Source organism: Musca autumnalis, unplaced genomic scaffold (assembly GCF_047663935.1).
Source record: "Musca autumnalis isolate F117 unplaced genomic scaffold, ASM4766393v1 scaffold_3, whole genome shotgun sequence".
NCBI lineage: Eukaryota > Metazoa > Arthropoda > Insecta > Diptera > Muscidae > Musca > Musca autumnalis.
Genome location: NW_027411866.1, coordinates 24,288,084 through 24,360,172, shown reverse-complemented (window position 1 = coordinate 24,360,172; position 72,089 = coordinate 24,288,084). Strand labels below are relative to the sequence as shown.

The 72,089-nt window shown below is 34.7% G+C and overlaps 2 protein-coding genes and 3 long non-coding RNA genes across 6 annotated transcripts; 2 read left to right on the top strand and 3 right to left on the bottom strand.

Moving 5' to 3' along the window:
- The first annotated feature begins 4,917 nt into the window (after positions 1 to 4,917).
- LOC141398848 (uncharacterized) lies at positions 4,918 to 6,736 on the top strand. 2 transcript variants are annotated; one of them, XM_073976563.1, is made up of 4 exons: positions 4,918 to 5,349; positions 5,714 to 5,845; positions 6,362 to 6,450; positions 6,507 to 6,736. In XM_073976563.1, exons 2-4 carry the CDS (start codon positions 5,740 to 5,742, stop codon positions 6,708 to 6,710), a joined length of 399 nt encoding a protein of 132 aa, XP_073832664.1. In that variant the 5' UTR covers positions 4,918 to 5,349; positions 5,714 to 5,739; the 3' UTR covers positions 6,711 to 6,736. The 2 variants fall into 2 exon arrangements, with proteins under 2 accessions (XP_073832664.1, XP_073832663.1); XM_073976562.1 differs by lacking the exon at positions 4,918 to 5,349 and adding an exon at positions 5,426 to 5,650.
- A 36,206-nt stretch (positions 6,737 to 42,942) lies between these two features.
- On the top strand, positions 42,943 to 71,408 carry LOC141399626 (uncharacterized). The gene is given in 4 exon segments (XM_073978743.1): positions 42,943 to 46,908; positions 60,150 to 60,343; positions 66,560 to 68,197; positions 68,280 to 71,408. Coding segments are annotated over 4 exon segments (4,740 nt in total). The 5' UTR covers positions 42,943 to 45,549; the 3' UTR covers positions 69,829 to 71,408.
- Positions 55,647 to 58,387, bottom strand: LOC141399627 (uncharacterized). Its single transcript, XR_012411882.1, has 11 exons — positions 58,290 to 58,387; positions 58,133 to 58,228; positions 57,771 to 58,046; positions 57,578 to 57,656; positions 57,234 to 57,505; positions 57,068 to 57,163; positions 56,347 to 56,978; positions 56,179 to 56,292; positions 55,987 to 56,090; positions 55,812 to 55,924; positions 55,647 to 55,742 (listed from the first exon to the last, which is right to left on the bottom strand). It is a non-coding gene; the product is annotated as an uncharacterized lncRNA (long non-coding RNA).
- LOC141399629 (uncharacterized) lies at positions 58,393 to 60,140 on the bottom strand. The gene is made up of 6 exons (XR_012411884.1): positions 59,848 to 60,140; positions 59,543 to 59,781; positions 59,169 to 59,456; positions 58,820 to 59,091; positions 58,634 to 58,755; positions 58,393 to 58,560 (listed from the first exon to the last, which is right to left on the bottom strand). It is a non-coding gene; the product is annotated as an uncharacterized lncRNA (long non-coding RNA).
- Positions 62,107 to 66,553, bottom strand: LOC141399628 (uncharacterized). The gene is made up of 2 exons (XR_012411883.1): positions 64,667 to 66,553; positions 62,107 to 64,440 (listed from the first exon to the last, which is right to left on the bottom strand). It is a non-coding gene; the product is annotated as an uncharacterized lncRNA (long non-coding RNA).
- Positions 71,409 to 72,089: the final 681 nt, after the last annotated feature.

The following is a 72,089-nucleotide window of genomic DNA, read 5'->3' as shown; positions in this document are numbered from 1 at the left end:
CTTTTAAGGTTCTTTTTATGAAGACTCTCCAGGATGCTAAAACCTGTACCAAGCCCAAATATTTCTTGTAGGTGGTGGTGTTCACTTGAAGGTCCTGGCTAATTAATTCCGTTAATCAGTATAGAAGATACACCCAAACATTCCATTGGTTTGGGAGCGTTTCTAAAAATCATCCAACTTCGGGCTCTTCTCTAAAGATACACTTTCTGCTAAGAAGATTTCCTTCAATCAGTTAATCCGTAATTTCAAGTTAATTCTTGGAAATCATAATGGGACAATCCCAACTGTTTCCAAAAATGACTACCGTTGTCCCATATTCGCCTGCCCCTCTACAATCCCTCAAGATCCATGTATGAGACTGTCAGGATAGGAAGTCCCACCAAACCTGGCATATTTGCATTTAAAGTTATTTTTTATACCGACTTCCTTCTTCTTGTCTATAAAACTCCTTTCAGGTCATCTAAAAAGTGTCACTTCTGCTTGTACATATATAATAGACTGCCTTATGGACTTCTACTGAGATTCCCTTGTGATGGCCTATAAAGATTTCCAGTTGGGCGCCTATAAAGTTGACCTTCTGACCTTAATCAATGACTGTCTTCTGGCCGTCTTAAAATAATCTCTTCATTTCGTTTCTAAATACTTCCATCGATTTATTTGACTCTACTGTAGAATAGATATATAGTTTTGGATTTGAAAGAGACTCTAAGACATGCCCATAACTCCAACTACTTACCACTTCCTGATATAGATGATTTCTTTAAATAGTTTTTATGAAGACTCTTTAAGTAGTTTTTATGAAGACTCTCCAGGATACTCAAACCTGTACCAAGCCCAAATATTTATTGCAGATGGTGGTCTTCAATTGAAGGTCCTGGCTAATTAATTCTGTTAATCAGTATAGAAGATACACCCAAACATTCCATTGGTTTGGGAGCGTTTCTATAAATCATCCCACTTTGGGCTCTTCTCTAAAGATTCACCTTCTGCTAAGAAGATTTCCTTCAATCAGTTAATCCGTAATTTAAAGTTAATTCTTGGAAATAATAATGGGACAATCCCAACTGTTTCGAAAAATGACTACCGTTGTCCCATATTCGCCTGTCTCTCTTCAATCCCTCAAGATCCATGTATGAGATGAGGATAGGAAGTCCCACAAAACCTGGCATATTTGCATTTAAAGTTATTTTTTATACCGACTTCCTTCTTCTTGTCTATAAAACTCCTTTCAGGTCATCTAAAAAGTGTCCCTTCTGCTTGTACATATATGAAAGACTACCTTATGGACTTCTACTGAGATTCCCTTGTGATGGCCTATAAAGATTTCCATTTGGGCGTCTCTAAAGTTGACCTTCTGTCCTTAATTAATGACTGTCTTCTGGCCGTCTTAAAAGAATCTCTTCATTTCGTTTCTAAATACTTTCATCGATTTATTTGACTGTACTGTAGAATGGATATCAATTTTTGGATTTGAAAGAGACTCTAAGACATATCTATAACTCCAACTACTTACCACTTCCTGATATAGATGATTTCTTTTAAGGTTCTTTAAATAGTTTTTATGAATACTCTCCAGGATGCTTAAAACCTGTACCAAGCCCAAATATTTCTTGCAAGCTAATCAATTCCGTTAATCAGTATAGAAGATACACCCAAACATTCCATTGGTTTGGGAGCGCTTCTATAAATCACCCCACTGCGAGCTCTTCTCTAAACATTCACCTTCTGCTAAGAAGATTTCCTTCAATCAGTTAATCCGTAATTTCAAATTAATTCTTGGAAATCACAGTCGGACAATCCCAACTGTTTTTGTTTTGGGGATTTATTACGGATTTCTAAAAGGCCTTAGAGACCACAATGAATGGGAATTTCTTAAAATCCTAACAGGCCACAATAAAAAGGCCTTGGGAGCCACATTAAATCGGGATTTATGAGGTATTTATAAACAGCCTAAGACGTCACAATAAATGGGAACATTCTAAGGATTTCTAAAAGACTTTAGAGGACACAATAAATGGCGACTTATTAAGGATTTCCAAAAGCCCTCAGAGGCCACAATAAGTTAGGATTTCTTAGGGACTTCTAAAAGTCCATCGAGGCAGCAAACAAAATGGAGATTTATCAATGAGTTTTAAAAGTAATTAAAGGCCACAATAAATGGGGATTTCTAAAAACGTACTTCTGAAAATGGTGATACCTACAATGGAAAGACGGCTCTGAGGAGCCCATATGTTGTTTATGGGGATTTTTAAGATCCCTTAGGGAAACACATTAATGGGAATTCCTTAGAATTTTCTAAAAGCCCTTAAGGCCTGCGTACATAAGCTGCTCTGCCTGATTGCCTTGCTTTCCTGCCTCATTTTTGACATAATAAAAATAAAAGAATAAAGAAGGCCGAGGAAATTACGAACTGGGTTGCCCTTTTCTTTTTTATTCTTTTATCAGAAGTAAGCAAGGTAAGCAGGCAAGGCAGCTTATGTACGCAGGCCTTTAGTCCTTGTTTACATTACGCAATTTTCCTTGCGGCAATTGTCAGTTTGTCGGTGAGAGAGGGTGCCGAGAGGCAAAGGGTTACCATATGCTTCACCTCTCTCTCTCGTTCAAGCTGACAATTGCCGCAAGGAAAATTGCAAAATGTTAGTCCCAATTTACATTAGGCGAGTTTACTTGCGGCAATTGTCAGTTTGATGGAGAGAGAGGTGAGGCATATGGTAACCCTTTGCCTCTCAGCCCCCTCTCTCACCTACAAACTGACAATTGCCGCAAGTAAACTCGCCTAATGTAAATTGGGACTAAATATGGACTTAGATGCCACAATATGTGGGAATTTCTTAAAAAAATTTAAGAGGCCTTGAAGCCACAATTTCTTAAATTTTTGTAGGATGTCTTATAGGCCACAACAAACAGGAATTTGTTAAGGTTTTCTAAGCCTTAGAGTCCACAATAAACGGGAATTATTTAAGGATTTCTAAAAGGCCTCAGAAAAAAATATTGGGATTTCTTAGTAATTTCTAGGATCTAAGGATTTTTTAGGATTTCTAAAAGGCCTTAGAAGTCGCAACAAATTTGGATTTTCAGGGATTTCTAAAAAGCCTCAGAGAAGTTTTTTAGGATTTCTAACATGCCTTTGAGGCCACAATAAATGGAGGTTTTTGCCCATTGGGATTGAACAACTTGCATCTCTTGAATAAGAAAGTTATTCAAGATCTTTGAAACAGGTGTGCGGCTCAATACCTGCAATTACGACATTATCATCAGACATTCACAGATTTCGAATTACAAAGGTGTGTGCAATTGCGATTTTGTATTTAATTTTATATCTGTGTTTTTTTTTTACCCTCCACCATATGGAGGGTATAATTAAATTTGTCATTCCGTTTGTAACACATCGAAATATTCGTCGGAGACCCTATAAAGTATATATATTATTGATCAGCATAAAATTCTATGTCGATTTGACCATGTCCGTCTGTCCGTCCGTCTGTCTGTTGAAATCAAGATACAGCTCGCAATTTTAAAGATAGAGGGTAAAAATTTGGTACAGAAGTTTTTATTACTTGCAGGATGGTTGGTATTGAAAATGGGATATATCGGTCCACGTTTTGAAATAGCCCCTATAGAACGGTACCTCCCGATTTTCGGTATTTTTAAGGTTTTAGCTTCATTATCCTGCCAAAATGGCTAAAATTTGGTACGTAGTCTTCTTTAGGGGTATAAAACTTTCCCCCAGAATTTTGTCGGTATCGGTCCACACCTTCATATAGCCCCCATAGAACGGTACCTCCCGATTTTCGGTATTTTTAAGGTTTTAGCTTCATTATCCTACCAAAATGGCTGAAATTTGGTACGTAGTCTTCTTTAGGGGTATAAAACTTTCCCCCAGAATTTTGTCGGTATCGGTCCACACCTTTATATAGCCCCCATAGAACGGTACCTCCCGATTTTCGGTATTTTCAAGGTTTTAGCTTCATTATCACACCGAAATGGCTGAAATTTGGTACTTAGTATACGTTGGTGGTATAAAACTTCCCCCAGAACTTTATCGGTATCGGTCCATGCCTTCATATAGCCCCCATAGAACGGTACCTCCCGATTTTCGGTATTTTGAACGCTTTGGCCTCAATATTCCACCGAAATGGCTGAAATTTGGTATTTAGACTTGGGGGTGCTCAAACTTCCCCCTTAAATTTGTCGGTATAGGTCCACGCCTTCATATAGCCCCCATAGAACGGTACCTCCCGATTTTTGTAATACTGAAGATTGTGACGTCAATATCCAACCGAAATGGCTGAAATTCGTTATTTCGTCTTCCAAGAGTTATAAAATATTCCAGAAGAGTATTATCAGTATAGGTCCACATCTTCCTATATTCCCATAGAAGCGTACTTCTTGACTTTCGGTATTTTTTAAGTTTTAGTCACATTCTCTTACCGAAATATAGGAAATTTGGTATTTAGTCTTCTTTGAGCCTAAAAACTTTCCGTCAGAAATTTGTCGGTATAGATCGACATTTTGAAATAGCCCCCATAGAATGGTGCCTCACATTGTTTTACCGAAATTGCTGAAATTTAGTATTAAGTCTTCTTCATACACGAAAGGAAACTAATTACCTATTCCATTTTACTTCAAAACAACTTGTGGTGGAGGGTATAACAAGTTCGGCCCGGCCGAACTTAACGCCGTTCTTACTTGTTTTTTTCCTCCAAAATGAACAGCTGCTGTTGCTACCTTCGATGAGATCACTTCATTCATTCATATGGCCATTGAATGCTGGGAGATTCTTTACCCCAAACCAAAAACCAGTTTTCAACGCCAAGCTAGAAATGTCAAATTTAAGTTTGCCGATTTTGTAGTCGTCGTAATGCGTCGTGGCGTATAATAAAACAACTTTACACTTCATTTAGCTGGGTATAAAACATTAGTTGTTGTTATTGTTTTCTATTTACTGGCTGAATGGCTGACGTAGTCAGTCATTGCTAAAAAAACAAAAAGAAAATAATCTTTACACAGACATACCAACTGCTTGAGGCATTGCGAACTTTAGTTTGGCCTTTAGTTTATTTGCCCCGCTTGTTTTTTTGCGCGCCACGCAATTCCCAATTCCCACAGTTCTCCACAGTTGTTGTAGCCTAAATACACACTTGGGTTGCCATGTCGTCGTCGTTGTTGCGAGGCCTTTTGCCGGATATGAACAAGACCTCATTTAAAAATAAAAACACCGAAGCAAAGTAAAACGACAAACGGGGCCTGTCGCAAGAGACTTTCAGCGGCAGCAGTCTTGTGCCAGTCTTTCTGGTTGGCGTTTAAGCAAAGTTGCTTTGGGTTCTCAGAGGTCGCTACAAACAAAATGTATGCCAGAGTAGATATTAAGTTCGTTTGGGCTCTTCGTTTTCTTTTTTTTTTTTGCTTGCCTTCTTTCCACACACAACTGAATAGAGAAGATTTTTTGTTGTTGTTTTTTTATTTCCGTCATTTTTATTGTGTCTTCCTATTTGTTTCATAGTCTCGTTTTTATTCACGGTTTCTCGTTTCATGTTTCTCGTGTGTGTGTATACGATGTCTATGCCAAGTTATTTTCTTTTGTAATGCAGCTTTCTCTGTGTCCGTTATATTCTTTACCCCCTTCCGTCTTCTTCTTCTTCTCTTTAAGGTTTGACATTGATTGGTGTAAATGATAAGCTTATTTTATTGTTAATGAATTTTACAACAACAGCAATATATGACCAGGCCAGATTGCCAATGGAAATAACATACATGGAAGGCTTAATGTGTGCGGTGATCAGAATCATGGTTCTTAATAGAAATAGCATTTCTAACAGACGATTCACGTGTCTTCTACAGGAAGGTAAGTGGGAATTTAATCAGGCGACCTAGAGGTCTTCTATCTAATACCTAGATGTCTTATAGAAGAAGAAATTCGACCTTTTGGGTTTTCTATAAGAATACCTTAAGGTAAGGTCACATTAGGCAAATATTTGCACGAACGACCGGCAGTGTGCGCTTACTAAGTCCGTGTTTAGACACACGGGAAAGTAAATTCAGTTTTTAGGCAATAGGGGGTAGGAAAGAGTATTGAGGAGCTCTTTCCTCTCCGCTCTCTCCCAAAAACTCAATTTACTTTCCCGAGAAATTTGTGTGTCTAAACACAGACTAAGAGCAAGGCAGCGTAAATAATGCATTGACATTTATATTCACGTGCTCTCAGTAAGCGCACACTGTATTTGCCTAAAGTGACCTTAACTTAAGTCCTTGGTCGGGGAACTCGATTTAAGAATACATAAAAGTTTCAATAAAGCCACTCCTGTGTGACCTTCGACTTATGAGCAAATACATACATGAAAACCTTTTTGTCAACTTTTAGATCCCATGTTGGTTTTCGAGAAGAAAATCCATTATTTTAAGGTCCTAAGCAAACGTAGTTTTCGTTTTTCACCGAAAAATGCAACAAAGGTAATTACCAATTAAACAGAGTGCATCTGTTCACTAATTATTTATATTCTAATTAGGTTATTTTGGCGACAGTGATATTACACAATTATCTGCGGTTAACGCCACTTGATGGATCTATAGAAATTAATTCTTCAATCACAAGTATTCAACCAGTAGATACCGCTTTATCAAATAACTCAACCCGCACAGCCATATCAAATCGAAACTTTTTGTGTGAATATTTAAATGATGTTGAAGCCAGTTTTGCATATACTACTTAACAAAATAAATCTTTGCGATAAAATATGTAAACTACTAGCTATTCTTTTCTAACTGTTGCGCAATTTTTAATAGTCCAGTAAAAATATACATTGAATTTTGTACATCTCGTTTTATAAAATGTGCAATGTTCTTTTATAACAGTTATTCATTAATATTCTGCTTTTTGTTATAAACAAGGTTTATTTATTTAATCCATATATGCAATACAAAGCCTTTAAGGCCAAAAACATTACATTTCAAATATATATGTACATCTGAATAAACATATGGCCTGTTCCTGTACTTTATAAAGTGGTAAAAGTCGTAAACGATTTTCATATAAATTTTGTGTACGGGAACGCAAAATGTGTAAAAGTTGTAAAAATTGTAAAAACTTTTTAGTCCTGGAACAGAGCTATACTTATTATATAAAAGAAAAATATGAAAGTTTTTGAACTATACGTAACAATACAAGAAGAAAAAAATATATAATCAGAAATAGTCCTAGTTACAAGTAACACTAATGTTAAGATTAGAACACGATCAAAGGTCTGTTAAAATGTTCCAAAAGTTTTAACCTAAAACCATTATTTGAATGGGAAAAGATTCGTAATTCCAGGTGTAATATATTCTATGTACGTGCAATACGAACAAGAAATTCAAATCCAAATTCTACGTATGAATATTTGGGGATTCCTAGGGATGTGGAAGAATTCAAATTGTCTATATAGCAAAACCGGGTTTTTATACTTAATAATCTTATGAAATAAAGGCAGATTACGAACGTCAACATAAGCATTAAATGAGCATTTCAAAATTTCTTTAACCTTAACCTAGTCTGGTATAAACCCAGCAATAGTTCACATGAAACATTAATAATGAATGGCCAATTCTATACTTCACATGGGTTGGCAGATATGCATTACAAGCATAAATTCTACGTAATGAAGACAAAACTTTACCATATAATGCATCAATATGGTATTTGAATGAAAGCTCACTATCTATAATCACGCCTAGACACTTATGTATGTCTACAAATTGTATTCTTTCATCCTATATATATATATATATATATATATGTTAGGCTCAGGACTAACCCGATGAGATGGTCGAAAAAGCATAGCTTTGGTCTTGGATGAATTTATAGACAAAGAGTTCATACCAGCCCAGTTCACTATACTTCGAAGACGGTTGTTTGCACTACTCTCCCATATCTCAATATATCCATTTGTGTTTAAATCCATAGTGTTTTCGGGAGCTCCAGCATGTTGCTTCGCAATAGATCAAAAAACTTTTAAATTCAGTCTGTTGTTGTGATACATCTTCATACTTTCTCTTCATACATTTGAGTACATCGGACACAAGATCGTCATTCGCTTTTCTCTTGCAACGACGTCTAGATCACAGCCGACCAAGAAGAGGGCACACAAAATTCTCAATACTTGCAACTTTTGACAGTGTGTTAGTAACGTTGTACGCACGCATGCTGCAAAACAAAAACAAATCAAAACATTTGTGTGCTCTTTCGTTGCGTTCGGGTTGTGTGTGTGTGAAGTGCCGAAAAACTTCGTAACTTTAAGAATATCAAAGCACGACATTGGTCTAGATGTATTTGAAATTGAGTGCAACCAATTCAAAAATACCCAGCAAGCATTTTTTATCGCCCATTACCCGAAGCAGTCACTCCCAGGCGATAGAAATACACATCCGCGATCTCGCATTCTAATTGATGTAGGCACACCGTTCGGGAAGAAATGAACCACGTCCACGACACTACTTGTGAATGCCGCTTTCGAGACTTCCTAGAAGTACTTTTAGCGATAAAATTGGTTGTGACGAAAAAAAAAACATTTTTTTCGTTTTTCATTTTATCTGTTGTTATTCTTTTAATTTTTATTTTTTTACTATTCTAATTAATCTTCCAAATTGCATACGTTTTTAAAGGAACTAACCTTAGATGAAATTGCAATCTTCATTAATTTTTGTACTTCTAAAAATGTTGTTGCCTGGCCTGGGAATCAAACCCATGACCTTAAGAATGCAAAGCGAACATGCTTACCACTGCACCACCGTACCTTATAAACACCAGAGAGACTAAAGTCTTATATTAGTTTAAGGTTGTACACGCCTCAAATGAACGTAAACAATCGAAGTGTCTGCATTGACCAGAGAAAGTGTCTGCCCATGCGATAGTCGTAAGTAGTAGCATTGTTAGTGTAAAAAAGCAGTAATAGAATTTCCATCTCCTTTTCTGACACTAGGTAGTTATTCAAGAAGTTCAAAAAGGGACAGCAATGCAATTGTTATTGTAAAATGATAAAGGATCGCTATTTTCTAGAATAGAAGTTCAGAATGCGATTACTTCTGATAAAGGAAGTGACTCACTCACTCCCAATTGCTGGCTGGGTATGGATATACAAACAAATACATTGTTTACCTGTGTCATGTGTGTTCTCTGTGTTCTCAATATGTGTGTTCGTTTACTCATAATTTGTACAAACTGTTACTGGATGTTGTTCGTTTACTCTACAGTATAATGCAAAAGAGCTTAGTCGATTGCAAGAAGTTACTGGACTTGTACGAACTTGTACAAATTATTGAGTAAACGAACACACCTAATATCACTGCCAGATTCATCAATATTGGATGTTGTGCTAAACACATACGCTTTGTTCCTTTACTTTTTTAATGGTAAGTGTGGTAAAAGAGAAAAGTGTCAAAATTGTTCAAAATTGCTCTCTCATAAACATTTTTACCAGAAAAGTAAAGGAACGGAAAAATGGTAGGTCTGGCAGCAATGTCAGAAAAAAAACATAAAAAAACCAATTTTCGTCTTTTATTTCACAGTTTTTAATTTAGTGTTATCAGTGTTCGACTTTTTCTTCGGTTTTTCGTCCATTTTGTGAAATAACGGTCAAACAAAAGTCGAAAAATCAGTTCTGCCATTTTCTACCTGCAGAAATTTTGCTGGTAGCCTGTGGTAGAAGAGAAAGCCATTTTCGCTCTCTCCCCCCTCTCACTCTCTTAAAAATTGCTTCCAGTTTTGCCACTTTTCGGGGTTAAGGAACGCTATGCAGGTTAAAAATGGTAACAAATGGTTAAAATGGTAACCTCAGGTAAGTAAAGGAACACAGCTATAAATACACCTTAGAGTTTGTTTGTATATTAACATAAAACATAAACGCACCTTCCCGACTCCATCGAAGATTGAAGGAAACTCATTGTCTCCATTAGAGGCCATTGTTTTCTAGAAGTTGCATCCGATCCTGATGGCCTATTATTTGCGTTAAGCTCTCTTCTATATTTATCGCGTAAAGTCTTCCACCTTGTCTTGCACTGCAATGCTGCAAAATGTGTAAATATAATTAATTCAGAACAATTAGAAATTAGGTATATTTTAGGATCCTTTGGTTTGTTAACCGTGATTTAGTGAAATCCAAAACATTCGCAACATAACTTTTATAAATTTCGGTATAATTGGCCTGTTGTATTGTGGCCTCATAAATCGTGTGCCATATAACCAAAGGATCCTTGAACTTCAATATCCTCTTACCTGTGCTACATAATTCAATCGAATTCCTACATAATTCAATCGAATTCCTACAGAGAATTCCTTTTATCACATAAGTGTGGCTGGTTCCGTACGCATTCAATAAGATTTTCGTTTTCCATCTGTAATAAGATACAAATTGATAACAATCAAATAGTTTGCATAAAAAAATTTTGCTTACCATTTTACAATCAAATTTTATTTTGAGTATGGGTAAAAACAATGTACGTACTTCTGTCAAATTTGAAAAAGTTTAACTTTCCATTTCGTGCGTTCGACGTAATTCGGTAGTATTCATAAGAATACATGTGTTCTACTTTTTTCACCTGGGAATACGGAATTATTAAAATGTATACTAATATTGCAGAAAAAGTTCGATAACGACCTGTTTTTTGGCAAAATATTTAACAAAAATTACAAAAACCGAATATTTTTGACGCATAGAAAACCGGGTAAGTCCCAATTTACATTGGGCGAGTTTACTTGCGGCAATTGTCAGTTTGTAGGTGAGAGAGGGTGCTGAGAGGCAAAGGGTTACCATATGCCTCACCTCTCTTTCCTACAAAATGACAATTGCCGCAAGTAAACTCGCCCAATGTAAATTGGGACTTAACAAACTTTTCTTTGTTATTCTCGCCTATAGGGTTGCCATGTATCTATATTATATACATGATTTAATTTCCACAGGACCAACTAAAGTACTGAGGTGTTGTTATTGGTAACATTGAAAACTGAATATTTTTGACACTCACTGTATGTTTGTATGTAGGCCTCGGTACATAAGCATCATGGTAACCCTGCTTAAGTCATATCTGGTAAAAGAATAAAAAATCGGCCCGGCCAAATTCGAACTAGTTTGCTCTTTTGCTTTTAACAGAAATAACGTCATTATAAAAGACCTTGAGGTCTTTTAGAAGAATATTTTTAAGTACCTGATCTTCATCTTGCCTTTAGAAGGCAACCCTTTCGATTTTCTTTAAGGCCTGGGTACATAAGCTGCCTCGCCTGCTTGCCTTGCTTTGTTGCTTCATTTCTGACATAATAAAAATAAGAGAATAAAGAAGGCAGAGCAAATTTCGAACTGGGTTGCCCTTTTCTTTTTTATTCTTTTATCAGAAGCAAGCAAGGCAAGCAGGCAACGCAGCTTATGTACCTAGGCCTTTAGAAAGAATTTATAGCATATTTTTCTACGAAGACCTTTTGGATTGTCTATAAGAATAACCTTTGGTCTTGAATTGGGTAGACCATTCGATCGGCTATAAGAAGACATTTTGGTTGTCTATACAGACATTTGGTTGTGTCGTCGAAGGCGTCCAAAAAAATCTTGAAGAAATCTCTATGCGTTGTAGCCTCTAAGGCTTTGTAAAAATCTTCAAGAAATCCATGGACATTGCCAATTCTAAGGCCCCCAAAAATCTTTTTGAAATCCATGCCTAGTGTGGCCTCTAATACCGTAGAATTTTAACCTTACAGACGACAGTTTCTGCATTTACGAAACAGCTGTTTGCTGGTAAACAATTGTTTTGTTGTTGTTTGCAATGCAAATTGTGTCTCAGAGCATGAATATGCTCTCTCTCCTACATGAATATGGGCTCTCTTTTACAGTATTGCCATATTGTGCATTAAGAATGTGGATAAAGCACGAATTAATTTGAATTAAGGCAGTTAATGCAAACTAACGCTGCCGTCTGTCTAAGATATAAGACATCCTAAAAATATTTGAGAACTTAATGGATATTGTGAATTTTAAGGGCTTCTAAAAATCTTAAAGAAATCCATCATTATTGCGACCTCAAAGGAGAGGGTTTCGGTTGTCTATAGATGACCTGAAGATATCTTCTTTTGTCTATAGAAGACCTCAAGAGGTCTTGTATTGTCGATAGAAAACCTCAAGTAGTTTTCTGTTGCCTGTAGAAAGAGGTATTCTTTTGTCTATAGAAGACCTGCAGAGGTCTTCTTTTGTCTATAGAAGACTTAAAATGTCTTCTTTTGTCTATAGAAGATCTTAAGAGGTCGGGTATAGTGTATAGAAAATCTCAATAGGTTTTTGTTGTCTATGGAAGGCTTCAAGAGATCTTCAGTTGCCTAAAGAAAACCTCAAGAGGTTTTTTGTTGTCTGTAGAAGAACTCAAGAGGTATTCTTTTGTGCATACAAGACCATAAGGGGTCTTCTTTTCTCTATAGATGACTTCGAAAGGTCTTCTGTGGTCTATAGAGGTTTTCTGTTGTCTATCATGGAACGGAAAAATAAGTGGATAGGACATTTACACTGCGAAAGGATACCAGAGATATAAAAAAGGTAATTAAACGAAATCCGCAGGGAATTCAAAGAGGGTGTCCAACACGGGGAGTGAAATCAAAAGTATTAGAGAGAAATTGGTGTAACAACCTCTTTAAGAAAGCCCCACTTTTTGTGTCCTCTTATGCCTTTTAGAAATCCTTGAAGGCCTGGGTACATAAGCTGCCTCGCTTGCCTACTTTGCTTGCATCTGATAAAAGAATAAAAAAAGAAAAGGTCAACCCAGTTCAAAATTTGCTCGGCCTTCTTTATTCTTTTATTTTTATTATGTCAGAAATGAAGCAGGAAAGCAAGGCAACCAGACGAGGCAGCTTTTGTACCCAGGTCTTAAGAAAATCCCATGTATTGTTGCCTCTAAGTCCTTTTGGAAGTCCGTTATCAATTCCCATTTATTGTGACCTCTATGGCCTAACGGCTTTTAAAAATCCTGACGTAATCAAATCGCTATCCTTTAAGACCTGCGTACATAAGCAGCCTTGCCTGATTGCCTTGCTTTCCTGCTTCATTTCTGACATAATAAAAATAAAAGAATAAAGAAGGCCGAGCAAATTTCGAAGTGGGTTGCCCTTTTCTTTTTTATTCTTTTATCAGAAGTAAGCAAGGTAAGCAGGCAAGGCAACTTATGTACGCAGGCCTTTAGAAATGCCCATTTATTGTTGATTCTAGAGCCTTTTAGAAATCCTTAAGAAATCCCCATTTTTTGTGGTATATAAGGTATTAAAGAAATCCTTAATAAATCCCCATTTGTGATGGCCTCTAAGGACTTTTAAAAGACCTTAAAAAATCTTGTTTATTGTGGCCTTTAAGTCCTTTTGGAAATCCACATTTATTGTAGTCTTAAAGGCATTTTAGAATTGCTAATGACTTCCCCTTTTATTGTGGCCTCTAAGGCGTTTTAGAAATCCTTTAGCAATACCCATTTATTGTGGCCACTATGGAAATTTAAAAGGCCTTAGAAAATCCTCATTTATTGTAACCTCTAAAGCTTTAGATATTCCTACGTAATCTTTCTATTGTAGGTATAAATGTATCACCATTATCAGAAGTACGTTTTTAGAAATTCCTATTTATTGTGGCCTCTAAGGTCTCTAGGAAATCCTTAATAAATCCACATATATTGTGGTGTCTATACCTTTTAGGAATCCTAATAAATACCCATTTATTGGGCCTCTAAATTCTTTTAATAAATTCCCATTTAGTGTGGCCTTTAAGGTATTTTGGTAATTCCGAAAGGCCTGGGTACATAAGCTGCCTCGCCTGGTTGCCTTACTTTCCTGCATCATTTCTGACATAACAAAACTAATAGCTGGTTTACATTACGAAATCGAGTCGATTTCAAACTGTCAATTCCTTTGCTCAAACGTCAAATGAAATCGAATTGATTTCATTTGAGTTTTCATTTGACATATACGCAAAGGAATTGACAGTTTGAAATCGACTCGGTTTTGTAATGTAAACCAGCTATAAAGGAATAAAGAAGAAAAGGGCAACATAGTTCGAAATTGGCTCGACCTTTTTTATTATTTTATTTTATGTTATGTCAGAAATAAATCAGGCGAGGCAGCTTATGTACTCAGGCCTTAAGAAATGCCCAATTATTGTTGTCTCTAAGGTAATTTAGAAATCCCTAAGAAATCAGATTTTATTGTGACCTCTAAGGCTTTTTAGAAATCCTTACGAAATCCCGTTTTTGTCGTCGCTAAGGCCTTCTATAAGAAATCCTAGTTGATTGTGCCTTTTAAGCAATCGAAAAATCTGAAAGAAATCGCCACTTGCTGAGGCCTTTAAAGGCCACTTTCTATTTTATATATAAAAATTTATCACCATTTTCGAAAGTACGTTTTTCTATTATATCCCATATATTATATTATATCTATTATATTCCATATATTGTAACCTCAAAAACATCTCTAAAAAATCCATTTAAAGCACATTGTTACATGTCTTTGTTCTCTGCTGCGTCTTTGTTCTCTGCTGCGAGACCCCCATTCCACCAGTTTTTTTTTTACTGATAACAACTGTTTTGAGTAATTAGCAATTGATTACGAAATTTCACACGGAATAATGAAATGTACTTGAAAATGAAACTACAAAAACAATATTAGGTATTTTTTTCAAAATAAAACTAAAAATAGTTACCCCACTAAACCACAACTTGCTTATCTAAAAAGAGGTTATTAATATCATGCGAAGATAAGAGTTGGCGACTTTAAAGTGGGGAGGGGCTAAAGAAGTATATAAATTTCCATATTCAGATAAGAAAATTGAGAAGGGAAAGGCTTTTTATTTTAATGTCATTGTGTGGTTAGGATTGTGGGATATTACCCCTAACCTCAAAGTTTGTACTTTAAATTAAAGCTTCGTTCCCGTACTTTTTAATGGTAAAACTCGTAAAAGAGAGAACTGCAAAAAATTTGTTCTTACACACAAGTTTTCTGAAATAGTTCGGGAACGGAAAAATGGAAAATACGTCAAAAAAACTGGAACAAATGTCAAAGTCGGCGTATCAGCCAATCAGACGCCGGCAACCATGTTACTATTTTTTTACTCGCCCAAATTTGTCGTGTAAAAAGTTTTTAAAGAGAGCGTCATTCAGCGCCATTTTTGTTAAAAGAGAAGTGAACATTTTACAACTTTTTTGTGTACGGGAACGCTTTTTCGAGTAAAATGTGTAAAAGTCGTAAAAATTGTAAAAACTTTTTAGTTCTGGAACACAGCTTAAATTAACTTTAAATGCAAAAATGTCAAGCTTTTAGGTAGCATTTCACCAATGTTTCTGCCTTTTATGGTGTTACTTCCATTTCGATGTCTTAAATTGCCTATAAATACAACCTCAAAACTTCTTCGGCAACGATTTTGGAACGCTTTTCTCATAGAAAAAACGTTATATACAAATATTCTGTTGTTAGGATAGCGCGATATAACCCCCAACCTCCAAGTTTGTACTTTAATGATATTGGAACCCATTGCTTTAAGTAAATTAACTTTAAATGCAAATATGTCAAGCTTTTAGTAAGCATTTTGGCAGTATTTCCGACTTTAAGGTGTTATTTCCATTTGGAAGTCTTTAATTGTAAATAAATATAACCTCAAAACTTGTTTTGCAATGATTTTTGAACGCTTCTCTCAAAGTGAAAGTTTACATGCAAATATGTATGTATGTATAAGGGTGAGTTTACAGGGGAGCCTAAAACAGATGTTTATCTTATTCAATGGAATATACATGTTTGATGTAAACACGGCCTTAGTTATTTCTCTCTCTTAGATATCGAACCCTGTTTAAATTAGAGCTTTTTGCCAGTTTAAACTTCTTTGTGAGCATTTATTTGACGTATACGCCAGGGAATTGACACTTGAAATCCAGTGGGTTTATTAAATCCGATATATGTAATAGTACGGTTACACTAGAGTTTTTTGCAGGGTTAACCCACTTCGAGGGGATTTATTTGACGTTTGCGCTATGGAATTGACATTTGAAATCAAAACCCACTGGTATAATCCAGTTAAGTGTAACCGGGGTATAAGACGTAATAGTAAGTTCACATGTTTACAGTGGAACCTAAAGCACAAGTCTAATATAACATGTTTTTTATTTAATGTTTTTTCAACGGAATTGACAAGTTGGATGTAAACACGACCTTAGTTCTTCTTGCTCCCATGTGGCGTTTTTACATTTTGTTTTTCCATTTCAGCTATTTAATTAGTCATGTAAAAAATTTTACTCAAATTCTAGAATCCTCCATCCACCTAAATAGCCATTCCATGTTTTCCACTTTTTTCAAAAAAGGTGGAATTTTTGGTGGTGGGAGGGTGTTTGGGTAGTTTTCATGTTACCATGACAAATGGAGGGTAGCACAATCCAATCAATTTTAATTACAGATTTCAGTTGTATGTGCGACTGTGTGTGTATACATGGAATTTCGCTTATTTTTCTTGCATTGGTGTTGGTGTGTATGATTTATGAAGAAACCAGGCCAAGTGAACGCGATAGATGACACCACCCAGCCAGCCAGTCAGCTATGTATTCGGAATATCGACAGAACCAGAAAATGTGTTGTAGTCTCGTTGCTCGTTTTGTTTGTTCAATGGGGCCTCGCTTCACATACAACACATTTCAATGACCAGCCAGTCAGGCAGCCAGCCACCCAAGCAAATTGTAGTTACGTCAGCCAAATGCCAGAGCCATTAAATCATGTATTCAGCTGGCAAGTGAAAGCCATACGCTCTCACTGGCAGCTCTCGTTCGCTCTCTATTAATCCAATGAAAGATACAACAAAAATCCAATTACTTTGTTCCAATTTAAAAAAACGCACATTACTCAGAATTCCAAAATAAATTTAACCTATCCTCAAAACTTGAGAAAACAGCAGTTGGCAACAAATGGAGGGATGGATGGATGGATGCCGGGCACATTATGACACACGCACATGCAGCTGGTCTTAAGTTATTTTTCTTATTCAGTTTCCTTTCTTTTTTGTTAAACAAAAGAAATGCCAACAACAGAAAGGCCCCGCTTCACCAAGAAATTCTTGGCAATTATTTTTTGTGTGGAATTATCAAGAGGCCGCCGAAGCCAGACCAACCTTTCTGTTATATACACGCACATTTTAACAACCCAGAAGGGAGAGAGAGAGCATTCATTGAGCGAGAGAGACGAAGACCAATACGAAAGAGTTTGCAAAGAGCACTGACGCCTCATTTGTGTGTAAGGGTGTGTGTGTGTGTGATAGACGCCTAAAGTCTTGAATTTGATTATCAGGAATACATTAAAATATTCCTTTTATGGAGGTTTCCTTACTAACTGCTCCACCCCTATTAATTTCTTTATGTGTAGAGGAAACCTTGCAAGATAACAAATGACCTTTGCTTTTTGTGTACACAAAAAAGGTCATCAGGGAAAATAAAGCCATAAAAACATGATTTGAGAAAAATGAGGGAAAATTTTATGAATCAATGAAAACGTGCCTATGTTTCCGAGAAACACAAAAACGTACTTTCGAAAATGGTGATACTTTTAGAATGCCTCAGAGGACACAATGAAAGGGGATTTTTTTGAGATTTTTAGGTGGGCTTAGGGACGACTACACTATTCATGGATTTTTAAAGCTCTTAAGAGGAATTGTAAGCCACAATATATGGGGATTTCTTAAGGCCTGCGTACATAAGCTGCTTTGCCTGGTTGCCTTGCTTGCTTCTGATAAAAGAATAAAAAAGGAAAGGGCAACCCAGTTCGAAATTTGCTCGGCCTCCTTTATTATTTTATTTTTATTATGTCAGAAATGAAGCAGGAAAGCAAGGGAATCAGGCAAGGCAGCTTATGTACGCAGGCCTTTAAGGTTTTCTATAAGGCCTTTAAGTCCACTTCAGATGTGGATTGGAGAACACAATGAATGGGAATTGTTTAAAGGGCTTAAAGGCTACTTTGCCTGGTTGCCTTGCTTTCCTGCTTCATTTTTGACATAATAAAAATGAAAGAATAAAGGAGGCCGAGCAAATTTCGAACTGGGTTGCCCTTTTCTTTTTTATTCTTTTATCAGAAGCAAGCAAGGCAACCAGGCAAGGCAGCTCATGTACGTATTTCCTTTATGTTATCGAAAAAAATAATAAACATTAGTATATTCTTGCAGTACTGGAACAGACCATACATAAGCTGCCTCGCCTGGTTGCCTTGCTTTCCTACTTAATTTCTGACATAATGAAAATAAAAGAATAAAGAAGGCCGAGCAAATTTCAGACTGGGTTGCCCTTTTCTTTTTTATTCTTTTATCAGAAGCAAGCAAGGTAAGCAGGCAAGGCAGCTTATGTACTCACCCCTTTAGAAGCCACACGAAGATGGACTTCTTAAAGATTTTATGATATCTTAGAGGTCACAATGAATCGGGACGACTCAAAGATTTTTAAAAGAACTTAGAGGCCACAATAAGCATGGAGTTATGAAGCGGCCTCCAAGGTCATATTTATAGCGAGTTTCTTAAAGATTTTTAGGAAGTCTTAGAAGCCACAAATCATCGGTTGCCACTGGAGCCGGCCTGGTGTATGGCTTGTTGCGCCCTTGACCAAGTGCCTTGAAGGTAAATTTTCCAGAGAAGGTAGGTGCCTTCTCTGTACTTGTTTTTTTTTTTTGTTTCTCCTTGATTTTATTTTCAATTGTGTCTGCATACGAGATTGATGGGTTGACCAATCGCGAAGTCATCGTTTTCTTAGGTGAAGGCTGTGGACCTTCGGAAGACCGAATACGCTTCACAGATTTATGCTGCGGAGCATTATCATTCTTTCCACCTGGAGCTAGCGACAAGTAGCGTGTGGGTAATTTTTTTCAAATTTCCGTACTAACCGCAGCTTACTCCTGATAAAGTTGGTTTCCCTCACCGAATGCATATACGCATCTCGTCCTACGAACTTGCGGAGATAAAATACAGCACGTTTATATTGCTTTGTATCGGATGCTTCTCGGCGGGTCCATCTTTTGCGTCACTAGCCGTTGTTGGGGTCTCGTTAGTTTCCCCATTGTTGGCCAGCGATTCAGTGGCAGTCTGCCTTTGATTGATTGCTTTTTGTCGGCATGTGCCGACATAGGACCAGTCGGACTTGCCTCCGGTTGAACATAAAAGTCCATACTCTCATCGTTAGATCCACATTTATCCTCCCTATTTCAAGTGGCCGGAATTACCGTGGTGTTGAGCTCATTATTAGTTAAAAGAGCATCATAGGGGTAATAATAATAATTGTTCCACAAACATCCCATAAGGGACAAGGGAGACTTCTCTCATATCAATGAGTGCACCCCGATTCATATTAGCTCAATGATATGGGACCTACAGTTTATCGCCGAGTCCGAACGGCGTGTCTAAGACACCACTTTTGTAGAGAAGTTTTACATGGCTGAAATACTCAGGAAATGTCGCCAACATTACTGAGGGGCATCATAGGGGTATTCTATAAAATATCAATATCTATAAAATAGAAGACCGCTATGGTGTTCATCTATTTTATAGAATATCCCTACTCTGGTCTTCTATTTTTATGGAAGACCTCTACGTTGGCCTTTTATGTTATAGAAGCCACCTACGGTGCTCTTCGATTCTATAGAAGTCACCTACGGTGCTCTTCTATTCTAAAGAAGCCACCTACGGTGCTCTTCTATTCTAAAGAAGTCACGTACGATGTTCTTCGATTCTATAGAAGCCACCTACGGTGCTCTTCTATTTTAAAGAAGCAACCTACGGTGCTCTTCGATTCTATATAAGCCTCCTACGGTGCTCTTCGATTCTTTATAAGCCACCTACGGTGCCTTTCTATTTTAAAGAAGCCACCTACGGTGCTCTTCGATTCTATGTAAGCCTCATACGGTGCTCTTCTGTTCTAAAGAAAGCAACTACGGTGCTCTTCGATTCTATAGAAACCACCTACGGTGCTCTTCTTTTCTAAAGAAGCCCCCTACGGTGCTCTTCGATTCTACATAAGCCACCTACGGCGCTTTTCCACTCTAAAGAAGCGACCTACGGTGTTCTTCTATTCTATAGAAGATCCCTACGGTGCTCTACTATTCTATAGAACACGGCTACGGTGCTCTTCTATTCTAAAGAAGCCACGTACGGTGCTCTTCTATTCTAAAGAATCAACCTACGATGCTCTTCGATTCTATAGAAGCCACCTACGGTGCTCTCCTATTCTAAAGAAGCCACATACGGTGCTCTCCTATTCTATAGAAGACCCCTTACTTATTCTATAGAAGACCCCTACGGTGCTCTTATATTCTATAGAAGACCCCTAGAGTCCTCTTATATTCTATAGCAGACCCCTACGGTGGTCTATTATTCTATAGAAGACCTCTTCGGCGCTCTTCTGATCTATAGAAGACCCCGACGGTGCTCATCTGTTTTATAGAAGACCCCTACACTGTTCATATATTCTATAGAAGACCCCTACGGAGGTCTCCTATTTTATAGAAGAGCCTTACGTTCGTTTTCTATGCTGTAGGATACCCCTTCGCTACTCCCCCATTTCTTATAGTCTTCTTCTTTTCATATTTTTGGTCTATAACACAACTCGTTATAGAGATGTTCTACTGTATGTGTAAATAAATGTTGAGCTAGTTATTAATTTATTCACATAAGACTCTTCCACCCAAAAAAGATTACTTATTAATTTGTTTCTTCATAAATTCACAGGTAAAAAAGTCATTAAACCGTAGTTAAGACAAACATTAGTGTGGGCGCAGGTCAATTTAATTTGACGGCGTTGGTAATGTGGGCGGCATTGATGATTAACAGTTTTGATTGACACAGAACGGGCTAGAACGGGCTTCTTAATCTCAGTGCTTACCTATTAGGGGGAGATTAACTCATGTGAATGAGATTTCTTTCTACAGAGGTCACGATGTCCATCGATATAGTTCGTTGTCCTTAAAACAAAACAAACATACATACATATGTATGTACATATTCTAATAGTATTTTTGTTGTTTATCATTTGAAGATCTTTGTTTACAGGTAACAGTAAAAAAATAACAAACATGACATTTCACAATAACGGCGTTAGTAATGTGAGCGGCATTGATGATTACCCTTTGGTATATAATAGTACGTTTACATATGTATAACTGGATTTATTTTAAATATCCCCTAGATTTCAAATGTCAATTCTATTGCGTATACGTAAAATAAATCATCATAAAGAAGGTTAAGCCGGCAAAAAGCTCTAATGTAAACATGGCGTAAGCCTCTCTGCGTACTTACACAGTAATGGGTACTTTACACGATATGTTTTTTACATATGAGTCATGGTAGAACAAATACAAGGTAAAGTTAATACTACAACAAATACAACTCGAACAACAACCACAAAGGAATTTGTTTTTGTTTGGAACGTTAGTGTCAAATATAAATGTAAACAAAATAAGGAAATGTCTATAAATTATTGGAATTTAAAAAACTAATAATTTTTCACATTTGATTGAATATTTTGAAAAACATAAATGAAAACTCGTCTACCATGCATATGAGTTGTCACTTCTCCCTTACAAAATGTATATGCAAAGTGACAACTCATATGTAAAAAACATATCGTGTAAAGTACCCATAAGGGGAGCCCAATGAAAGGTAGTCAGAATCAATTATAGGTAACGGTGTACACGTGAGCATGACAGAGAGGGAGAGCAAGACAATGATGGTAGAAGGACATCATACTTTCTAGGACATAATAATAGGTCTGTTCGATAACTTTGCAAGTAAAAAGTATTTGCAAGTACTTGCAACTACTTCTTATTTCACTTTTACTATACAAGTTTGTTATCGAACAGCATTGTGTAAAAGTTTGTACAAACTTTTGAGTTATCGAACAGACCTATATAAGATCTACAAACAACTAGTTTTGCCATTTTAAAAAATTTTTCTTTACAAATTTCATGTGCTTCCAGATTATTGAGTATGGCAACAAATAAATGCATATGTACATATGTACATATATTAATGGGCACAAGATAGGTTCATACTTACATATACATACATAGGTATTTATGTCCATTTCTTCTCCCAAAATAACATTTTATTTATGTACGTGTCCGTCCGTTCATTTATTTTCATAAAATTTAATTAAAATGAATTATATTTAGAGCTTAACTCATTAACGTTTAATATTTATGTATGGCCACAAATATGCAAACACGGCATGACATGCACGATACGATGGGTGCATGTGCATATGCCTTCGCAATTGAGTAGCTTAGTTATGCTACATTCGTTCTGACTCTTTCCCCACCTCCACCCCCTGTAGCATTTATTTTTTCTTTAAACAAACTTGAATTCATTTTCAAAATTTAATACCGGAAACAATCAACGACCACTCAGCTCGGTCGGTATACAGCACAAATGTGCGTGGAGGTCATTGGGTGGGTGTTTTATTTAATGTTGGTGATATTGTTATTGTTGTTTTACTTTCGATATGGGTAATCATTCAAACAAAAACACTGAAAGGTAATTAAACTTAAAAGTGTGTGTTACTTTTTTTTCGGAAGCATACTGCAGGTGTGAAATAAAAATTGACCAGCGTCTACATAGGTCTTCTATTGAAAAGGGGATAACTTTGGGGCACTGCAATGAGATAAAAACCCACAGTGGAGGTCTTCTATAGAATAGAAGGCCTCGTTAGGGGTCTTCTATAGAATAGAAGGCCTCGTTAGGGGTCTTCTATAGAATAGAAGGCCTCGTTAGGGGTCTTCTATAGAATAGAAGGCCTCGTTAGGGATCTTCTATAGAATGGAAGGCCTCGTTAGGGGTCTTCTATAGAATAGAAGGCCTCGTTAGGGGTCTTCTATAGAATAAAAGGCCTCGTTAGGGGTCTCCTAGAGAATAGAAGGCCTCGTTAGGGGTCTCCTAGAGAATAGAAGGCCTCGTTAGGGGTCTCCTAGAGAATAGAAGGCCTCGTTAGGGGTCTTCTATAGAATGGAAGGCCTCGTTAGGGGTCTTCTATAGAATAGAAGGCCTCGTTAGGGGTCTTCTATGGAACACAAAACCTCCTCAGGGGTCTTCTATGGAATACAAGATCTCTTGTCTTCAGACATCCGCAATTACTCTTTACTTGTAATCACTTATGAGCTTCACAGTGGGGCATTAAGCTTAATAAAATTTGATTTAACTTTGCCAATGTCATTTTATGTAAATTTTTTTACTTCCTCTCATTCCCCTCTGTAACTGTTTCACAACATATGTTTACATATATGCATGTATGTATAATAATCATGTAGAGACTCCGTTTCCTTCATACAGAGCTGCGGGATGTGGGCTAATTGTTAAAGAAAAAACAAAAGACAATAAAAACATGCAACAAAACTGGTTTGGCAAAATACCAAGAAGTGGGTATTAGGCGTTGATGTTGTTGTTTTTGTATTGTTGGAGAAAGTTGTGATTTTTGTTGCTACTTTTTCTATGTACGAGTAGGTACCTACTATGGCCCACAATAATGAGAGGAAACTTTGTTGGTTTTGAAGTCCACAAAGTGGAAACCTTTTTAAAATGCTATTTTGTTGTTGGTGCCCGAAAGGCCTCCCAAAAATCTCAAAGAAATCCATGTTTATTGTGGCCTTTAAGGCCTCCAAAAATTTAAGAAATCCAGGTTTGTTGGGGCCTGTAAGGCTCCGCAAAATTCTTTAAGAAATCCACGTTAATTGTGGCCTCACAAAAATCCTTAAGAAATCCAATTTTTGTGGCCTCTAAGGCCTCTCAAAACTCTTTAAAAAATCCACGTTTATTATAGTAGCTTCAAGGTCCTCCTTTATAAGAGAAATGTTTCACCATTTTGAAAAGTACGTTTTTCCTAAGCCTCCCAAAAATCTTTAAGAAATTCAAGTTTATTGTGCCTCTTAGTCCTCCCAAAAATCTGTAGAAATCTGTGTTTACAAAGGTCTCTAAGTCGTCCAAAAATCTGTAAGAACTTTATTGAGGGTTTAAATGACTCCCAAAGATCTTTAAGAAATCCACGTTTATTGTGTCCTCTAAGGCCTCACAATAATCTTTAAGAAATCCACGTTTATTGTGTCCTCTAAGGCCTCACAATAATCATTAAGAAATCCACGATTATTACAGTGGTTTCTAGGTCGACCTTTCATAAGAGAAATGTATCACCTTTTTCAAAAATACGTTTTACCTAAGGCCTCCCAAAATTCTTCAGAAATCCCCGTATTTGTGGCTTTTGGGGCCTCCCAAATATCTTTAAGAAATCCACGTTTTTTGTGGCTTTTGGGGCCTCCCAAATATCTTTAAGAAATCCACGTTTTTTGTGGCTTTTGGGGCCTCCCAAATATCTTTAAGAAATCCACGTTTATTGTGGTCTCTAATGTCTCCTAAAAATCTTTAAGAAATCCACGTTTATCATGGAGTCTAAGGCCTCCCAAAAATCTTAAAGAAATCCACGTTTATTGTGGTCTCTAATGTCTCCCAAAAATCTTTAAGAAATCCACGTTTATTGTGGTCTCTAATGTCTCCCAAAAATCTTTAAGAAATCCACGTTTATTGTGGTCTCTAATGTCTCCCAAATGGGGGCCACCGTGGTGCAATGGTTAGCACGTCCGCCTTGCACTCAGAAGGTCTGCGGTTCGAATCCCAGGCCAAGCAACATCAAATTTTCAACGGTGGCAAAATTCCCCCTCAGTAATGCTGGCGACATTTCCTGAGTATTTAAGCCATGAAAAACTTCTCTACAAGTGGTGTCGTAAGACACGCCGTTCGGACTCGGCAATAAAAAGTAGGTCCCATATCATTGAGCCAATATGAATCGGCGTGCACTCATTGATATGAGAGAAGTCTCCCTTGTCCCATCTGGGATGTTTGTGGAACAATTATTATAATGTCTCCCAAAAATCTTTAAGAAATCCACGTTTATTGTGGTCTCTAATGTCTCCCAAAAATCTTTAAGAAATCCACGTTTATTGTGGTCTCTAATGTCTCCCAAAAATCTTTAAGAAATCCACGTTTATTGTGGTCTCTAATGTCTCCCAAAAATCTTTAAGAAATCCACGTTTATTATGGTCTCTAATGTCTCCCAAAAATATTTAAGAAATCTACGTTTGTTGTGGCCTCTGAGGCCTCCCAAAAAATCTTTAAGAAATCCACGTTTGTTGTGGCCTCTGAGGCCTCCAAAAAATCTTTAAAAAATCCACGTTTGTTGTGGCCTCTGAGGCCTCCCAAAAATCTTTAAGAAATCCACGTTTGTTGTGGCCTCTGAGGCCTCCCAAAAATCTTTGAGAAATCCACGTTTGTTGTGGCCTCTAAGGCCTCCCAAGAATCTTTAAGAAATCCACGTTTATTGTGGTCTCTAATGTCTCCCAAAAATCTTTAAGAAATCCACGTTTATTGTGGTCTCTAATGTCTCCCAAAAATCTTTAAGAAATCCACGTTTGTTGCGGCCTTTGAGGCCTCCCAAAAATCTTTAAGAAATCCACGTTTGTTGTGGCCTCAAAGGCCTCCCAAAGAATTTAAAGAAGACCACGTTTATTGTGGCCTTTAAAACCTCCCAAACATTTTAAGAAATCCACGTTTATCGTGGCCTCTAAGGCCTCCCAAAAATCTTTAAGAAATCCACGTTTATCGTGGCCTCTAGGCCTCCCAAAAATCTTTAAGAAATCCACGTTTATCGTGACCTCTAAGGCCTCCTAAAGATCTTTAAGAAATCCACGTTTATTGTGGCCTCTAAGGTACCCACGTCTATCGTGGCCTCTAAGGCCTCCCAAATATCTTTACCAAATCCACGTTTATCTTGGAGTCTAAGGCCTCCCAAACAACTCTAAGAAATCCAAGTTTATTGTGGCCTAAGGCGTTCCAAAAATCTTTCAGAACTCCACGTTTATTACAGTGGCTTCTAGGTCCTCCTTTTATAAAAAAAATGTATCACCATTTTCGAAAGTACGTTTTTCCTAAGGCCTAAAAATCTCTATGAAATCCACGTTTATCATGGCGTCTAAGGCCTCTCAAAAATCTCTAAGAAATCCACGTTTATTGTGGCCTAAGGCGTTCCAAAAATCTTTCAGAAATCCACGTTCATTACAGTGGCGTCTAGGTCCTACTTTTATAAAAGAAATGTATCACCATTTTCGAAAGTACGTTTTTCCTAAGGTCTCCTAAAAATCTTAAGAAATCCACGTTCATCGTGGCCTCTAAAGCAGGGACGAGCTTCTTTGCTTAGATCGTATAGTGAGCAATGAACGGAAACAAACAAAACGATTCCCGTACCAATCACACAAAGCCACAAACTTTTCAGCTTCTCTGAATCGTTTCATGGTCACAATCAAAACAAAAACACAAACTTTTCAACGTAAAAAGATAGAAACCGTACGATTGCTGAATTGTAACTTCGGCTATGCTTGCAGAGTTGTTTCATTCACCACCGAAACAAAAAGTATTTTTGGGAAACGTTTCCCGTGCGTATTGTCAATGACACACTCAGCCACACGCACATGTGATTGTTTAACAACCCTATAAGTTAGCATCAGCATATCACAGTGAATTTTATCAACCACCAATCAGCATACCACAGTGAATTTTATCAACCACCAAACGTATTTGATTTATTCACATGTGTTTAGTACTATTCCGTTTTCTATCTGCTCTTGTGGAGTTGAGTACTTTTCGCTTTTCGTTTTGTTTGCACTCACGAATGTAAACAAAACAAAACTAAACAGCGAGCTCGGCCAACGTGGGTTATGTTTGGTTTTGTATTGTTCCTATTGAAAATACGAAACGAAACGATTGGAAATGTTATTTAAAGTATTTTTACGTACGCTGATAGTGAGGGCGCCCACTGAGTTGTTTTTGCATTTGCTTCTCTCTCTCACGTACAGTGTAAATGAATGAAAAGAAACAAAAACATAATGTGGTTGTTGCTTTTTTCACTCATACGTTCATACATGTCTTCGCTTTGGTTGTATTTCTGTGGTCGTCGCTGCTCTAAAGCCTCTCAAAAATCTTTAAGAAATCCGCGTTTATCATGGCCTCTAAGGCAATGGTGGGCAAATTGCGAGAGACTCATGTATTTTTTACACCTTTGTGTGTGAGGCAGAGCATTTCTGCCCATCAGTGCTCTAAGGCCTCCCAAAATTCTCTAAGAAATCCGCGTTGATTATGGCATATTGTGGTCTTAAGGCCTTCCAAAAATCTTTGAGAAATCCACGTTTATTGCTGTTACTGCTTGGCCCTCATCTATATAGGAAATGTATCACCATTTTCGATGTACGAACCTACTTCCCATTCATTCATAATGTAATGTTATCTAAATGTCATCTCAGCTTTGTTTGGATGAATACCCTTCACACAACAATAAAAACCCGTTTTGAGTTCTCATAAAGGTTTTTTTGTGGATTCCCCAAATAGATGTTCCCTTTATTTACGAATATTTTGGTATGTATGCATGTGTTTGGTTGTCTATTTTGTGCATAAATAAACAACTGACCCCATCTCGGGGTAATCATAATCATCGGCTTCGTAGTTCGTTGGTCGCGCCAACATCATCAATGGAGTGCATTGCCAAGTTGGCAGTTACTACGAGAGTTTTTCTGCACACTTGTTGTTATTGTTGTTTGGAACATCAATGCATAAGAGATGAGAGTAAAATATTTGCAAACATTCCCCCCGCTCACACCCTAACCAACTCTGTTAATGTTGTGGTTCGTTCGTGATGGGAGTGGAGTGGAGCAAAGAAAAAACACACGATTGGGGCTTAATATGTTGAGCCGAAGAAGACGAAGAGCAAAAATATTTGCAAATATTCTTCCCTCACTCTCCCGCACTCTGTAAACTTCGTTAGCCTACCATCAATATTATTTAGTTTTTTTTTGTTGTTTTTGGTTATGGAAGTGGGAGTAAAGAGGAAACAAAAACGATTGGAGCCTTCTATTGAGCCGAAGAATACGTAGTTTATGTTGTTGCAGTGTAGATGACGACACATGGGTGGGTAGAGAAACACAAAGGTGGGTTTTTGCTGTTGAAACAAGTGGGTGCATTGATATACATAATTGTTTATTGTTGTTGCAGACATGTCAATGCAATGAATTTTTGTATATTGTTGCCACTGCCGCTTCGCCGCCGTTGCTGTTATTAGTTCCGTTCCTCTTGTGTAGGTGTTTTGTGATGTTATTCTTTATTTTTTTATATGTATCTCTTATGCCTCACCTTAACCCCCTTTAAAGCGAAGATGTTGGCCAATAAAAGGGGGAGGTCATCTTTGTTTATATTATACCTACACACGGGTACGAACACTTTGAACCATTGAATGTATTTTTCTAGGTGGCTGCTATAGGTATACAATAAAAATTTGGAAATGAATGCAGTCTCAAAGAGCTGCAATTGTTTACAAAGAGATGATGTTGAGGTGGATCTTCGAAGTATGAATGACAACATCTTACGAATTTTGGGAAAAATGCACTTCAAAAATGGTAATACATTTCTACAATAGAAGGGAGGACCTAGAGGCCACAGCAATAAAACGTGGATTTCCAAAGATTTTTGGGAGGCGTTTATGGCCACAAGAAACGTGAATTCCTTAAAGATTTTTACGGGGCCATTGAGGCCACAATAAACGCGGATTTCTTAAAGATTTTCGGGAGGTCTTAAAGCACTGTTGGGCAGAAATGCTCGGCCTCATACACAAAAGTGTAAGAAATACATGAGTCTCTCGCAATTTGCCCACCATTGCCTTAAAGGCTACCATAAATTTGGATTTCTTAAAGATTTTTGGGAGACCTTAGGAAAAACGTACTTTCGAAAATGGTGATACATTTCTATTATAAAGGGAGTACCTAGAAGCCACTGTAATAAACGTGGATTTCATAAAGATCTTTGGGAGGCCATTAAACCCTCAATAATTTTCATACAGATTTTTGGACGACTTAGAGACCATTATAAACGTTGATTTTTAAAGATTTTTGGGAGACCTAAGAGACACAATAAACTTGAATTTCTTAAATATTTTTGGTAGGACTTAGGAAAAACGTACTTTTGAAAATGGTGATACATTTCTCTTATAAAAGAAGGACCTAGAAGCCACTGTAATAAACGTGTGGCCTTAAAAGCCACAATAAACGTGGATTTCTTAAAGATTTTTGCGAGTCCTTAGAGGGAGGCCACAATAAACGTGGATTTCTTAAAGATTTTTGCGAAGCCTTTGAGGCCACAATAAACGTGGATATCTTAAAGATTTTTGCGAAGCTTTTGAGGCCACAATAAACATGGATTTCTCAAAGATTTTTGGGAGGCCTTTGAGGCCACAATAAATGTGGATTTCTTAAAGATTTTTGCGGGCCATAGAGGGCACAATAAACGTGATTTTCTTAAAGATTTTTGGGAGAACTTAGAGACCACAGTAAACGTGGATTTCTTAAAGATTTTTGCGAGGCCTCAAAACCCACAATAAACGTGGATTTCTTAAATACTTTTGCGAGGCCTCAAAACCCACAATAAACGTGGATTTCTTAAATATTTTTGCGAGGCCTCAAAACCCACAATAAACGTGGATTTCTTAAATACTTTTGCGAAGCCTTAGAGGCCACAATAAACGTGGATTTCTCAAAGATTTTTGCGAGTCCTTAGAGGCCACAATAAACGTGGATTTCCTAAAAAATTTTCAGAGGCCTTAGAGTTCACAAAAAAAAGTGGATTTCTTAAGGATTTTTGGAAGGCCCTAGGATAAACGTACTTTTGGAAATTGTGGTACATTTCCCTTAGAAAGGGAGGACATATAAGCCACTGTAATAAACGTGGATTTCTTAAAGATTTTAGGGAGGGCCAACAAGTCTCAAAGACCAAAAGACAACAAAGCCAACAAAACGAAGTTGTCAACGGATAGGGAGATAAATATAAGGTTACTGACACTACAGCGCACAACAGCGAAATCAAGAAGGCTAAACGTAAATATTGGATCTGTTTTAGCGAGTCGATAGAATGAAAGGACGTTGCCAGATTCGGTAGGGTACTTTCGAAGGAAACCTTAAATTCAACGTTAGTATCATATGGGAAGATGGTAAATGGACAAATTTCAAGCCTAGAGACTCTGCATCTCCTCTGCCAGAACGTACCAGCGCGCACAAGCGCTTCAACGGCACAAAACCAGGCCTTCGGTGTTATCGAAGAGCTCATAAGTCGTCCAAAAATTGAATGGGCAATAAACACCTTCATACCAGCAAGGCAGGATAACGCATCGGAGGAAGGATCCCACATTTGGAATATATTTACAGAATTTGTCTGTCTTTATTGTTCATTTCGGTTATACGGAGGGAAGTCACGGTGACATAGTCAAGTCATACACCCCTACGGTAGTCTTCTATTTTAGAGAAGACCCCTTAGGTGGTATTCTATTTGATAAAAGACTGCTAGGTTGTTCTCTATTTCGCAGAAGACTCATATGGTGGTCTTCAATTCGATAAAAGACTGCTAGGTGGTTCTTTATTCCGCAATTCGATAAAATACCGCTATGGTGTTCTCTAAAAAACCGCTACGGTGGTCCTCTATTCCATAGAAAACCCACACGGTTGTCTCTTATTCCGTAGAAGACCTCCACGGAACACATCTATTCTATTAAAGACCCCTACGGGTCTTTATAGAAGACCCCTGCGATGGTCTCTAATCCACAGGAGACCACTACGATGCTCTCATATTCTATACAAGACCCCTGCGTTGGTCCTGCATTCCATAGAAGATACCTGCACTGGTCTTCTATTCTGTAGAAGACCCCTACGGTGGTTTCTATTCTGTAGAAGATCCCTACGGTGGTCTTCCATTCCATGGAAGATCCCTAACGAGGTCTTGTATTCCATAGAAGACTTCTAAAGTGGTCTTGTATTTCATAGACGACCCATAACGTTGTCTTATATTCTAAAGAAGACCCCTGACGAGTTCTTATATTCTATAGAAGACCGCTGACGAGTTCTTCTATTTTATACGCAGACGAGCTCTTCTATACAATAGAAGACCGCTGACAAAAGCTTCTATTCCATAGGAGAATCTTAACGAGCTCTTCATTTTTATAGAAGCCACTAACGAGATCTTCTGTTCTATAGAAGCACCTAACGAGCTCTTCTATTCTATAGAAGATCCCTACGTTAGTCTTTTCTATAGAAGACCCCTTCGGTGCTTTTCAGAATTTCCCTACGGTGCTTTTCAATTCTATAGAAGACCCCCACAGTGGTCTTCTATTCTATATAAGACCCCAACGGTGTTATTCCATTCTATAGAAGACACCTACGGTAATCTTCTATTTTATAAAAGACCTACGGTAGTCGTTTAGTCTTGGAAAACACAAACTGTATTTTTCTATTCTTTAGAAGACCACTACGATGCTCTTTCATTCCATAGAAGACTCCTACTGCGCCCTACTACTTTAATTCTCCTATGGTGATCTTTTATTCTACGGTGCGCTTCTATTCTATAGAAGATCACTACGGTGCTCATCCATTATATAGAAGATCCCTACGGTGATCATCTAGTATTCTATAGAAGACTCCTACGGTGCTCCATAGAAAACCTCTACATTGTTCTTCTATTCTACAGATAACCCCTGTGGAGTTCTTCTATTCCAAGGAAGTCGACTACGGTGGTATTTTATTCTATAGAAGATTCCTACAGTGGCGTTATATCCTATAGAAAGCGCATGCGGTGCTTGTTTTATTCTTTAGAAGATGCCTACGGAGGTTTTCCTAATTTCAGTGTGATCTTCTAATTTAATCTACCCGAAGAAATCACATTTTAATCCATTACTGTATAAATTCCCAGGTAGAAAATATCATCAAACCATAGTTAAGACAAAAATTAATGTAGACACAGGTAAATGAAATCTGACGGCGTTAATAATGTGGGCGGTATTGGTAATTAGCCTTTTAATTGACACCTAAGTCTGTTCTTACTTTCAGATGTATAGGAATTTTGGAATACACTAAATTGTGAGGTTATGTCAAGATCTACTTATCAGGTCACGTAAGTAGCACAACAACAACAACAACAATTATATTTTAGCCGAAAATTCTTCAATATGTCAAAATGTTTGTTTACGTTTTCATACAAACGATTCACAATAACAAAAAAAATTGACAGATTGAAACCAATCAGCTGGTCGTTTTACGCCAACTTATAGTACGGTTATACTAGAGTTTTTTACCGGGTTAACCCACTTCGTGAGGATTTATTTGACGTTTGCGCTATGGAATTGACATTTGAAATCCAAACCCACTGGGTTAATCCGGTTAAGTGTAACCGGGGTATAAAATGCCTGTTAGGCTATGTTTATATTGTAGCATTTTGCAGGGTTAACCTTCTTAATGAGGATTTATTTGAAGTATACGCAAAGGAATTGACATTTGAAACCCAGTGGGTTTGTTAAATCCAGTTATATATAAACGTACTATTAGACTATGAACTTATACTATGATTTAAACTGTCAATCCCATGGTGGAATAATTAGGTGTTACATCAAATCATGTCAAACGTCAAATTTGCTCACAATAATGCATTACTGTGAATTGCTTGTTTACATGCTGTATGTGATTTTATTCACAATAACAACACATTTTGACAACTGGTATGAAGATCAGCTGTTTTTGGCGTTACACCTTATTATTCCACCATGGTCAATCCCATACAATATACGTCAAATAAAATCCAGTGGATTTAGAACTACGTTTTATTTGACGTATGTATATAAAATGGAATTGCCATTAGAAATCGAGTGGATTTATAAGTCTAAACGTACTATTATAGTACATTTACGAAATCGAGTGGATTTCAACTGTCAATTCCTTTGGGTATACGTCAAATGAAATCTCATCCGAAATCCTTTGGATTTCATTTGACGTTTAAGCAATGGAATTGACAGTTGAAATCGAATGGATTTAAATGTATGTACATAAACCAAGCATTATAATTTCATCATGTATTATGTGTCATATTTTTTGATAAATGCCTCTATTTTTACTTTCATAATGTGGAAATACTAATGTAACACTGTAGTATGTATGTATGTGTGTTTGTCCCAGCTTGCCACATGCCACCACATGCGATTTATTTGACGTATGTATAAACAATGGAATTGACATTAGAAATCGAGTGGATTTATAAGTCTAAACGTACTATTATAGTACATTTACGAAATCGAGTGGATTTCAACTGTCAATTCCTTTGTGTATATGTACGTCAAATGAAATCTCATCTGAAATCCTTTAGATTTCATTTGACGTTTAAGCAATGGAATTGACAGTTGAAATCGAATGGATTTAAATGTACATAAACCAAGCATTATAATTTCATCATGGATTATGTGTCATATTTTTGGATAAATGCCTCTATTTTTACTTTCATAATGTGGGAATACTAATGTAACACTGTAGTATGTATGTATGTGTGTTTGTCCCAGCTTGCCACATGCCACCACATGACTGGTTTCTACGGTTGAATATTTATTACAAAACATGGTTTTACTAGCGAGACTACCTCCATTAACTCTACCATTTTAATATGGGAGGTAGTGGTGGGGGTGAAGAAGAAGCAATAAGTGGCAGCATGATTATTCATAAGCATGACTTTGTTCTGATAGAAAGATAAAATTCACAGAAATAATAGCAGCAGTGAATCATACGTTATATCATGAGCGGAAGAGCGAGAGAGAGGAATAGTGAATGTGATTAAAAGGTAGATTATTTTTTTGGGAGATTCCGAGCAAATTTAATTTTGAGGTTAATTTTTGAAAACAAAAATAACAGCATTTATTCCACCCAGCATTTGTTGTTGTTGTTGTGTGTATACAAAAACCCATTATTGTTGCTGTGGGATTTAACATGAAATCCAGTTGCCCAACCAAACACAGAAATTGTACTCAACAAGAATTCTAGCGGGGCCTGTCTGACAAACAAAGAGACAACCAGCCAGCCATACTGGCAGCTTGCTTCTTTTGTTGCTTGCCTCCTCTTGTGTTGTTGTGTCAATAGCAAAAATGCCCGAATACACAAAAACGCACACACACACATACTCGCACAAAATTCTTATGAATAAAATATTAGGTAGCAAAATCATGACTAAGCCTTCTCTGCAAAATGGGAGATGGATGGCTGGCTGGGTCTGGATAACTTGAAGAGGAAATATTTTTTACCTTAAATGGGTGGTGGCAGGGAACAAACAAAATATTCAACAGGATGATTATTAAATATTTTGTGTTTGCATACAGAATGGAATGGCATTTTGGCCAAAAATTTGTTATGGATTTTCAAAGAGAAATTTTGTGGGGGGGAAAAGTAGAGAGAGAGAAATGGTACAGTTGTGTTCAGGGCAGCAGAGATGCTTAGATAAAGGCTGTTGTGAGGCAGTTCGACATTAAAGAAAGTGGGAATAAGGTTGGTTTGTGGTCAGGGAAATGTGGTTTTATATACAATTCTCATAGAAAAGGGGAAAAATATGAGGTTTGTCTGGTTACCCTAAAACTTGCAACAATAGTTCTGTTCCAGAACTAAAAAGTGTTTACAATTTTTACCACTTTTACACATTTTGCGTTCCCGTACACAAAATTTATATGAAAATCGTTTACGACTTTTACTACTTTTACCACTTGATAAAGTACGGGAACAGGCCAAATTTGTACCAATTGTTGCTGGAAGTCGTCTGTTAACACAAAAAACCAGCAAAAGAGAGCGATTCGAGAGAGACATTTTGACAGTTCTTTCACTGAGAGTTTGCAAATTCTTGCTGGACAAATTTCTTCTAGCAACCACTAGCAACTCTTCTTCTTCTTGAAAACAATCAATCATCTGTTTTTAATTTTTCGTTGATTTATTTTTGTGAAAATTAAAAAATTTTATTGTGGAAATAGCAAGCCTAATGGTAATGTTTTTTTGGAGAACAAAGTTGCCTAGTGAAAAAAAATACTTTTTTTTCATTTTCTTTTTTATTTTTAATAAAATACAACATTTTTGCTTCCTTTGATTCCTTTATTGGCGGACAAATTGTTCTGTTTTGGCAAGTCAGCTGATTGCTTGCTGGTTTTTGGTGGGAAGGTGTCTGTTTACTTTTTACAATTTTTTGCAGAAGAGAATAAAAGCTCCTTACTCTCTGAGAAAGTTCTTGCTGGGAAAGTAACCAGACAGACCTATGGTTAGCAATTAAAAATTCCCCTATAAGCATAGAAATTCTGCCTTATTCTGAACGTAATTCCCCGTGCCTTTTCTCACTCTCTCCTTTAAGTGAATTTTAAAGGGAGTTTGTTATTATCTGAAGAATAATTTGTTTTTAAACATTTGGAAGAAATCCTCTCAAATGCAAACCCGCATAGGCCGTTGTTACACGATTTGAGTTGAAAATGAATAAAATCACAAAATAAATTGTCGAATTTTTTTTAAGAATTCTTGCATTTTCAGCATCAATATTTTTCACTCAAATAAATTAAATCACAAAAAAATTCCCCCGTTTTAGTGAAAAATAAAAATTTCCCATCTAAGGAAATTTTTGTTATTGCGAATTTTTGAAAAATTCCCGCATATTTAGCATCTGTGAGTGAAACTAAATCAAATAGCATTAAAAAATGAAAATTTCCCTTTTGGGAAATTTTAAGGGAAATTTTTGATTTCAATGGAAATGCATATTTTACCGCCTGACAAATCATATTATGATAGAAAATTTGAAATTTTAGTGAAAAATAAAAATTTCCCATCTAAGGAAATTTTTGTTATTGCGAATTTTTGAAAAATTCTCGCATATTTAGCATCTGTGAGTGAAACTAAATCAAATAGCATTAAAAAAATGAAAATTTCCCTTTTGGGAACTTTTAAGGGAATTTTTTGATTTCAATGGAAATGAATATTTTACCATCTGACAAATCATATTATGATAGAAAATTTGAAATTGTAGTGAAAAATAAAAATTTCCCATCTAAGGAAACTTTTGTTATTGCGAATTTTAGAAAAATTCCCGCATATTTAGCCTCTGTGAGTGAAACTAAATCAAATAGCATTAAAAAATAAAAATTTCCCTTTTGGGAAATTTTAAGGGAAATTTTTGATTTTAATGGAAATGAATATTTTGCCACATGAAAAATCATATTATGATAGAAAATTTGAAATTTTAGTGAAAAATAAAAATTTCCCATCTAAGGAAATTTTTGTTATTGCGAATTTTTGAAAAATTCCCACATATTTAGCATCTGTGAGTGAAACTAAATCAAATAGCATTAACAATTTCCTTTTAGTGAACTTTTAGGGCAAATTTTTTATTTCAATGGAAATGCATATTTTACCACCTGACAAATAATATTATTGAAAGGGAATCGAAATTTTGGTGAAAAATAAAAATTTCCCATCAAGGGTAATTTTTGTTAACTGGCATTTTTTGAGAAATTTTTTCATTTACAAAATCTGTGAGAAAAACTCCTAAATTTAGGGGTAAAAACAAATAAAGTTTCCCTTGAGAAAATTTTATTTTTTCCGATTTTGGGGTTTAGTTTAGGATGCAATTCTTGGTTTTAGGAAAAATGTTTCATGTTTGAGAATATTATGGCCTTAGTATTGCCCTTTAAGCCAATTTTGTGAGAAAATTCGCAATTTTTTCACTTTAACATCAAAATTGTTCAACATAACCTTAAATTTTTTCCACATTTTTATGAAAATAGAACATTTTTTTGTATCACATTGCTTTATAATGGATATTATTCTATTTCTTTTAAAATTTTTCGATGTTTTTTCATGTAACCTATAAATGTTAAACATAACCTTAAAATTTCTCAATTTCAGAAAAACAAATGCAAAGGACTCTCAGTGGCATCGCTGAGTATACTGCCTGATCGGCACTGATATAAATACATAAATAATGAATGATTTTCAAACATTTGTCTCAAATAATCAACCAAAAAAAGTTGGATTTTCTTCTAATTTACTCTCATAATATTCAACATAACCTTAAAATGTTGTAAATTTTTCAAGGGGTATAGCAAACATTTAAGCAAAAAACGGCTTGGTTATTAACTTCGGACCAATTTCTTAAAAATAATCACCCCTAAGTTATAAATTTTTCCAACTTTTTCCAAATTACCTCAAGAAAAAAATCAACATAACCTCAAAATTTGTTTCCTATTTTTTACAAAAAATAAAATAAAAATAAATAAATAAGTAAATAAATAAATTAAAAATTATTGACCATTTCGTAAGTTTATTATTACTTTCGGGCAAATTTCCTGAAATAATCACCCCATAAGTTAGAAATTTCCAAATTCAACCTAACCTCAAAATTTATTTTCCATTTTTTAACAAAAAATAAATAGATTTTTGATCGTTTCATAAGTTCATCACTATTTTCGGCTAATTTCCTATAATAAACCCCAAATAGTTGCACATTTTCTGAGTTTTCCCATCTAACCTAAAATAATTCAAAATAACCTCAAAAATGTTTTCCCATTTTTTTTACAAAAATACGTGATTTTTGATCGTCTTATAAGTTTATTATTAATTTCAGGTCAATTTCTTCTCATAATCACCCCATTTGTTATAAATTTTTCGAAGTTTTTCTCTACTAACCTCAAAAAATTGAACCGAAACTCAAAATTTGTTTCCCATTTTTTTACAAAAATATAAGATTTTTGATTGTTTTATAAGTTAATTATTAAATTTGGACCAATTTCCGAAATAATATCCCCACAAGTTATACATTTTCCACGTTTTTTATCTATCTAATCTAAAAAAAAATTAACCATAACCTCAAAATTTGTTTTTTTTTTTACAAAAATATAAGATTTTTGATCGTTTCATAAGTTTATTACTATTTTCGGCTAATTTCCTATAATAAACCCCAAATAGTTGCACATTTTCTGAGTTTTCCCATCTAACCTAAAATAATTCAAAATAACCTCAAAAATGTTTTCCCATTTTTTTTACAAAAATACGTGATTTTTGATCGTTTTATAAGTTTATTATTAATTTCAGGTCAATTTCTTCAAATAATCACCCCATTTGTTATAAATTTTTCGAAGTTTTTCTCTACTAACCTCAAAAAATTGCACCGAAACTCAAAATTTGTTTCCCATTTTTTTTTACAAAAATTTAAGATTTTTGATTGTTTCATAAGTTAATTATTAATTTTGGATCAATTTCCGAAATAATAACCCCACAAGGTTTACATTTTCCACGTTTTTTATCTTTCTAATCTAAAAAAAATTAACCATAACCTCAAAATTTGTTTTCCATTTTTTGCGGGAAATATAAGATTTTTGATCGATCCATTAGTTTATTGTTAATTTTGGACCAATTTCCGAAATATTAACCCCACAAGTTATACATTTTCCACATTTTTTATCAATCTCATCTAAAAAAATAACCATAACCTCAAAATTTGTTTCCCATTTTTTTACAAAAATATAAGATTTTTGATTGTTTCATAAGTTAATTATTAATTTTGGACCAATTTCCGAAATAATAACCCCACAAGTTATACATTTTCCACGTTTTTTATCTATCTCATCTAAAAAAATTAACCATAACCTCAAAATTTGTTTCCCATTTTTTACGAGAAATATAAGATTTTTGATCGTTCCATTAGTTTATTGTAAACTTCGGCCAATTTCCTGTAATAATCACCCCATAAGTTACACATTTTCCACCATGTTATTTATCAAATCTCAAATAATTCAACATAACATCAATTGGTTTCCCTTTTTTAAAAAAATATAAGATTTGTTATCGTTTCATAAGTTTATTATTAATTTTGGACCTATTTCCTGAAATAATCACCCGATGAAGTATTTGTTCTTATCTAATTCAACATAACCTCAAAATTTGTTACCCATTTTTTTACAAAAATACACGATTTTTGGTCGTTCCATAAGTTTATTATTAATGTCGGGTCAATTTACGCAAATAATCACCTCAAAAGTTGTACATTTGTCCAAGTTTTTCATATCTAACCTCAAAAAAATCAACATAACCTCAAATTTTGTTACTAATTTTTATACAAAAATTTACGGGTTTTGATCGTTTCATAAGTGTGCTATTAATTTCGCGCCAATTTTCTGAAATAATCACCCCAATAGCTGTATTTTTTCTTATCTAACCTCAAAAATTTTAACATAACCTCAAAAATTGTTTTCCAGTTTTTTACAAAAATGTCATATGCCATGATCGTTTTACAAATTTATTATCAATTTTGGATCAACTGCCTCCGAGAATCTTTAAAGAATATGTGAGTTTTTCCAATAACCTTAACCTATGTCAACATAAACAAACAATTTAGGTTTTTCCATAATAAAATAAAAGATACCTATTTCACAGTGTTATGGCTTTATTATTGATTTGATCCAATATCCCACAAAAAAACTTTTCCGTAATGTCGATTTTTCCCTAGTTAACCTCAAAATTTTCAACATAACCTCACAATTTAGGGACCTTGTTGTTAGAAAAACAGAAGGATTATGAACGTATTATGGCTTTATTATAGATATTGAGAATTCATTTAATCATCGTTCTAACTTCAACTCAATACTAGACGTTTTTTTTACAACAACCCCAAAAATTAAAACAAAATCTTAAAATTTTGCAATTTCTCTAAGAAATTTGTTGTACTTTGTAATTCAGACTAGCTCCTAAGCCGAAAACTTGCAATTATTTCGCCTAACTTTGCATTTTTTATCAAAAAAAAAATGTATTTCCATAATATTGAGAAAAAAATAATGGTTGCCAATCACGTACCAAAAAACAAAAAAAAAACCGAGATATAGAGAAATTTTTTCTCGTAACCGTGGTAGTACATACATACATAAGTACATACCCACGTACAGTGGTGTGAAAAATAATAAGGACAGTGACGATCACTACCTTTGATCGCTCATAAAATGTGTAAAATGGAAGAATTGGCGATGGAAATTTGTTTTTGAAAATGTACATGTACTGCAATAAGAAATCCCGTTACAATTTTGGTTTCTTTCTGTCTCCTTTTATACAAAACAAATATTTTTCGTAAAATACGCGATTTCTGCTGTGAAAAATAATAAGGACAGTTTTTCGTTTTAGTGAAAATAATTTGATATTATTTCTTGTGATGCCTTCCTGTAAGTACATGTTTACAATGAATTAATTTCTATTCATTAAATGTTATATCTACCCATATTTTTAGTTTTTTTTTTTTAAATATGGGTAAAAATACGGGCTGTTATCACGCTACTCGAGAAATCACTAAATGTTTACATAAAGAAAGAAATTCATATAAAAAAATTACAGGAAAAGCTTGGGATTTTCAAAACAATGGTAGAGAATGCAGTTAAGTGGACTTCAAAAAAGAAACTCGTTGCAGAACACCAAAAATGACACCTGTAATAATAAGACGCGTTATCCGATGAGTAAAAAAGATCCTTTTACCACATCCTTACAAATAAAAAACGACTTAAATATTAATTTTGACGAATCAACAACTCGTAAAACCATCTTTGGTGTCCACATTAGAGCTCATAGTGTCAGAAAAGTATCATTTTAATCGAAAAATATTACCCTTCCCACGTAGTGGTGTAGGGTACAAAAATATTCAACAAATAACACAGATTGCTAGAAATCACATCGCTTGGTCTAAAAAAAAATTGCGTACCATTCATTGGTCCGATGAAACCAAAGTTACTTTTTGTGTTCGGATAGAAGAGTTCATCAAGGTAGAAGACCTAAAAATCAATAATATAACCCAAAATATACTCTGAAGGCGGCTAAATATGGCAGAGGTAACAGCATGGTGTGGGGCTCATTTTCTTACTATGCTGTGGGGTCTCTATACAGTATTCAAAGTGTTTTTGAAATCACCAGATTACATTGAAATTTTGAAAAATATAATTCTTCCGTATGCTGAAGGGGGTGTGCCTCTCAAATGAGTCTTCAGCAAGATTAATGACCCAAAAATGACGGCAAAATGAAAAAAGGTGTTCCAGGATAATTAAGTTAAGTTTTTAGAATGGCCCATACAATCCCTTGATTTGAACCCGATTGAAAAATGTTGTGGAATGATGTTAAAAACTCAAGCAGGGGAAAGTGTCCATCAAATTATGGCGACCTTTGGCAACTTATACAGGTTGCGTAGGACGCGATACCAGTAGAGAAGTGCCAAAATTTGGTCGACTCGATGCCCAGACGATGCGCTTCCGTTTTAGAAAACAAAGGATCGTCTACAAAGTATTAATGACACTGAAACACTTTATCTACCATTATTTAGTAAAAACCTGCATTAATTTCTTTCAAGTTTGGTCCTTATTAAAAGATGTCATGAAGTGTCCTTATTATTTTTCACACACCAAACTACGACAATTCGCATAAAATATAAAAGATAAATAAAATATGGTTACAAGCAATCAAAATATTTTTATAATACTTTTCTTAACATTTTAATAAAACAATAAATTTTATAAACTAATGTAATTTCCACTTTTTTAGTCAGTTTCAATGTAATCTTGGTTATGGATTGAAGTGTCCTTATTATTTTTCACACCACTGTATGTGTATATGTATGTCTTTGTGAGTGTGTTTGTATGTATATAAAACCCACCAACAAAAATTATTGTAATTTAAAACGCTACAACACCACCATCCATTATCTTCAAATCGCTATACATTTTGTTGTTGCCGTTGTCGTCGTCTTTCTTTTGTCTCTATTCATATTTTGTATATTTTGTGTGTGTGTATCTCCTCCTCTTCTATAACAATTCGTCGTGTTATTTATCGCCTAAGCTTATCTTTTTGTATGTGCTCTCATAGCAAAAAAATGAAAAAAAAAAGCTGAAAACAAATGTGTTTTAATTTGTTATTATTGCTGTTGTTGTTGTTATATCAAACAATATCCACTTAATAGTAGAGACTGACAGAGGCCCCTTTTCATTGAGAATTTTGCTTAAGTTTTGTTTGTTTGGATGGTGGAAAGAATTTTGTTTGGAATTGTCATTGAGTGGTTTTGAATGTTAGGTAGGGGGGATCTGATATTTAGAATTAAATATTGGTCAAGGTTTTCAATATGATATTGGCGCAATTACATAAAATAACCACTGGAGATACGAAGATTGCTTTGATTTTATTGTTAAAATGTACCCCCATAGGTTATAAAGAACAAATATCTCAGCTATAGATTGCTTTCCTAATCATAAAATTAACACTAGGGCCGTTATTACATATCAGAACGAACTGTTGCATGCTTGAGAATTGTCCCTGGTAGGTAATAACGGCGCTTGACATGTCCCTAAACGTTTTTTCAATGTTAGGTGAGAACATCTGTGATATAAACACTGACATTTGTCATAATTTACATTACCAATCATAAAATTATCATTAAGGTCGTTATTACACACCATTGGATGATTATTAATGGCCTGTTCCCGTACTTTATAAAGTGGTAAAAGTCGTAAACGATTTTCATATAAATTTTGTGTACTGGAACGCAAAATGTGTAAAAGTGGTAAAAATTGTAAAAACTTTTTAGTTCTGGAACAGAGCCTAAATGTTTCTAACATGTAAAGCCTTTACCTAATCAACTGCGTGTTGCGTGTGCGTTCAAAAATACAAAAACAAAATACATGTATTTGTTTTTGTTTTCAATTTGAAATACATGTATTTTGTTTTTGTATTTTTGAACGCACACGCAACACGCAGTTAATTAGGTAAAGGCTTAATAAATAACGGCTATTGATTTTCATTAATCTTATAACGGCATCTGGCATTTTTATTAATTTTTACTTCACATGATATGTAGGTATTTATAAAGGAAATGGCGCCCTTGTTTCATTAAAGTATAATTACCTACAATGGCTTAGTAAATCTTTACTAAGGTTAGGAACAGCTTTATTGATTGTTATAATAGGTTAGCATTAGATACCTATTGTATTACATGAAATAAATTCTTTAAAAAAACATTCTAATGTGTAACAACGGCCCTTGAAACCATGGCGTTAGTAACATAAAATGGCGCCGTCAATACTTAATTTCGTCTTCTTTATTTGTCATTATTAAGTTAAAAATCGTCTTTAGCACTGTAATTATTAGCTAAATTTATTTTGATTTTTATCAAATAAAGTCATAAAATAACCTTGGTAGTTACTTAGACATCGTCTCATTGGCGAAGAGAGAAAGAACATCACATGACTTGAACAAAGATTGTGACGCCGTTAAAACTTTTTGTTAAGCCACACCATCTTTATATTAAAAAATAAAGTTTATTTAGTTGTTTTATTAAACATACAATTGCAAGATAAAATGATTTTATTCGACAAATTCAACCAATAACAAACCCTTCATGTTTGTAATTATTTATTTTCATCAGGCCTTGATAGTAATCGTCGTTTCTTTGCCGAAGTGTTACAGAAAGTATTTGCCACCGTCTTCAAAGGAAAATATGGCGCTGTCATTATACAAATTATTAATTTGCCAATCATTTTAAATTCTTTAATTAGTTCTTTTATTATAAATGTGTCTTAGTTATTGATTTGTTAATAACATTTTAACTTTTAATAGAGACAATCTCACAAGTGAGGTAGAGATAACTTTCCCATGTGACGAACAAAGAAAATGGCGCCTTTAATTCTTGTTTTCTTCTTCTTCTCCCTTCCCTGTGTTAAGACGTTTTGCATTTTAATGAAAAAACTTTTAATGATGTTTTCAATTCTTATTTTCCTTTTTCTTCTTTATTTTAAGTGAAAAAAAGCAAAACAAATGGGGCCCGCATAAAGTAAAAAACAACAAATCGTAAGAAGAAGCACGAACGAAAAATACCCATAAAATATATAACAAGAGAAACGTTAAACCGAAAAATACCAACAACAACAAAGCAGCAATACCCCATCATCATCGTTTTAAGGCAAAGCACAACGAACAATACAGAAAATTTTTGCTGCTGCTACCTTCTTGGCAAGCGGGGCCTGGCAAATTACCCGTTTACCTCTTACGGCATGAGACTACCGCTTTTTCTGTGTGTTGCTTTTTTTCGTTTTGTTTTGGTACGAAACAACAAAACGGCGTCTACAATGCCAATAAAATAGCAGCGGCGGTGGCGACGGCGACGTCGTTCATTGGCTACAGAGGAGAAAAAAAGTACATTTTTTTGCTTAATTGTGAATAAAGACTTCGTATTGAAAGCCTTTTCGTCGTGTGTATATCATCGTGATGGATGAAACACGAAGCCCGAAAACCAATAACTAATGTCGTTGCCGTCGGTTTCAAAAGAAACACCATATACAACAACAACAAGAATCCTCAATATAATGTGAAATGATGTTGTTAGCTACTGCGCTGCGCTGCCTTGCTTCTGCTGCATGTGTGTGTTTTGTTGTTTTTGTTTTACTGGGTTTTACGGGCAATACAAGCAGCATAATGTGTTTGTGTGAGTGTATCTTACATTTATATATTGCCTCTGCCGCTGCTTTGCGTCACATAGCAGTAGTTGTGTTGTTGCTGTTTTGTGTGTTTTTGTTGGTCGTCGTCATCAACGTTTTCGTTTTGGTTGCATGTTTTGGCTTGTATAATTTTCAGCAGAAACAACGATCACACTCGACTATTGAAAATTGAACGGTAAACGTCGTTGTCGTTGGTACTAGCGTGGTCAACAAGAAAAAAGATAGTCTCTCGCTTATTATTTTTCAAATAGAGACCCCCGCCCTCTTCAAATAGTATAAACCAACAAATATGCTCGTCGTGCGCTATATTAAAAATAATTAATGCTTTTTTGTTGCTAAATTAATGAGCGTAAACAACAACAAATACATGAAAAAAATAAATAACAACAAAAGCAAAATCCAATAAGAAAATAAAATTATTAATTAAAAATAAATAGAAAACAACAACGCGTCGTGAAATAAAAACCAAACACTGTGTTGTGAATGAATGAAACAAAAATGTTACTATGAAATTAAATTTATAGAATCGTAAATACCTTGGAATACTACAAAAACCCCCTCTATCTGGATTAAACATCACATACAAAAAAAAAAGAATTCATTAAAAATTTTCAATTGAAACACAGCCCTGGCTGTGAAAAAACGAGGCTTCTTGTGTGTAAGCAACAACGCAGTCATCATATACGACTGCTGGCTATAAGATTATAGTGTGTGTGTGTGTGTGCGAGTGTTTGACATCCATACAAAAAGAGAAGAAGAAGAAGCAGCACATAACAACAACACCACCAACAACAATAAGAAATGCAGTTACTGGTTACTTGAATTGTGTTTTTGTTTTTGTATTATTGTGAAGAGCGAGGCTATGCCTCATAAAGAGAGAAAGAGAGCTACTTATTAAAACAAGAAAAGAAAAAGTGGCAATCAAAAAATCAAGGCATAACATTTATGAAAAAAAAAGCAAAAAATAAAATTAAATAAGAAAATAAAAGCAAATCAAGCAAAAAATAAAATAAACTAGGCAAAACCACAATAATGCCTAGCGAAATGTGTTTATATTGAGAAGAAAAAAATCACCAAGAAAACAAAACCTCATTTCACATCATCAACAACAAAAATTAAAACACCAAGGATTCAACAACCACACATCGTCATCACATCATGTCTGCCGACATTGAAATTACCAGTGTTCTGGGTGCCAATGGACAACCCCTACCCATTCATGGCACCGGCTTGGGTTCAACATGGTCGGCACCGGTCAAACAGGAACGCGCCGATGATGCCGAAATCCAAGAATTGGCAGCAAAAATGAAAGAGGCCCAAAAAGATGCCCTGGCCAAGCAACAACAGCAAGCCGCCCAACTGGCCTCACGACAAGCCATGGTCAATGGTCAAATGCAACCACCTGTCAATGCAAATGGTCAAACGAACATCTTAAACTATCTCAATCGTCAACAGAAACCCGCCAATGGTACAGCCGGTGCAACAGCAACCACAAATGGTCGTTCGGCCAGCACCGACGATAACAAAAAAGCCCCTTGTGATGAGGAGTCACAGAAGGGTCATTTTGGTTGGACCACATTCGGTAAAACCTTTATACCCTACATCTACCGGCAAACTGAGAAATACTGTTCCGTACGGATGATAGAACTGAAGCTATTGGGAAAATATCTAAATTGCCTACATCCTGACATCTACTCCAGCTGCACTTGTGTACGTTCCTATTATATTACCGAGGCTGAGGCTAGACTCTTCATCGAAATCAATCACAAACATTGTGATGGTGAATTTGGTCGAGATATGTTTACCCAAAAGGATTTGGTGGTGCGTCTCTCGGATGCCACAAAATTCTATCAATTCCTAGATATTTGTTATCGCAAATTGATATCGGGCAGCAAATCGCCCTCAGAGAAATGTGGTTTTATACGCATCAACAAAGAATCTGTAGTTCCTTATACTGTGCGCAATGGTGAACAGGTGGTGCCATTGTTTTATTTTGAAGGTGAAACCGAAAATCTAAGACAAAAGGCGGATTTACTTTCCGGCTGGGATTTGGCCTATTTGAAGTTCTGCTGCAAAGTCCAGGGTATACGCAATGAATTGTTTTCCAGCGAAAATGTGGCTGTCATTAGCTTGACAGACATCAAAAGTTACTTTCCCAATGGCACAGAATTTGAAGACTATTGGCCCAGTAAGGTGGTGGATTCAAATCTCCTCATTGGCAATAGATCAAATGTTAATAACTCCGTTAATTGGACCCGACAACCATCACAGCCACCACCAAAGGTATTAAGTCAACCCACCTTGCAACAAAAACAACAGCAACATTCCTCGGCGGCAGCAGCAGCAGCGGCGGCCCATCATCAACAGGTTATGAAGCGGGGAACAGCTGCCAATGCAGCAGCCGCAGCTTATAACAATGCCCAAAATATTTTGCAACAACAGCCAAATGCTGCAGCAGCTGCTGCTGCCCAACGTATGCATTCGAATGCAGCTTTAGCAGCCCAAGCCACAGTACAGGTGCATATTTTTTTCCATTTCTTTTATACCAAACAAAAAGACTCTTCTACTACTACTTGTCCACTTTTCCACATCACTATCATCAACTCCACAAGAACAACAACAACAGCTGCTGCACTCCAAAACAAAAAACCAAAAAAATGGGGCAGCAGTTGTTTGTTTCCGTTTTCGTTCCGTCAGTCACCACAACTGTTACTAAATGAACACCTTTTTTCTTTCTTTTTATTTCCGTTTTAACGCGCGTTTCACATTTGCAAATTATTTTGTTGATCAAATCAATCGTTGTTGTCTGTCATCTGTTCTCCTCAACCGGTAAACAAATTGCAAACAAGCAGGCTTTAGCAAATGGTCCTTGGATGTCACAACAACAAAACAATCTACCTTTAATACATGCTCAAATGTTAGCTTCACAGGTGAGTTACTTTAAAAAAAACAAGAAAAAAAAACAACAACACATGTACATACTTACATATATACTGTGTATATAATAAAGTAATATACCCTAGTTGATATACATATCTCTTAAGGCTTTATAAGGCCCCGTTCCGTTAACGGTTGGTTTGTTGTGTCTGTATTAATGAGAGACTTGGGGTGGGATTGCCAACTGAAAAGATTCCAATTACCTACCTACACAGTTTTAATGAAAAGAAGAAAACAAAATGTTGACTATCTAGACATCTTAGGAATTGGGTATTTGTAATACGGACACATTTTGTAATGTGATATTTTGGGAATATTTTTGAGGTTAAGTGCATTTCTTTGGGTTTACATGAAAATGTTACTCCTCTGTTTACTATTTTTTCGTAGGTAGTCTCTTTGAAATTGACAAGAAGATTGATTTTGTGTAAGGCCCCGTTCGATTTTGCTGACTTTTTTGAGTATTGAGTCAAGATCCAGTGGTATTTGTAGTTTGAAAATGTTGTAGGATTCCAATTGTTTTCGATAAAATATGAACGTTTTACCTTCTAACATTCTCTAGGAATTGCATTTATTCAGCATTCATACTTTTTATAATGTGGAAGCATTTGAGGTTATGTTGTATATTCTGAGGTTATGTACGTACAATTTTTTTTTAATCTAAAAAACACAAATAAATAAAATAGGTAAACATTTTAGAAATGCTGACGTTAGTTAGTCCCAATTTACATTGGGCGAGTTTACTTGCGGCAATTTTCATTTTGCAGGATAGAGAGGTGAGGCATATGGTAACCCTTTGTCTCTCAGCACCCTCTCTCACCTACAAACTGACAATTGCCGCAAGTAAACTCGCCTAATGTAAATTGGGACTTACATTGAACATCACAAGGCATATTGAACAGGTAGTGGAATCGACATTTAAATATGTTAAGTCGAAAATGGTCTTTGTTTTTGGGAAAATTACAACAATAATAATTTTACTACACTACCTATTCAACGTGCCTTGGAGCTTTATTTTCATATTTTTGAGGTTAGTTTGTAATTTTTGTTAGCAAATGTAAAAAAAAATGGAAAATCGACCGTTAAAGTGAACCTTGTATGGCCCGGGATAATGTATAAAATTGATTCCAATTCGTAATATACATGCTTTTATTAGGGCGTTACTTTGGGAGCCTTAGATCAGGACGCCAACACCAATAATAATTTAGGTTGTAACCATAAACTTAACTCCACACAAGAGGGCCTTTATAACGCCCCGTTGTTAAGGGATCTCTTCTTACATAGATCACTACCTGATATATGTCGCCAAACTTGTACCGTAAGATATTCAGTATACCTTGTTGGTTCGCTATAAAATCGATCTCTCCTCCTTTCTCAACAGGGCTTGGGATGGGCTTTGTTATGAATTACTCATTTAAAGAGTTGTCAAAAATTCAAAATTCGTCTAAACAAAATAAAAATTTTACAAAAACTGGTTCTAAGGTTCAGAGATAAAAGCATACATACCTTCTGGAGAAATACTTTTAATGGCCATATCACACCACATGTTTTTTCACATGTATGTACATATGTTGTCACTTTGGGGGACCAGGATGAATGTTTGGACTGGATTTGGATCTATCTGAAATTTTTATCACAGATAGGGCTTGCAGTGCTGATCACGCCAATGTTTATATCATGGGCATGGGCATGGAAAGTTCAAAAATTCTGTTTTGACGATAAGTTTAGTTTAACTCGAAATTTTTTCATATATAGCCGGCCTTCGGCCGGAGTTTTAAGACTTTCTCCGGCTTAAATGTCGTTTAGGAGCACCTCTCGTATCGGGCTGAAAATTTTACAGTAGACAGCCCTTGGCATCCTGAATCCAACGATATATAATTGTCCGGGGGGAAGTCCATACTTCCCGAGATATAGGTCTTGACATTTCGGAAATTTCGTACTTTCACACCTTTAGGTTGTTTAGGAGCACCTCTCGGATCGGGCTGAAAATTTTACAGTAGACAGCCCTTGGGTCAAATGTGGGCTACGAGATCAAAACGCGTGCATAAAAGTACTCTCCATAAGCTTTAAAACGATGCCTATATTGCCCACGTTAGAATTGTAAAATGTCAAGACCCATATCTCGGGAAGTATGGACTTCCCCCCGGAAAATTATATATCGTTGTTTCAGGATGCCAAGGGCTATCTACTGTAAAAATTTCAGCCAGATCCCAGAGGTGGCCCTAAACAACCTAAAGGTGTGAAAGTACGAAATTTCCGAAATGTCAAGTCCCATATGTCGGGAAGTATAGACTTCCCCCCGGAAAATTATATATCGTTGGAATCAGGGTCCCAAGGGCTACCCCTATGGTAACAATTTCGGACCGATCCGAGAGGTGCCCCTAAACGACACTTGTTCCCTTCTATGGACAGGAACAAATTTTCCTTTAAATCAAAATTTTTTTTATCATCGATCCGAATCCAGTCCGTATATTCAACCTATGCCGTAGTTTTTATAAGTTTTCTAATATTTTCAACGTGAAAGAAAATCCGTTTTGTTCATTTGTGGTTATGTTTTTTGCCACAAATTTTATCTATTGTTATCTTCTTACTATCCAGAACAGATGTTCTTTATTACCCCAAAAAGAAATACACCTTATTTTGTAGTTCAAGGATGAGTCAGGCTGATTTCCCAGTGAAAGAATCCCTTTCGAATCATTGTTGTTTGTTAGGCTCGCTGACGGTCGGCAAAAAACAAAACAGCTGATTCTCATTTGTGATAATGCCGTGTTTACACAAATGATTCTTTACTTCTTTCCTATTTACATTGTGATCATAGCACAATTACCCAGGTATTCATATTCAACATTTTACGATGCCACTACCTGGGAAGGTTGTTGTTGTAACAGTGTTAAACACTACCTGGGAATTGTGCCATAATTGTGATCGATCTTCTCTTCATAGAATTATTTTGTATATTTTATTGATGCAGAGAAAAGAAAAGTTCCGCACAAACTGGTGGACTTAAGTGTATACCCAAGGAGTAGTCGTTTATTATTTCTTTTTTTTAGTTTAAAGTTGTCACCCTGGGTAGGAGTGAATACTCCTTTGGTGTTTTTTGGCCGCTATATCGCCACAACAACGTTTTTTTATTTCCTTGTTAAAAGTTTCTTCTTGGCTTATATAAAACAAACAGCTGTTTCTCATTTGTGGTTAGGTCGTTTTTACACCATTAACTGCATGTAGTATAAAGGGGCATTTAGACTACGTGCACTTCTGAAAATGATTGCTACATTTGAGAATAAAATTTAATTAAAGTATAAATAAGTAGAATTAAATAAAAAAATAAACAAAGAAACAAGGAAAATAAGACCACAAATACTCTAATGAATTAATTATAGTAAATTGTAAAAAAATAAGCAATGCAAAGTAAATAAATAAAAATAAGCAATGCAAAATTTATTTAATACATTTTTAGGGCAATTCAAGTAGTGTGAATAGGTTATGAGTAGAGGAAATATTAGGATTAATTAGGTTCGTACAATTTATAAAAAAAATAACAAGCAATAAATAGTGTGACAATATATAAAAAGATTTGTTAATTGGTTTAGTTGCCAATAAAATGCAGCAACATTTTACAGATGAAACAATATGTCTGTTCGATTACACCGCCAGTAAAAAGTACATTTAAGTACTTGTAAGTTCTTCCGGTTTTCTTTTATTGAACAAGCTTTTTATCGAGCCGCATTTTGTAAAAGTTTATACAAATTTTTGAGTTATCCAACAGGACTAATGTGTTAGAATCAATTATTTGAGGTTGTAATTAAACATTTTACATTGAAATGGTCTCAAAAGTAGTTAGGTATTTACAATTTGTTGTGGTGGTATCTCCTCATTTGTATTCAAGTTTTTTTTTTTTTGCGCCAAATGAGTTTCTGCGATACACACTCGATGTGTTGTTGTGTGAATTTTCTATATCTAATGTTGACAAGACATATTGTCTAAAACAAAATTCAAAAGAAGTTGGCCTACTTATGAACTGTGTATATTGCCTTTCTCTCTCCTCCATGTCTGCTTATGTGCATCATATATTAAACTACCTACATATTGTTGTTGCTGCTGGCAAAAGCAAAATGGCAACAATTGTTTGTTTCTAATACCTTAAAGAATATTGCAATAAAAGATAGTAAAAAAGCATCTACACGTAACTTGCCAAACCAGTTTTGAAGCTAGTAGTTACTCTTCTTCTCCTCGTCCCTATTTGTTGTACTCAATTATAAAGCATAAGATGATGATAATGGAGAAAATGTTATAAACATTTTTAAACAACAACAACATTATAAATGATTGTGTTTGTATTTTAAACTTTAAGAAAATGTGTGTCAGTATGTATTATTTGTTAAAATTAGTAATTTGTATGTTTAGTTTTTAAGATACAATTTTGTTGTATACTTATTTTTGTTGAGTAGTTTGTTTTTGTTTTTTTTTTGAAATTTTGTAAATAACATTTTACACAACATTTCCTACACCCCCTACCTCTCCTCTTCTTCATCTCTAGATGTATTTACATCAAGCCTATGCCAATACAAGACCATCAGCAAACAACAACAGCAACAACAATCATGTTATGAATCCCCTCAATGGTTATAATAATAGACAACACCAGCAACAACAGCAACGAGCAACCGCCACATCAACAAAATCAATGAATGCTGTAGCAGCAGCTGCTGCCGTGGCAGCAGCAGCGGCAGCTGCCAATAAACGTTCTCGACAAAAACGTTAACTCTCAAAAGACGTTTGTATGAAACTACTACCAACAAACAACCAAAACAAAATGACAATTATGTTGTGTCACAAGAAACAACAAATGCTAACTAAACGAGGCCAAAATCCGGGAGATAAGTGATAAAAATATAGAGAAAATGTCAACTCAGGGAAAAATTATCCAAATTTCCAGTAAATAATAAGCAGTGATAAATGGATTCAATGTGGGATTAGCTTAAGTTATTGTATTACACAAATCTGTTGTTGTTTTTGTGGCAATACTGAACTGATTATTTAGAAGGTTCAGGTTTTCCATGAAAGCTTGGAGTCCAGTATTGCCACAAAAATAACAATTTAAGGAATATTATTGATTGAAACATTAGTATTTGTAAGGAACTGTACGTTCGTTTGTGGTTATAAAGGAAGTATATAGATTCTTTAGAACCCAATATTTCTTTGTAATAGATTCTTTATAACCCCCCTTTAACTGCAGTTCATTCACAACAAAACAAAAAATGCACTAAATTGTAAAAAAAGTATGGGATTTGCTTCACAATGACGAAAGAAAGCCAATGCGAGAATAAGAATCCAATTGTGGTCATGTACTGTAGGAAAGGTACATAATTCGAAATTATTTTTATGACAATTTTCGTGAAAAATTTAATATTTCTTGTAAAAGGACCACTAGAATAGTTTTAAAATGCCTTTCTGGTTTTCGTGCTTAACTTTCAATGGACCTTGCGATGCTTTCATTCATTATTGTGAGACATTTCTTTCAAATATATAATTGTATTTAACATTTAAAACATTCATTTAACTAAGAACTAAATAAGAATCGTGATAGAGTGGTGGTCTTGTGTAACCTCACCAACAATCGATCGGGCTGAAACTATTTAAACTGAAGTTGGTTTCTTCAACAAAAAAAATGGCGCCAATAATTCAACAGCTGACTCTTATTTGTGGTTAGGTCGCATTTACAATTCTAATGTTAAATTTTCGCTTAGAGAAGTGGATTTTAATTTCACAAACATGGTAGCCTGTAAATTTAGTTTTCCGGTCAAATTTCATTATAATGGTAAACAGGAGATCGTGAGTTCAATTTCCTCTTAAATATCTTTTTTGTTAAAGGCGCCAATGCAAAACAGTTGATTATCATTTGTCTTTAAGGCGGTTTTACACCGTTGATTTTATATTTACACATATCATGGTGGCTTTAGACTATGTGATTATCATATGTTATTGTGAAATATTTAAAAATCCAATAAAAGGAGAAAATACAATGATGTAATCAAATCATAGTTGTGTGAATTTTCGAAATTTTGTGGCTTCAAGTATAAGACCTGCCAATGTCCTCGATATTTTGTAATAATTATTAAGGACAAACCTATTGACAAATATGGAATCTCGATCATTGTGTTCAGCAGAATAATAAAAAAGCTTTCTTTGAAATAGTTGTGTGTATTTTCGAACTTTTGTGGCTTTAAGTATTACACCTGCCAATGTCCTCGATAATCTGTAAAAATAATTAAGGACAAACCTATTGACAAATATGGAACCTCGATCATTGTGTTCAGCAGAATAATAAAAAAGCTTTCTTTGAAATTTGAATTAAATTGACAGTCTTCAGACTGGGCTTACGCCAAATTTTCTTTCCATTTCTGAATGTAAAGACTACTGGAAAATATCAATATAATGGTGTGCTAGTACAACCAGACCTATCTCTACTAAACAAATTGCCTACAATTCGATGAATGTTTTAAATGAATACAATTATATTTTCCTAATCTCATAAGTAATTTAGATGTAGATGCGTGCTTCATGTTTCATCGTAATTTTCATTGTAAAGAAAACATTTTAAATTCTAAATAAATATAAAAATTCAAGACTTTATGCAAAACAAATAATTATTTTTTGTAAAATATTTTTAAATTAGTATTTGAAAATGTCATAATTCTAAGTTATATTATACCAAAAAAATGCTGGGCATTTGTAATAAAAAACACAAAATAGATTATAAAATATTAAACAAAACATAAGATTTATTGATGCTGGAAAATTAACTGACAAGTACCTTCTCTATTGTTGAAGCATCATTCGGAAAATTCGCATAGAAACATAATAAAATTAGTATTATATTATAAAAATAAGTAATTTTTCATGTCTTTTTTTTTAAATGTAAATCTTCTTTAAATGTAAGTCTTCTATTTAGATTTATTTTTCCCATTATCATTTTTGTGCTTAATAAAATTGAGCAAAATTTTTTTATACAAAATATTAAATTTAATGTTTTAATTAGACAATAAATAGGATAGATGGCGATACATTTTTGTCAGGGGAGCCAAGTTGGTGGTTTTCCCGCTACTTGTGGTGATTTCTGACGTACAAAAACCACTGTTTAAGCAGGAATGTCAATTGTTTTAAGGAAAAATCGCTACAGACCTATGGTGCGTATGTGGCTGTAGCGATTTTTACCTCGGAACAGTTGGCATCCCTAATTTTTGTTGCATTTTAGGTTAGTTTGCAAAGTATCAGCGGCGGTGGTGATTTTGAGGTTAGGAAGAGTAACAACGAAATTAGCTAATTGCCGGTTATGTGGGATTTTTAAAGTTTAGAATCATTTCCAACAGTGTCACATACCATATCCGACTTTTCAAGCTCCCATCTTTATCAATTGTGCCCAAATGTCAGCTGAGAGACATTTGTGAACGCTTTCAGCTGACATTCGACAAGTATAAAATAAATTCTATCATCTCAAGGAGGTTAAAACAGCGTCGATATTAAGACCTGCCAAACTGTCTTGGATTTTCTTGGTTAAGTTCAGCCAGTTCAATTACACCCATAAGTACAAACCAAAAAGTCACATAAATTAATTAATTGAAAAAAAAAAAACGAAGGAAAGTGTCATGATCTTCCATACCAGAATAATTACGGATGTTTTGTTGTTATTAACAAGGTTGAGAATCCAGTCGTTGTTCTGAGTGTAAGCCAGAGACGCGCTTCTTTGCAAAGTGAGGGCGCTCACTGAGTTGTTTTTGCATTTTCTTCCCTCTCTCACTTACAGTGTAAGTGAATGAAAACAAACAATAAACATCATGTGGTTGTTGTTTTCTTCACTCATACATACACACATACTAAAACCCAACAAAGTTTTCTCGGGCGACGCTGGTGTAAGCCTTGAAAATCCCAGTTTCGTTTTTCGTAATTGGGGTTATTCTGAACGAAAATTCCCCTGAATTTTTTCACTTTGCCCTTTAAGTTGTAACGGCGGAAAGACAAAACTCACGGAGAATTTTTTGCTTAGAATAGCCCCCAATAAGTTCCCGGTTTCTGTCGCAAATAAAAGAATATGCCCCTAAGACCGGCAATGGATCTTGGTTGTTTGCACTTGCGGGAGTCATTCGTTTATTAAATTTTTTCTCCTCCTGAATTCTTCTAAATTCTCCAGGATTTCTTAATTTTATTATTATTGAATTTAATAGGGGTCGCTCGCTCAACAAGTCGAATCTGTAAAAATGGAATACATCACTAAAATATGAATTGAAAATCAGTATATACTTTTATACTTATTTGAAAAGGCTCCGAATTCTTGTTCAATATTATATTTTACACAAGTGATGTCAAAGGCAGAAATGTTTTACATCCAATTCCATTATGAGTTACCGAACATATGAAAACTGTAAACGTAATAGATCTATGTACTGGCTCTGAATTTGTCCAAACATTTTTTTAGGTTAATTTCGTACATTACTTGCGAGTCTATCCGAAATCTCCCATTATACTTGATTTTAGGGGAAGGATGACAATGAAGAGAATATTCTACATTCAATATTGCTATGGGTCACTGAACAAGTGAAATCTGTAAATAATTATCCAAAAATATTATCAAACAATTTTGTTACAATGTTTTAGGTTAGTTACAATTTACTCCAAAATTTTCAATAATACTTCAATTTAGGTGGTTGATGCCAATGGGGAACTTGTTCTACGTCGAATTTCTCTATGGGTCACAACAAAAAAGGAGACTGTAAATATAATTGTAAGCTAAAAGTTGACACATTTTTCTTTTCTTTGTTAATTTTATACATTTTTGGGAATTGATTCAAATCTCACTTTATACTTGATTCTTTGGTAATGCTGCCAATGGGATAAATGTTCTACATCCAATTCCACTATGGGTCACCAAACAAAAGAAGTCGTCAATCGTAATGGGTTAACTGGAAAATACTAGCAACAAATTTTTCCCAAATATTTCGTGGGTTAATTTTATACATTACTTACGAATCGATCCGAAATCTCCCATTATACTTGATTTTGGGGAAGGATGACAATGACGAGAATATTCTACATTCAATATTGCTATGGGTCACTGAACAAGTGAAATCTGTAAATAGTTATCCAAAAATATTATCAAACAATTTTGTTACAATGTTTTAGGTTAGTTACAATTTACTCCAAAATTTTCGATAGTACCTCAATTTAGGTGGTTGATGCCAATGGGGAACTTGTTCTACGTCGAATTTTACTATAGGCCACAACAAAAAAGGAGACTATAATTATAATTCTAACCTAAAAGTTAGCACATTTTTTTTTTTTTTTTAATTTTATAAATTTTTGGGAATTGATCCAAATCTCACTTTAAACTTGATTCTTTGGTAATGCTGTCAATGGGAGAAGTGTTCTACATCTAATTCCACTATGGGTCACCAAACAAAAGAAGTCGTTAAACATAGTGGGTTAAGTGGAAAATACTAGCAACAAATTTTTCCAAAATATTTCGTGTGTTGATTTTATACATTTCTTGCGAATCGATCAAAAATCTCCCATAATACTTGATTTTAGGGGAAGGACGGACGTCAATGAGGAATATATTCTGCATCCAATTTTACTATGAGTCACTAAACAAGTGAAATCTGTAAATAGTTATCCAAAAATATTATCAAACAATTTTGTTACAATGTTTTAGGTTAGTTACAATTTACTCCAAAATTTTCGATAATACCTCAATTTAGGTGGTTGATGCCAAGGGGAAACTTGTTCTACGTCGAATTTCACTATAGGCCACAACAAAAAAGGAGACTGTAAATATAATTCTAACCTAAAAGTTGGCACATTTTTTTTTTTTTTGTTAATTTTATAAATTTTTTGAGAATTGATCCAAATCTCACTTTATACTTGATTCTTTGGGAATGCTGTCAATGGAAAAAATGTTCTACATCCAATTCCACTGTGGGTCACCAAACAAAAGAAGTCGTCAATCGTAATGGGTTAACTAGAAAATACTAGCAACAAATTTTTCCAAAATATTTCGTGAGTTAATTTTATACATTTCTTGCGAATCGATCAAAAATCTCCCATAATACTTGATTTTAGGGGAAGGACATCAATGAGGAAAATATTCTGCATCCAATTTTACCATGAGTCACTGAACAAATGAAATCTGTAAATAAAATACATATTCCAAAAATATCATCAAACAATATTGTTACAAACACATTTTTAGGTTATTTACGATTTGCTCCAAAATGTTCGATAATACTTCAATTTAGGTGGTTGATGCCAATGGGGAACTTGTTCTACGTCGAATTTCACTATAGGGGCACAACAAAAAAGGAGACTGTAAATATAATTCTAACCTAAAAGTTGACACATTTTTCTCTTCTTTGTTAATTTTATACATTTTTGGGAATTGATTCAAATCTCACTTTATACTTGATTCTTTGGGAATGATGTCAATGGGAGAAGTGTTCTACATCCAATTCCACTATGAGTCACCAAACAAAAGAAGTCGTCAAACGTAATGGGTTAACTGGAAAATACTAGCAACATATTTTTCCAAAATATTTCGTGGGTTAATGTTATTCATTTCTTGCGAATCGATCAAAAATCTCCCATAATACTTGATTTTAGGGGAAGGACGGACGTCAATGAGGAATATATTCTGCATCCAATTTTACTATGAGTCACTAAACAAGTGAAATCTGTAAATAGTTATCCAAAAATATCAAACAATTTTGTTACAATGTTTTAGGTTAGTTACAATTTACTCCAAAATTTTCGATAATACCTCAATTTAGGTGGTTGATGCCAATGGGGAACTTGTTCTACGTCAAATTTCTCTATAGGTCACAACAAAACAAGAGACTGTAAATATAATTCTAACCTAAAAGTTGAAACACTTTTATTAATTTTATACATTTTTTGAGAATTGATCCAAATCTCACTTTATACTTGATTCTTTGGGAATGCTGTCAATGGGAGAAGTGTTCTACATCCAATTCCACTATGAGTCACTGAACAAAAGAAGTCGTTAAACATAATGGGTTAACTGGAAAATACTAGCAACAAATTTTTCCAAAATATTTCGTTGGTTAATTTTATACATTTCTTGCGAATCGATCAAAAATCTCCCATAATACTTGGTTTTAGGGGAAGGATGTCAATGAGAATGTATTATACAACCAATTTTACTATGAGGCACTGAACAAATGAAATCTGTAAATATAATACATATCCCAAAAATATCATCAAACATTTTTGTTACAAAATCTTTTTTTAGGTTAATTACGATTTGCTCCAAAATTTTCGATAATACTTCAATTTAGGTGCTTGATGCCAATGGGGAACCTGTTCTACGTCGAATTTCACTATAGGCCACAACAAAAAAGGAGACTGTAATATAATTCTAGCCTAAAAGTTGACACACTTTTTTTTGTTAATTTTATACATTTTTAGGAATTGATCCAAATCTCACTTTATACTTGATTCTTTGGGAATGCTGTCAATGGAAGAAATGTTCTACATCCAATTCCACTATGAGTCACCGAACAAAAGAAGTCGTTAAACATAATGGGTTAACTGGAAAATACTAGCAACATATTTTTCCAAAATATTTCGTGGGTTGATTTTATACATTTCTTGCGAATCGATGAAAAATCTCCCATAATACTTGATTTTAGGGGATGGACGTCAATGAGGAAAATATTCTGCATCCAATTTTACTATGAGTCACTGAACAAATGTAATCTGTAAATATAATACATATTCCAAAAAAAAAAATCATCAAACATTTTTGTTACAAAATCTTTTTTTAGGTTAATTACGATTTGCTAAAAAATTTCCGATAGTACTTCAATTTCGGTGGTTGATGCCAATGGGGAACTTTTTCTACATCAAATTTCACTATAGGCAACAGCACAAAAGATGACCGTAAACATAATAGATAACTTGGAAATTCTAACCTAAATGTTGGTACAAATTGTTTGGCGTTAATTTCATTTATTTTTCAAATTGGTCCATTATCTCCTCTAATCCTATACTTTAGGGAATTTTTGCTAAAGGTAAACATTTTCTACGTTGAATTTCACTATGGACCGTTGAACAAAAGAAATCTGTAAATATGATATATAATACGAAAATATATAGAAACAAATTTAATAAAATCAGGAATGTAGGTAGTGAATGACTTTATGATTACCTCATCTCCTTGGTTAAGAATTTAACCAAGTTGCCAGGTCCTTTTCTTGTTATCGATTGTCTGATGTTTAAGAGCAAAAAATGGTGCATATTTTTAGGTGATATCATTACGAATAACAACAAAATTCTCATCTCTTTATTTTCTCCATTATCTCGTGTCATCCTCCATTTTAGAAAAATTGTTCTAATGGGGAAATATTCGCCCTTAAGTTTCGCTATGGATCCCTGAGCAAAAGAAATCTGTAAAATATGTATATAAAAAGACATTAATAAAAAGTAAATAATTTTGAGGTTATTTTTTCCTACCCTTGGTAAATCCCTTAAAAATCTTGGAAATTGGGAAAAGTAAATGACTTCATACTTTCTTCATCTTCTTGGCCAGGAATCTAAACAAGTTTCCAGTTGCGCTTTTCTTGTTATCGATTGACTGTTGTTTATGAGAAAAAAAATGTTGCCTACTTTTAGGTGACATCTCCGCGAATGCCAAATAAATGCTCATCTCTTTTATTTTCTGCACATTTTTCATATTATTTTGTTGGTGGACATTTGTAACATTTACATGTTTCCCTGTATTAACTTTTTCTCTCCCCCATTTGCTTTCTTTTTAGGCCCAACAAACACATGCAGCAAATTCCCGCAATCAATATCGTAATCCCATGGAGAATCTCATACTAAACAATCGCCAGCCATATGGTGCATATAATAATGCAGCAATTTCAATGCAACCGGTTAATTCACATGGTCAAGGCAATGCACCACCACCTTTGGTTCGTTCAGCGGGCGGACAGAATGCCAATCATATGTAAGTAGAAAAATAAAATATTTTTATTTATTTATTTTTTACAATTTTTAGTTATTTTTCTATTATTTTTTTTAAATAATTGTGTTTTTCAAATTTAGTTGTAATTCCTTTTTAATAAAAAAATAAATTAAAAAAATAAATTGGAATAAAAAGCTAATATTTTAGCTTAATGAAAAGCAAATTGGTTTTTGGTATTGTTTTTTACCCAATCCCAACTCCCTTAACAGAATCAAATTTTTTTGGTGCTTTACTTTTTGGTACCAAAAAAAGGATTTGAATTTTTTTTATAAATTTTTTTATCTAAATTATGTTGTTGTGCACGCATTTAATTTGAAATTCAATTCAATTTTGTTTCCTAAATTGAATTGTTATAAATTTCTTTTCATAATATTTTTCATTAAAAAAAAATATTTTTTTATGTAAAAATTTAACAAAAAAAGTAACATGTTTTTCGCATTGTTGTAGTTGAAATTAGTTAAATAATGCAGTATTAGTTTTTTAACAATAAAAAAATAATTGTAAATTTTTAAAAAATTAATTAAAAATATTGCCTACTTTTGGGCTTTAAATGTAGTTGTGAAGTTTTTTTTTTTTTTTGAAAAGGCGTGCATTTTTTGTTGCTCTTATGTAGGTGTAAAATATTTTGTTTTCTAAAGATAAGGTATAGGCTGAATATAACCGGGCCGTAACACCAATTTGTGCAATTTTCGTTGCAATATCAACAAGTATTCCTAAAAATAGTATAGATTAGTATGAATTTTGACATAAGCTTTACTTAGAATTAATTGTTCAATAATAAATAAAAGCAGGAAAGTAGTTATGAGTTATTGTTGGATCCGTCATTTCATTTAGTTGTTCACTTTAAATTGTGTAACAAGGAAGGAATAGACAACGAATTATGTGTCCACTTTTGACGGGTTTTCCTTGTAAAACCCTGTTGTTTATGAAAGTCAGCTCCTTCTTCATTATGTAAGTTAGATACTTTGTTCTCTATATGTATTATTATTCTTCGAAACACCTTGAAACAATAAAGATCATTTTCAATAGCCTGTCCCATGCTGAAATAATTAACAAATTATCAATAAAATAGACCTTTGCTTCTCCCTTAAAATATTTACTCTTATATACATAGATGATCTCTGCTCCTTCTTCTTCCATTAACAAGGTGGATGTATTTTTCTTTTCATAGATTTGTGGACATTTATTGCCTTCATTTTAGGAATGAGATCAGTTAAAAAGCTTAATTTTTATTGATTCTCACGAATGATCCATGTTATGATATGCTTGATAAATAAACTCGTTATAACGGCGCCAAAATAATACAGCTGACTTGTGAGTAGTTCGTATTTACACTACTGACACGAACTACATTTTGACCTCTATTTTCTATGAAAAGGATTATCGTTATAAAGACATACTAATATACGAATTACATTGTCTACTGACAGGGATTCCTTAGCTTATAACTCGAGGTGTATCCTATACTAAATGTCTCTTATTTTGAGTCAATTATTTCCACTAATGGCATTTGCCGCCGTTGATTGCTATAAAAAGTTAAACAGCTGATTCTCATTTGTGGTTGAGGCGTCGTTACACAAATCATTCTGTTCCACTATTTTTATAAAAAAATAACGGAGGAAACCAAAGATCGAGAATAATAATGATGATTAGTTGTCTCTGTTCAAATTTTATGGGCGGTTATGACCTCGTGAGAATTATATAGAATAAAATCAGAAAATGAAAGAGAAGCAGGAAGAAAGAACTTTTCCATGAAAATCATAAAATATAATAATAACTAATAACTGGTAAAAACGATTGCTTACTGTTAGGTTGTCATCGCGACTGCAAAGACCAGGTTCTTAGGATGTATTAGGTACATACCTTTCGTCCAAGGGCTGAAAAGTAACGAACTTTACAGAGAATTACACATTTTCCTAATAGTTTCGGTAGGTCACGTGATAAATACTGCATCTAAAAATATAAATTATTAAAAAGTATTCTTTTAACTGTATTTTTTATTTGAAAATAGTGGATAATTAGGATCAGGCGGTATTTAATCACATTAACTATAAATATATAAAATTTGTATCTTTTAAATAACACCAATTGAAGCCTACTTTTAGGTAGTATTTTTTAACATAATGCGTGTTACTACGACTAGAAAACGTTTTTTTTTTTCTTCTTGCAATAAAATGCATGCCATTTTAAAGACAATTGTTAACAATTATTTTTTTATTTTTGTAGTTTAGTCAACTATTTCACTTGAGTTTTTCTTTGTTGCATTTGAAAGAAATGAAAAAAAAAACAATGCAATAATAAAAAAATTACAGATAAAATGAAAAGAAACTACAACATTTGAAAAACATAATCACAATTTTTTTCTCTTTGCTTTAATTTTTTGTCTTCTGTATCCAAAACTACTATTTTTTACTCATTTTGTTTTTGTTGCAACAAAACCTATCAACTATATTTGTACTTGTAAACGATAAACAAACTGAAAAACAATTGCCAAAATATACTCTGCAAGACAACAACAACTACAAAATGTGTCTCCACATCACATTTCTCTCTTTTAAAACAAATAATAATGCAAATATTTTTTTTAAAAAAACGCCAAATACCAATTCCTAGATACATTATATATAATGCGTGTACAAACAGTAAATTTTAAAAATTAATTAAATTATTTATACAACAGAAAAAAAAAACTATATAAAGCGAATATTTTTAAAACAGAGTTATGTTAATTTATGTATTTGAGGTTTTCTAATGTAAATATCTATCTAAAGTGGTGATTTTTGTCTAAGGATTCTACTTCACTGTAATTGGGGACCTTATAAAGTACTAACTCTTTATAAACATTAAAAAGGAAGAAACGTGTAAAAAGAAGTAGGTGTAGGTATCATTTAAATAGCTATTAGTATACCTAGTCTCTTTCAAAATATATTGCTGAAAAGAAAGAATGGATAAAATCAAAACAAACAAATGATTAAAAAATCTAGAATTATAGGCTGACGATGTTACCTTCATTCTTAAAGTATTAACAATATCTTTTTTATATACAGTCGAAATCGCTTATAACGTTGTCGTTTATAACGACCATATCCAAAAGTCCCAAATCTCTGGGCCCTTTATAGCCTTATCGCTTATAGCGACATATCGGTTATAGCAACAAATTCCGTCGGTCCCTTGACCGACGTTTAAGCGATTTCGACTGTATATATTTGTTTTTTGTATTTCCTTCTGATGGTCGGAGAGAAGTTTCCAAAGCGACAGTAGAGTGATACAAGGACTACTGTTTCGGCCACACAATTCCACATGCCTCTCTCCATATGAATTAACTTTTAATAATGTCTTTTCTTGGAACAAATTGATTTCCCTCTCGGGAACAAAATTTTCGTTTAAATTGTAATTTGTTTTCCAAGTAGCACCCCTTTACACAACGGCATTTTTGCAACTTCAGAGGCCCATATCTCGGAAAGTATGTTTTAGCCGATATCTATGTTTAGGCCCCTATCTCCCCCCGACGGACTTTATATTTTTATGTTATCAGGACGAAAAGATCTACCTGTTTTTCCGCCAGCTGGGAGAGTATTAAATTTTTGAACTTTTCTTAATATAATTGAAGTGTAAAAACTTGTATCCCTCCTGGAAATAATAGAAACAACTTATTAATGAATATTTTACTATGAAAAGCAGAATGGCTTACCTTTTAACTTTTTTCCTTTATGCAAATTCTTCTTTTGCTCAATTTCCTTCAATACAACGCCTTTTCATGGAAGTTGATGCCTTAAATTCTTAGGAAACTGTGTCTTATAGCATATATTATCCATTGATGTACCGAACATGATACATACTACTATCTACTTGGTAATTTTCACAATAGTCCACTTTAAACTATTTAGAAACAAGGTTTTTATGAATGGCATACTAGAAAGGAAGATTACATAGTTTTTTATGGACAACCTTTTTTATAGGACATCAATGTGTGTTTGATCCAATCCATCCAACACAATTTTTTTATTTAACTTCTCCCTATTTCCCTTAAGAAAGGTGGACTGTAGATCTCGTTTCATTCGTTAGAGACGCATGCTCATCTGTAAATAATATAGGCTTTTAATAATTACTTTACTTTCTATTGAAATAGGAAAGACTCGGTTGGAGAAATTGCCTTGAAATCAATTCATTTTATACCTGCACCTGCCTCGGTAAATGATTCAAATGGTGTCTCCGAAATTCTTACATTTTGGAGGCCCTTAAACCTTACCTCCAAAAATATATTTCTTAGCCCCTTTCCTTCCAAATAATTCAATATACACAAACCTTTGTGGAAGTATCTCCCTACTGGTGAAAATATACGTATTTCATTTACAAATTGGGCATTTCTTCTCAATTTGGGATCTTTACAACATTCATTTACTTCCAAAATGCTTAGTTACATCCTTTTGCAGCAGAATTGCAGTTAATTTTTACTTGCAAGAATAAATTTGCCTTGTTTACTCATCAATGGCGCCAAAAATCACAACTCTCTTAAATATTTTTAACTTTGACCTCTCATTATTGTCCAAAAACACAATGTTTTATAAATTACATGGGTTTTAGCTAGTGGCGAGTCCTTTCTTTATAATGTAAGCGACAATTTGTTCCTTTTTTGGCTAACTTGCTTGCAAAAAATAAAATTCCACTAGGCTTGCTATTGCAAACCCCAAAGGCGCCGAGAAAAAACAGCTGATTCTCATTTGTACTCTAGGCGTGTTTACACCATTGACATTACATACTAAGGGGGCATTAGACATTGTTTATCATACAGCATGTTAGTAGTTTCATAAATTATACAACGTCATAACAAAAATAAAGCAAGGAAATAAAAGAAACTCACAAAGAAGAGCGAAAATATGTCAAGTTTAACTTTTCCTTGTAATAGAGCAATGTTTACCTTATTATTTTCATATCAGCCATTTAACAGTTGACTTTCACTTGCAGCTAATACGTTTTTACACCACTTACTTTACATTTGCATACTAAGGGGGACTTAGACTAATGGTTTCGTAAAACATTTTTTAGCATTTCTTCAGTTTTGCATGTAAATCATTAGAATTGAAGGAACAAATTATATGGGAGATTTTTAAAAAGTATATGGAGCCATTTAATTTAAAAAAGGATATAAAATTAACATAATGACGAAAATTACGTCTGGTAGGCATGGTAGAACAAATACAAGGTAAAGTTAATACTACAACAAATACAACTCGAACAACAACCACAAAGGAATTTGTTTTTGTCTGTAAACCTTAGTGTCAACGTAAATGTAAACAAAACAAGGAAATGTCTATAAATTATTGGAATTTAAAAAACTAATATTTTTTCACATTTGATTGAATATTTTGGAAAACATGAATGAAAACTCGTTAGATTTTCAATTTGAATGTTTCCATATCATTCCACTAAATGCATAATTTCTCGCAGAAAGTAGAATACTTGCAAAAATGTTTCGGGTCGCTGGTAATTCATTGAAAAAAGAGAAGATGTTTCAATCATTTGCTTTTGAAAACAAAAAAGCACATGTTTATTAGGGCTTTATTCTTTTCAAGTTTAACAAAATACCACACATATTAACAAATATTGTACCGCCTCTATAAGCGATGTTTTAGTGTGCGGCATGTCGTTCGGACCTGGAGGAGGTTACATGTCAATTATATGAAGCCGTCTTTATGGGAAATAGTTTCTTTTTCTGATGAATAAATTTGTTCTTCAAAAATATATATCCCTAATATACATCGAACATAGAAATAAATACATAAAATGTCGAATGGAATTTGACACTAACACTACAACCCAGTTCAGTCAGCTGGGTATTGCTGCTACCTTTTCTTGTTCTACCATGTCTGGTAGGGTAGAAATTACTACCAAAGGTTTAATAGGACATTTTATATACAAATATTAGGAATTCTAAAACTATGGAGAATATGTACAATTATTCCCAACCACTTGTTAGGTTATGGTTCAATATTTAAAAATATTCGCTTATATTTTGAAAAGAAAAAAAAAAAACGAAAATAATATGAAAAAAATTACAATTAAATTTGAAAAATCCTTTTTGTAAATTATAAAACAAAGAATTTGTTCTTTAATTAAAACAAAAGAATAATTCCAAAACAAACGAAAAGAAAAAAAATTCTAAAACTCACAACAACAATTTGTATATAATGTTTCTAGGTCTAGTGTCGAGCAAACGTTGCTGCAACAACAACAAACACAACAAACGAGACCATCCTCTAATACAACACAACCCAGACATATAAACACTTCCCTTAACCCCATTGTCCCGCCAGCCGCCACATCACCCCTCGCCTCGGCGGCTTCGACCAGTGCAAAAGTAGTCTCTTCATTACTTTCGAGTAATTTCAATTTAGCCTCCTCAGCACCATCTACGGCACAAGATTACAATAATTTGGCTCTGTGGAATCAATTAACCCCAGCCCAAAGACTTTTGTTAACGCAACAATTTAAAAATTCTGGTGGTGGTCTTTTACCACCCGGAAAAAGTCCATTTCCTCCACTGCCTTCATTGCCATTAGATACTGATTTAATTACAATGTTGGATTATAATCCCAATAAGTCTTCCTCTAAATCAGCAGCGGCCAGTGGTGCCACTGACAATTCTAGAAATAATGGACAATTTACCAAACCCCATGTACCTCCATTGATACCCGTCAATGCCTTAGATGCTCAGCGTAAAACAAATCGTGGTGGTAGTACACCTTCACATCCTAGTAGTAGTGGTGGTGGAAGTGGTGGCCCTGCCACTGTACCACTTAATTCCTCGGCGGCCTTAGAAGAATTCGAAAAGAAATTCAAAATGAATGATGAAATGAGAGCTGTGGTCCAAAAGGTTTTATCCAACCCCGACTTGTCGACATTCATACAAACCAATGCCTCTAACACCTTTGTGCCTTTCATATCACCACCCATATCGCCAGCGAATGGTGGAGCTGGTATCCAATTGCCGGGAACTTCTGTATCAATTGTACCCAATCCGCATGTAACCATAACGCCACAACTGCCACCCCATTTCCAACACAGTAGTACGGCCCACTCGCCATCGGCCTCCTCCTCGTCGTCGTCATCATCGGCCTCTACACCGAATAGTAATCGGCAAAAGAGTGTTATATGTTCGACCACAACGGCAGCTACTGTGTTAGGTGGTGGTGGTGGTGGGGCACATTCACCCTCACCCGGACGTACCAAATCAATGACGACAACGCCGACAAATTACAATTACCAACCACAACAACTTTCTTCCTCCTCTTCCTCTTCTACTACACCCACACCAATGGAAGTAATCGATTTATCTTCCCCTCGAAGGTCTCTGCAAGCTGCCTCAGCATACTTGCAACAACAACAGCAGCAACAACAACAAGCAGCAGCAGTGGCAGCGGCCCAACAACAGAATCAACAACAAAGACTGGCAGCAGCCGCTGCAGCCCATCATCAACAAAATGGACGGCAATCATCAAACTCCTCGGCCGCTGCCCAACAACAGGCGGCCGCCAATTCGGCTAGTCTTCATTTGCAACGGCATGCAGCGATGGCAGCAGCCGCAGCCGATAATACGCAACGTTTGAATATCATACCGGAAATACCTGCCAATAATCTCAATGTCCAGCCCTATAAGGTGCAAAAGGTCTATGTGGAGAGTACACTGGTGCCGTGTATCAACCTCAAGGCTTACAATGATTCGGAACAGCTGATGACCTTAACGGATTTCCACAAGTATTTCTTTCCCACGGTGCCACAGGATCAGTGTAATCGGCTAATTGAGGCTTTGGGAGTGGAACTATACAAGGGAAATAGGTGAGTTTCAAAGAATGCGTGGAAACGATAATGGATTTTTTATTAATATCGTTGTTTTTTTTTTTTCTTTCTTCCTCTTTAGACATCAAGTCAAGGTCCTTATGGAACATGACCGCTCCTACAATGAAACTATTCCCCTGGTTCAGGTCCGTGACATTTTGAAATACATGACCCAAATAATGTTCATGATAAGAAATCAGGATAAGCCACCTAATAAGCGTGCTCGCATAAGCTAGGAATTGGGTTGGGGAGGACAACATATTACAGCAACATCGGCAACAACAACTGCAACATCTTCATCTACATCAGCATCAAACGCAGCAGCCCAAGAACATTTACCCCACAAATCCGCACAGCAACAACAACAACACCAAAAAGACTCGCGTAATCAGCTACTGACACCGGAGAGCTCTTCATCTTCTACGTCCAGTAGTGGTGGCGGTGGTGTCAGCAGCAATTCCACAACACAACATGGCAAGTCTTCATCATCGTCGTCGTCTTTGGCACCACCAGTCCATCATCATCATGCGCTTGATATGTTGTACTCCCCAACGTCGGCAGCAGCAGCTGCCAGACAACAATTACTTTTACAGCAACAGCACAATGCCTTGCAACAATTCCATCAGCATCAACAACAAATTTTACAACAGCAACAACAACAACATCACAATGAAAAATCATCCAGTTCAAATAAAACAGGGGCGGGACATAGTTCGTCGGCCTCCTCTGCATCATCATCCAGTAAATCTAATAACAGCACCACACAAAGACTTTCGGCGGCCCAACAATTGGCTGCAGCAGCTGCAGCTGAAAGTGCTGCAGCCTATTATTCTGCAGCGGCTGCAGCTGCCACAATGTTAAGTCCTCCCTTGAGTGCTTCGGCCACACCCGCCTCAACACTGAGTGCTGTAAATCCCTTTGCCAATCCCTTTGATTGGTTGGGGGCAGCAGCAGCAACTTCATCAACAATCAATGGCCATGCAACTTCTTCGGGCTCTACTAATAGTAATGGACAAAAGAGATCATCATCTTCATCGTCACGGACATCGTCAAGCTCAGAGGCTAATCGCCATAGTTCTAACTCCAATAACAATAATTTAAACTCAGCAAGCTCCACACCTGCATCTGCATCGGAATTTCTTAATATGTTTACGACAGCGTCCCATCACAATACATCGGCTGGTGGTGTTAATAGCGAGGCCGCCACTTCATCTTCCAACCATCAAAGATCTTCATCTAATGCCTCGGCATCATCACTGGCCTCTAGTTCATCAACACATACTCCAGGTGGCAAGTCATCAAATTTCTCTGTGGCTTCTTTGACAGGCTCCTCTTCCTCGTCAGCATCAGCAGGTGGTAATAGCAGTACTAATAATAACACAAATTCATCGTCGTCCGCAGCAGCAGCTGTATCAAATTCTTCCGCCGCCTTGGCAGCATTGTTTGGTGTGGCAGCACCATTTTCAGCTCCCGCCTTAGTTAATCCCTATCAACCGCATTTGGCACCTGGTGTGGCAGCTGCTGCAGCCGCAGCTGGAGCACATGGTTTGCCCTCACCCACCATTTATCCACCCACACCACCACCTTCGGCGCCCTGGATCCATCCCTGGTATGCTGGTGATACTTTTTAAATGTAAGCTATAGCCTTTAATTTTTATTGGTAATCTCTTAAATTTTGTTGTAATTTATGATGGCCTTTTTCAACCACATCCACCAAACCCCCTACAACACACCCGCACCTTATTAACTATTCAAACTCGTATTTACACACAAATGGAACCAAAGAACAAAAACAAAATTGGTCTGTTTAAAAATGGCTATTTTTTTCTTCATAAAAAAATTAAGTTTTTCCCAAAAACAAAGATTTTACAAAGAAGAACTAATGTTTTGCTTCTAATGCCTTTATTTCTTTAAAAGATTTCGAATAACAGCATCAAAATTCAAAAAAACTCGACATTTGTTCATTATCCTTGATTTTTGTCTTGAAGTTGATGTGTGACCAGGCCGTTTAACTACTCCTGTTGTTTGTGTACAACTACCTTTCATATAAACAATGTGGATGTGTGTAAAAACGCCCCACATGTATTGTAGAGACAAGGTCACGGTTTTAAATAAAAAACATAGGAAGAGGTAGAGTGGGTGAAAAAAATTTTGAGCAGGAGAGAATAATTTTTCCTCTTTTTTAGAGGAAATTACTCTTTCTTTTATTTGAATTTCATTAATTACCGTAGCCATTGAAAAATCTTTTAATGAATTTGCCTATCTTTAAAGGCGATTTTACACAATATTTAAGGGTGGTTCACACACCTTACTGTTTAGAGATGATGTAGTTTATTTACATTTCGATTTTTGGAAAAAATATGGAAGACAAATGGTGATAAAGTGAGTGCAGATTCGTAAGAGAGTATAAGGAAGTGCAATTTTATTGTCTTAACCATTGGAAATACAAGTTTTTATAAAAATATTGTACTCTGTGGCCACAGGTTCGTTTTACACATTATTAAAGGGAGGTTCACAAACATTACTGCCTCAAGACGGAGTTGTTTATTGGCGTGTTTCGACATTTTCTGCTAAAATTGCTGGAATAAATGTTTTTGTTAAAATGAAAATTAGGTTTTCTTCGTTAAAATCTTTGTTTTTCTTAAAAAATAGAACTATTTCTCCAATTTTCTATTATAATGCAATAGCATTAAATATATAGCCAACGTTTATAATAAATATTATTTAATTTTTGTGTAAATTAAAATAATATATTAACCGGAAAAATAAGTTAATTTTAGACACATAACACATAAACAAAATGAATTTTTTGTATTAAAAAATGTTTTCTATGAAAACTTTATGGTTAAGTTTTCTTATTATTTTTTTTCTATTTAACAAAAATAAATGACCTATTTTGTATGTAAAATAAATACCCTACAGATTCCTTTGTAAAAGATAAAGCTTGCCAAAAAAAAATTGGAAAAAATTAAAATGAGTTGTTTTTATTTTCAAACAGAGAATCAATCAAAAATTTAACAAAAGAAAGAGTGTTAAAAGTCTTAAAACCAGAACTGAAGAAGCAACACATATATTTACTGAATTAAAGCAACAACAAAAACCATGAAAAAATTATCTAAATATAAGAAGATGTGTAAAAATTTTGCTTTTATTTTCGAAATATTTTTGTAAATATTTTTTTAAAGAACTGCTTATTATTTTCAAACAAAAATTCTCTAAAGAAAACATAGTCTTAGTATTATATAAATAAAAAAAAAAATCTAAAAAACAAAACAAAGAAATAAAATTTCTTGAAATTCCACTATTCTCTCTTTCTTAATTCTATTTAAAATAAAAACATACAAATAAATCTTGTATATACAAAAAAAAATAAATAAACATACACATTCACGGTTATAAGTTTAGCATTAAAATATAAGCCAAGTAAAGAAATAAAATATAATTAGTTATTTTGTTTTTTAATTTTAGGTTATTTTAACCATTGCATACTTCTTATTGTTTCTCTACAATATTTTTTGTAATTTATTTACAAAAACAAAAAATACATAAACCAACCATAAAATGTATTTAATTTATATACATAATAAATAAAAAACACGTTAAATTAAAAAACATAAATTTTTAACTTAAAGAGTATTATTAATATTTAACATGAATTATTATTGATAGAAATAATCTAAAAATAATAACAACAACAACCCATAAACGTTGAAAGCTTAAAGCTTTTCGTTTTAATATTAAAAAAGATTGAAAATTATAAAAAAATGATTACAATTGAAAGAAAATATGTTCCAAAAAAAAAAACTATGTGGAAAAGAATTGAAAGCATTAAAGAAATGGAAAAAAATTCTTTAAATAAAATCATGACATATGCTAAATAAATAAATTACAA

Bases quoted from the DNA above. Each gene is read 5' to 3' on its own strand.
- LOC141398848 (XM_073976563.1), top strand. From the start codon at position 5,740: ATGGAAATAACATACATGGAAGGCTTAATGTGTGCGGTGATCAGAATC. The intron at 5,846-6,361 runs GTAAGTGGGAAT...GTCAACTTTTAG, and splicing joins CACGTGTCTTCTACAGGAAG to ATCCCATGTTGGTTTTCGAG. The intron at 6,451-6,506 runs GTAATTACCAAT...TATTCTAATTAG, and splicing joins CACCGAAAAATGCAACAAAG to GTTATTTTGGCGACAGTGAT.